This window comes from Tinamus guttatus, unplaced genomic scaffold (genome assembly GCF_059628265.1).
Source record: "Tinamus guttatus ecotype Peru unplaced genomic scaffold, ASM5962826v1 Tinamus_guttatus_pri_ptg001435l, whole genome shotgun sequence".
Classification (NCBI taxonomy): Eukaryota; Metazoa; Chordata; class Aves; order Tinamiformes; family Tinamidae; genus Tinamus; species Tinamus guttatus.
In genome coordinates this window covers 1-58838 of record NW_028289969.1, presented here as the reverse complement: position 1 = coordinate 58838, position 58838 = coordinate 1, and the positions used below count along the sequence as shown (strand labels likewise).

The window sequence follows — 58838 nt, the reverse complement described above, 5'->3', positions numbered from 1 at the left end:
CCTGGGGACACTGTGGGGACAGCCAGGGACACCATGGGGACACCCCACGTGCAGCCGGGGACACCTGGGGACACCCCATGGACACCTGGGGACACCCCATGGCCAACCCATGGGCGCCTGGGGACACCCGGGGACACTGCGGGGACACCCGGGGACAGCCAAGGGGCAACCAGGGACACCCCATGGACAACAAGGGGACACCGAGGGACATGGGGACATCCTGGGGACACCCCAGGGACACCCCATGGAGACATCACGGGGACATGGGGACACCCTGGGGACATCGTGGGGACACCCCATGGACAACAAGGGGACACCCAGGGACATGGGGACACCGTGGGGACACCCCAGGGACACCATGGGGAGGTCCCCAACCTGGAGGACACCATGGGGACACCCCAAGGGGACAACGAGGACACAGCGGGGACAGCCCAAGGACATCGGGGGGGTCCCTGCAGCCTGAGGACACCCCGGGGACACCCCGGGGTTGTCCCCAAGCCCATGGGGACACGTTGGGGACGTCCCTGCGGCCTGAGGACGACGTGGGGACACCCCGAGGGGACCCTGTGGGGACACCCTGGGGACAAGGGGGGGGGAGCGGGACACCCTGAGGACACGGTAGGGACACCCCCCTTGGGGACACCCCCCTTGGGGACAACCCCCCTTGGGGACACCTCAGGGACGTCCCCAAGCCCATTGGGGACACCAGGGCCATGTCCCCAACCCAGCTTGGGGACACCCCCCCCCTCCGGGTGACACCGACCTTGGGGACACAGGGGACAAGTGCCACCCCCCCCCCTTGGGGACATCCCCCAACGCAGGGTCCCATTGGGGACAAGTGTCGTCGTCCCCCCCCCAATTTGGGGACACCCCCCCCCTTGGGGACACCCCTGTCCCTGTCATGTCCCTGTTGTCCCCATTTTATGACAAAAAAAAGCCCCAAAACCGCCCGGTTTTGCCCATTCCGGCCCCGTTTTCGCTGTGGTGACAAATGTCCCTGTCCCCTGCTCCCCCTCCCCAAGAAAAAGCCGCATTTGGGGCCAAAACCCCAAATCCGGCCACTTCCGAGCCCCCCCCAAAGTGCTTCTTTTGTCCCCTCCAAAATCCTCCTTTTTGGCCCCAAAAATGGCTGCCCCCCCCGCGCCTTTGTAATTGGGGGTGGGGCCTCGCGAAAGGGGGCGGGGCCGCCGCTTGTCGCTGTTTTTTTTTTTTTTTTCCTAATTATTGAGAAATAAAGACAAATTAATAATACTAATAGTAATAATAATGAAGGGGAGGGGGAAAGGGCGGGGGTTAATTAAGAAAAGGCCAAAATGGACTGGGCTTTTGGGGTCAATTCGGAGTGTTTTGGGAAAAAAAGTTTTTTTAAAAAGGCAAAAAAAAAAAAAAACTCTCAAAAAGTTTTTTTTGGCTCTTTTATTATTGGGAATTTTTCGAGGTTGGGGGGAGGCCCCGCCCCCCGGAGACTCCGCCCCCCCGGCGCCAAAGGGAGGTCCCGCCCCCCTCGGGAGGTCCCGCCCCTTTGCAGACCCCGCCCCCAAATGACCCCCCCCATTTCTAGAAGCCCCGCCCCTTCGGGTAGCCCCGCCCTCAGGACGCCCCGCCCATCGGGATATCCCCCCCCGTAGGGCGCCCCGCCCCCTAGAAGGCCCCTCCCTCCAGGACGCCCCGCCCCCGGGAGCCTCCCACCTCCAATAACCCCTCCCCTTCCCCAACCCCGCCCCCTGCGACGCCCCGCCCCAATACGCCCCGCCCCCATAAAGCGAGTCACGTGGGGGGGGTCAAACCCTTTATTAGGCGGAGCCTCCGCCGGGAGGGGGCGGGGCCTTCGCCCGGGGGTGGGCGGGGCCCGGCGCGGAGGGGTGGGCGTGGCCTCGGGCGGGAGGGGGCGTGGCCTCAGGCGTCCCCCGCCCACCAATGGTAGAGCTGGTCCGAGAGGATCCCCGCGTAGGTGACGGTGGCGTCGGCGCCGCGGCGGTACGCCTCCCTGGTGACGTCAGCGCGGCGTCACGGGGGGGTGACGTCACACCCCCCTCCCGTGACGTCACCCCCCCCGTACGCACCGGACGCCCTCGTGCAGCTGCGGCAGCAGCTCCCGCGCCTGCGCGAGGAGCCCCCCCGCGGCGGGGGGGGGCGGCGGCGCCGCTTCCGGGGGGGCGGAGCCTTCTGTGGGGGGGGGGGGGGAGTGTGAACGAGTGTGCGGGGGGGGGGGGGGGCGAGTGTGAAAGGGGAGGGGCAAAGGGGGAGCGTGCGGGAGGGGCGAGTGTGCAAGGAGGGGGGGGCGAGTGTGCAAGGGGAGGGGCAAAGGGGGAGCGTGCGGGGGGGTGAGTGTGCAAAGGGGAGGGGAAGGGGGCGAGTGTGCAAGGGGAGGGGCAAAGGGGGAGCGTGCGGGGGGGTGAGTGTGCAAGGAGGGGGCGAGTGTGCAAGGGGAGGGGCAAAGGGGGAGCGTGCGGGGGGGCGAGTGTGCAAGGAGGGGGGCGAGTGTGCAAGGGGAGGGGCAAAGGGGGAGCGTGCGGGAGGGGTGAGTGTGCAAGGAGGGGGGCGAGTGTGCAAGGGGAGGGGCAAAGGGGGAGCGTGCGGGGGGGCGAGTGTGCAAGGAGGGGGGGGCGAGTGTGCAAGGGGAGGGGCAAAGGGGGAGCGTGCGGGGGGGCGAGTGTGCAAAGGGAAGGGGGCGAGTGTGCAAGGGGAGGGGAAGGGGGCGAGTGTGCAAGGGGAGGGGCAAGAGGGGAGACTGTGCAAGGGGGTGAGTGTGCAGGGGGGGCGAGTGTGCAGGGGGTGTGCAAGGAGAGGGTGCAAGGGGGAGTATGGGGGGGTGCAAACGTGCACGAAGCTCTGTGAGTGTGCAAGAGGACGTGCAAGGGGGCAAGAGGCTTTGCACGCGTGCACAAGGGTCTGCAAGCGTGCACAAGCGTGCAAGAGGATCTGCAAGTGTGCACGAGGGTCTGCAACGGTGCATGAGGGTGTGCACGAGGGTGGGCAAGCGTGCATGGGAGGGTTGCGAGTGTGCAAGATGGTTTGCGAGCGTGCAGGAGGATATGCACGAGTGCATGAGGATCTGCAAGCGTGCAAGAGGATTTGGAAGTGTGCAAGAGGATGTGCAAGGGTGCACGAGGGTCTGCAAGGGTAAATGAGCGTCTGCAAGCGTGCACAAGGGTTTGCAAGCATGCACGAGGGCTGCAAGCGTGCAAGAGGATGTGCAAGGGTGCGCAAGCATGCACGAGGATTTGCAAGCGTGCATGAGTGTGCAAGGGTGCATGAGGGTCTGCAAGCGTGCACAAGGGTTTGCAAGCATGCACGAGGGCTGCAAGCGTGCAAGAGGATGTGCAAGGGTGCGCAAGCATGCACGAGGATTTGCAAGCGTGCATGAGCGTGCAAGGGTGCATGAGGGTCTGCAAGCGTGCACAAGGGTTTGCAAGCATGCACGAGTGTGCAAGAGGATGCACGATGGTGCATGGGGGCGGGGCTTGCACACGCGCGTGCAGGAGCCCTGCAGGGCTGGGGGCGGGGCTTGCACACGCGTGTGCACACGCGCGCTCTCACCTGCGCTCAGCAGCAGCAGCAGCAGCAGCAGCGGCCGCAACATGATGGGAACCGGAGCTGCGGGAGGGACCCGCGTGGCCCCTGTCCCCAATGTCCCCCTGTGTCCCCCCATTGTCCCCAATGTCCCCCGATATCCCCCATTGTCCCCCAATATCCCCTCATGTCCCCATGTCCCCCCCATGCCCCCTCCCATGTCCCCAAGGTCCCCCAATGTCCCCAACATCCCCCATGTCCCGTCCATGTTCCCAATGTCCCCCCATGTCCCCACTGTAGCCCCATGTCCCCATTGCCCCCCCATGTCCCCAATGTCCCCAATGTCCCCTCCAATGTCCCCAATGTCCCTCCATGTCCTCCCATGTGCTCAAGGTCCCCCAATGTCCCCCCATGTCACTCATGTCCCCCCCCCCATATCCCCCTCATGTCCTGATGTCCCCCCCAAGTCCCCAATGTCCTCCATGTCCCCAATGTCCCCCCATGTCCCCAATGTCCCCCCATGTCCCCATCATCCCCCCATGTCCCAATGTCCCCAATGTCTCCCATGTCCCCCATGTCCCCGCTCACGGTGGCGCCGCTGGCTCCTGTCGCCGTCCCCGTCACTTTATGGCAGCGTCACCAGGGCGAAGTCCGGGAAAACAGCGCGGCCCTGACCGGGGACACGGGGACAGGGGGACGGGACAGGGGACAACGGGGGACGTGGGGCGGGGGGGACGGACAGGGGACATGGGGGACATGGGGGACATGGGGGGATGATGGGGACATGGGGGACATGGAGGGACAATGGGGGACATGGGGGACATGGAAGGGACATGGGGGACATGGGGGGACATTGGGGACATGGGGCGATATTGGGGACATGGGGGACATGGAAAGGACATGGGGGACATTGGGGGGACGTTGGGCACTTGGGGGGACATTGGGGACATGGGGGGATGATGGAGACATGGGGGGACATAGGGGGACATTGGGGACTTGGCGGGGGACATGAGTGACATGGGGGGATGTTGGGGACTTGGGGGAACATTGGGGGATGATGGGGACATGGTGGGACATGGGGGGGCATAGAGGGACATTGAGGACATTGGGGACATGGAGGGACATTGGGGACATGGGGGACATTGGGGACATGGGGGGATGATGGGGACATGGAGGGGACATGGTGGGGACATGGGAGGACATAGAGGGACATTGGGGACATGGGGGACATGGGGGACATGGAGGGACATTGGGGACATGGGGCGATATTGGGGACATGGGGGACATGGGGGGGACATTGGGGACTTGGGGGGGACATTGGGGACATGGGAACATGGGGGACATCGGGGGCACGGGGTGATGATGGAGACATGGGGGGACATAGGGGGACATTGGGGACTTGGCGGGGGACATGAGTGACATGGGGGGATGTTGGGGACTTGGGGGAACATAGGGGACATTGAGGGGACGTTGGCGACATGGGGAGACATTAGGGACATGGGGGGACATGGAGGGACATGAGGGGGACATCGGGGACATCGAGGGGACGTTGGCGACATGGGGAGATATTAGGGACATGGGGGGACATGGAAGGGACGTGGGGGACATGGTGGGATGTTGGGAACATGGTGGGGACATGGAGGGACATTAGGGACATGGGGGGGGACATTGAGGACATTGGGGACCTGGGGGACATTGGGGACATGGAAGGGACATGGGGGGACATGGGGGGACATTTGGGACATGGGGGGACATGGAGGGACATTGGGGACATTAGGGGGATGATGGGGACATGGGGGGGATATGGGAGGACCTAGAGGGACATTGGGGGACATGGGGGGACCCCGTCACTCCTTGTGCCCCCCCATCCCCATCCCCCCCCAAATCAACACTCCCAGACCCAGAAATGCTCCAAAATCCTCTTTATTCCCCCCAAAATCCCCACGGAGGGGGTGGTTTTCAGCCCATGGCCGCCTGCAGCCACCGCTGCAGCCCCTGCAGCTCCCGCTGCACCGCGGCGCCGCCGGCCTGCAGCGCCGCATTGCTCGCGTGCAATGCATCCTGCAGCGCCGCGTCGCGCATTGCCGCATCCCAGCCGCGCTGCAGCGCCGCGGCGCCCGCCTGCAGCCCCTCCTGCAGCGCCGCGTTGCTCGCATGCAACGCATCCTGCAGCGCCGCATTGCTGGCGTGCAATGCATCCTGCAGCGCCGCGCCGCTGCCGTTCCAGCCGTGCGCCTGCAGCTCGTCCTGCAGCGCCGCAGCGCCGTCCTGCATCCCCTTCTGCAGCGCTGCACCGCTCTGTTGCAACCCTTGCTGCAACGCTGCACCGCTCTGTTGCAACCCCTTTTGCAGCGCCGCGCCGCTCTCCTGCAGCCCCTGCTGCAGCGCCGCATGGCGCGCATGCAGCGCCGCAGCCCCGTCCTGCAGCCCCTGCTGCAGCGCCGCGCCGCTCTGCTGCAGCGCCCGCTGCATGGCCCCCATGCGCTCCTGCAGCCCGGTTTGCAATGCAACCCCGCGCGCTTGCATTACGTTTTGCAGCGCGCCCATGCGCTCCTGCAGCCCGGTTTGCAATGCGACCCGGCGCTCCTGCAGCCTGTCCTGCATTGCACCCACACGCTCCCGCATTGCATTTTTCCATTCAACTCCTCGCTCCTGCATTGCATTTTGCAATGCAACCCCGCGCTCTTGCAGTGCGTTTTTCCATGCACCCATGCGATCTTGCATTGCGTTTTTCCATGCCACCCCGCGCTCCTGCATTGCATTTTGCAATGCAACCCCGCGCTCTTGCATTGCACTTTTCCATTTATCCATGCGCTCTTGCATTGCGTTTTGCAATGCAACCCCCGCGCTCTTGCATTGCATTTTGCAATGCAACCCCACGCTCCTGCATTGCGTTTTTCCATGCAACCCCGCGCTCTTGCATTGCATTTTGCAATGCAACCCCGCGCTCTTGCATCGCGTTTTTCCATGCACCCGCGCGCTCTTGCATTGCATTTTGCAATGCATCCACACGTTCCCGCATTGCATTTTCCCATGCAACCCCTTGCGCTTGCATTGCATTTTGCATTGCATGCTGCAACGCGCCCATGCGCGCCCGCATGCGTCCTTGCAACGCGGCGCCCAGGGCGCCCAGCTCCTCCTGCAGCGCCCATAGGTGCTGGGCGCCCTGCGCCAGGCGCCGCCGCAGCCGCCGGCCATAGGGGACCCCCCGGGTGGCGTTGGTGGCATCTGGGGACAGCAGGGACACGAGGGCGGCGGCCTCGGAGCGGAGGGCGGAGAGGGCGGCCGAGAGGAGGGGGCTGCAAAACGGGGGGGGGGGGGGGTCAGGGGCACCCATGGGTGCTGGGTGACCCAGTGCAATGGAGCTATAGGTGTCACGTGACCCCTTGCAATGGAGCTATAGGTGTCACGTGACCCATTGCAACGGATCTATAGGCACTATGGGGCACCCATGGGTGCTGGGTGACCCACTGCAATGGAGCTATAGGTGCCACATGACCCATTGCATCGGATCTATAGGCGCTATGGGGCACCCATGGGTGCTGCATGTCCCATTGCAATGGATCTATAGGTGCTGGATGACCGATTGCAATGGAGCTATAGGTGCTATGGGGCACCCATGGGTGCTGGGTGACCCAGTGGAATGGAGCTATAGGTGCCACGTGACCCCTTGCAATGGATCTATAGGTGCTATGGGGCACCCATGGGTGCTGGGTGACCCCCATTGCAATGGAGCTATAGGTGCTATGGGGCACCTATGGGTGCTGCATGTCCCATTGCAATGGATCTATAGGTGCTGGGGGGCACCCATGGGTGCCGGGTCACCCAGTGCAATGGATCTATAGGTGCTATGGGGCACCCATGGGTGCTGGGTGACCCATTGCACTGGATCTATAGGTGCCGGGTGACCCATTGCAATGGATCTATAGGCGCTATGGGGCACCTATGGGTGCTGCATGACCCATTGCAATGGATCTATAGGCACTATGGGGCACCCATGGGTGTTACATGAACCATTGCAATGGATCTATAGGTGCTGGGGGGCACCCATGGGTGCTGGGTGACCCAGTGCAATGGAGCTATAGGTGCTATGGGGCACCCATTGCAATGGATCTATAGGTGCTATGGGGCACCCATGGGTGCGGGGTGACCCAGTGCAATGGAGCTATAGGTGTCACGTGACCCCTTGCAATGGATCTATAGGTGCTATGGGGCACCCATGGGTGCCGGGTGACCCATTGCAATGGAGCTATAGGTGCTGGGGGGCACCCATGGGTGCCGGGTGACCCACTGCAATGGAGCTATAGGTGCTATGGGGCACCCATGGGTGCCGGGTGACCCAGTGCAATGGAGCTATAGGTGTCACGTGACCCCTTGCAATGGAGCTATAGGCGCTATGGGGCACCTATGGGTGCTGGGTGACCCAGTGCAATGGAGCTATAGGTGCCACGTGACCCATTGCAATGGATCTATAGGTGCTATGGGGCACCCATGGGTGCTGGGTGTCCCATTGCAATGGAGCTATAGGTGCTATGGGGCACCCATGGGTGCCGGGTGACCCACTGCAATGGAGCTATAGGTGCTATGGGGCACCCATGGGTGCCGGGTGACCCACTGCAATGGAGCTATAGGTGTCACGTGACTCCTTGCAATGGAGCTATAGGTGCTATGGGGCACCCATGGGTGCCGGGTGACCCAGTGCAATGGAGCTATAGGCGCTATGGGGCACCCATGGGTGTTACATGAACCATTGCAGTGGATCTATAGGTGCTATGGGGCACCCATGGATGCTGCATAGGTGCTGGGTGCACCCATGGGTGCTGCATTTCCCATTGCAATGGATCTATAGGTGCTATGGGGCACCTATGGGTGCTGCATGACCCATTGCAATGGATCTATAGGTGCTATGGGGCACCCATGGGTGCGGGGTGACCCAGTGCAATGGAGCTATAGGTGTCACGTGACCCCTTGCAATGGATCTATAGGTGCTATGGGGCACCCATGGGTGCCGGGTGACCCACTGCAATGGATCTATAGGTGTCACGTGACCCCTTGCAATGGATCTATAGGTGCTGGGGGGCACCCATGGGTGCTGGGTGACCCACTGCAATGGAGCTATAGGTGTCACGTGACCCCTTGCAATGGATCTATAGGTGCTATGGGGCACCCATGGGTGCTGGGTGACCCAGTGCAATGGAGCTATAGGTGTCACGTGACCCCTTGCAATGGATCTATAGGTGCTATGGGGCACCCATGGGTGCTGGGTGACCCAGTGCAATGGATCTATAGGTGTCACGTGACCCACTGCAATGGAGCTATAGGTGTCACGTGACCCCTTGCAATGGAGCTATAGGCGCTATGGGGCACCTATGGATGTTACATGACCCGTTGCAATGGATCTATAGGTGCTATGGGGCACCCATGGGTGTTACATGACCCATTGCAATGGATCTATAGGCACTATGGGCACCCATGGGTGCTAGGTGATCCATTGCAACGGATCTATAGGCGCTATGGGGCACCCATGGGTGCCGGGTGACCCGTTGCAATGGATCTATAGGTGCTGGGTGACCCCATTGCAATGGATCTATAGGTGCTGGATGACCCATTGCAATGGATCTATAGGTGCTGGGGGGCACCCATGGGTGCCGGGTGACCCGTTGCAATGGAGCTATAGGCGCCCACCCCCACACTCATATGCCCCCCCCCCCAATCATAGGTGACCCCCCCCCCTCCCAATAGGTGACACCTTCCGCTATAGGTGCAGCCCCCATAGGTGACACCCCCCCCCATAGTTCCCCCTCTAGGCGCCCCCTATAGGTGACACTGCTATAGGTGCCCCTCCATAGGTGACTCCCCCATAGGCCCCCCTATAGGTGACACCCCCCCCCCCATAGTTCCCCTCCAGAGATCCCTCCTATAGGTGTCTTCCCTATAGGGGCCTCCCCCATAGGTCCCCCCTATAGGTTCCCCCTATAGGCGACCCCCCCCATAGGTCTCTCCTATACGTTCCCCCCTATAGGTTCCACCCAATAGGTGACCCCCCCCCCCACATAGCTGACCCCTTCATAGGTTTCCCCCTATATGTCCCCCCCATAGGTGTCCCCCCTATAGGTGCCCCCCCATAGGTCTCCCCCTCCATAAGTGACCCCGCCATAGGGCTCCCCCTGGGTCCCCTCTATAGGTGACCCCCCCATAGGTCCCCCCATAGGTGCCCCCTATAGGTGCTCGCTATAGGTGACCCCCCCCATAGGTGCTCCCTATAGGTGCCCCCCATAGGTGCCCCTCCCCCTCTCACCGCAGCTCCGGCACTTCCGGGTTGGTCCCGTTCACCGCGGGGGGGGGCGTCGCGGGGGGGGAGGGGGCAGCGGAGCCTGGGGGGACATTGGGGACAATGGGGACAATGGGGACAATGTGGGACAATGTGGGACACGGGGGACATTGGGGACAATGGGGACATTGGGGGGACATTGGGGACAATGGGGACAATGGGGACAATGTGGGACACGGGGGACATTGGGGACATAGGGGGACATGGGGACATTGGGGACAATGGGGGGACATTGGGGACATGGGGGACAATGTGGGGCACGGGGACATTGGGGACAATGGGGGACATTGGGGACACGGGGGGGCATGGGGACATTGGGGACATTGGGGACACGGGGGGACATGGGGGGACATGGGGGATATTGGGGACATTGGGGAACACGGGGACATTGGGGACATTGGGGGACATGGGGAGACATTGGGGACACAGGGGGACATTGGGGACATTGGGGACATTGGGGGACCTGGGGGATATCGGGGACATTGGGGACATTAAGGGACATGGGGGGACATTGGGGACATGGGGACATTGGGGACATTGGGGACATGGGGGGACATCGGGGACATTGGGGACATTGGGGACATGGAGGGACATTGGGGACAATGGGGACATCGGGGGCATGGGGGGACATTGGGGACACGGGGGGACATTGGGGACATTGGGGATGTTGGGGACACAGGGGACATGGGGACATGGGGGGACATTTGGGACATCAGGGGACACGGGGGGACATTGGGGACATTGGGGACACGGGGGGACATGAGGGACACGGGGGGACATTGGGGACATTGGGGACACGGGGGTGTCACTCACCTGCCACCAGGGCGGCTCCCAGCAGCAGCGGCCAGAACCGCATCGTGACCCGGAATGGGGCGAAACCGGGCGGAAACGGGCAAAAATGGGCGGAAATGGCGGGATCTGAGGCAAAACGGGGAAATTTGGGGAAACGGGGGGAAAACGGGGTGAGATTGGCCAAAAAGGGCTGGAAATCGGGAAAACTTACCCCAAAACTACCCATTTTCACCCCAAAACCGCCTCTGCCCCCAAACTGACCCGTTTTCACCCCAAACCTGCCCCTTCCGTGCCCAAAATTGCCCGTTTTCACCTGAAAATCTCCCCGCCCCCAAAACCGCCCCTTTTGACCCCAAAGGTGTCCCCTTCTGTGCCCAAAACTGCCTGTTTTCACCTGAAAATCCCCCCGCCCCCAAAACCGCCCCTTTTGACCCCAAAGGTGTCCCCTTCTGTGCCCAAAACTGCCCATTTTCACCCCAAATCCCTCCGTCCCCAAAACTGCCCCTTCTGTGCCCAAAACTGCTCGTTTTCACCTCAAAATCCTCCCACACCCCCAAATCGCCCATTTTCGCCCCAAAGTTGCCCCTTCTGTGCCCAAAACTGCCCATTTTCACCCCAGAATACCCTTGTCCCCAAAACCGCCCCTTTTGACCCCAAAGCTGCCCCTCCTGTGCCCAAAACTGCCCGTTTTTCACCCCAAAATCCCCCTGCTCCCCAAACCTGCCCGTTTTGACCCCAAACCTGCCCCTTCTGTGCCCAAAACTGCCACTTTTTGTCCCCAAAGTCCCCCCGTCCCCAAAACCACCTGTTTTCACCCCAAAGCTGCCCCTCTGTGCCCAAAACCACCCGTTTTTGCCCCAAAATCCTCCCGCACCCTCAAATCGTCCTTTTGCCCCAAAGCTGCCCCTTCTGTGTCCAAAACTGCCCATTTTCACCCCAAAGTCCCCCATCCCCAAAACCACCTGTTTTCACCCCAAAACTGCCCCTTCTGTGCCCAAAACTGCCACTTTTTGTCCCCAAAATCCCCTTGCCCCCAATATCGCCCCTTTTGTCCCCAAAGCTGCCCCTTCTGTGCCCAAAACTGCCCGTTTTCACCCCCAAATCCTCCCGCACCCCAAATTGCCCCAAATCGCCCCAAAGCTGTCCCTTCTGTGCCCAAAACTGCCCGTTTTCACCCCAAAATGCTCCCGCGCCCCCAAATTGCCCCAAATCGCCCCAAAGCTGCCCCTTCTGTGCCCAAAACTGCCACTTTTTGTCCCCAAAGTCTCCCCGTCCCCAATATCGCCCCCTTTGGCCCCAAAACTGCCCCTTCTGTGCCCAAAACTGCCCGTTTTCACCCCAAAATCCTCCCGCGTCCTCAAATTGTCTGTTTTCGCCCCAAACCTGCCCCTTCTGTGCCCAAAACTGCCCGTTTTCACCCCAAAATGCTCCCTCGTCCCCAAATCGCCCCTTTTGGCCCCAAAGCTGCCCCTTCTGTGCCCAAAACTGCCACTTTTTGTCCCCAAAGTCTCCCCGTCCCCAATATCGCCCCTTTTGGCCCCAAAGCTGTCCCTTCTGTGCCCAAAACCGCCCGTTTTCACCCCAAAATCCTCCTGCACCCCAAATCGCCCCTTTTGGCCCCAAAGCTGCCCCTTCTGTGCCCAAAACTGCAACTTTTTGTCCCCAAAGTCTCCCCGTCCCCAATATCGCCCCCTTTGGCCCCAAAGCTGCCCCTTCTGTGCCCAAAACTGCCCGTTTTCACCCCAAAATCCTCCCGCGTCCTCAAATTGTCTGTTTTCGCCCCAAACCTACCCCTTCTATGCCCCAAACTGCCCGTTTTCACCCCAAAATGCTCCCTTGCCCCCAAATCACCAGTTTTCACCCCAAAGCTGCCCCTTCTGTGCCCAAAACTGCCACTTTTTGTCCCCAAAGTCTCCCCGTCCCCAATATCACCCCTTTTGGCCCCAAACCTGCCCCTTCTGTGCCCAAAACCGCCCGTTTTCACCCCGAAAACCCCCTGGCCCCAAACCCGCCCGTTTTGGCCCCAAAGCGCCCGTGTCCCCACCCTGTGTCGCTGTCACCGGTGTCACCGGCCTCGGGGACGGTGGCGGCGCCGCGCGGGGACCTAAATACCCGGGACGGGGACAAAGGTCCCCCCCCCGCCCCGGGTGTCACCGTCACACGGAGAGGGGACACGTTGGGGACAAGGGTGAACGGGCATGGGGACGTGGGGACATCGGATATGGGGACGTGGGGACACGGGGCATGGGACATGGGGACGTGGGGACATCGGATATGGGGACGTGGGGACATCGGATATGGGGACATGGGGACGTGGGGACACAGGACATGGGGACGTGGGGACACGGGGACATGGGACATGGGGACACAGGACATGGGGACACGGGACATGGGGACATGGGGACTTGGGGGACGTGGGGACAAGGGATATGGAGACATGGGACATGGGGACATGGGACATGGGGGACGTGGGGACAAGGGATATGGAGACATGGGACATGGGGACGTGGGGACACGGGGACATGGGACATGGGGACACAGGACATGGGGACACGGGACATGGGGACATGGGGGACCTGGGGGACATGGGGACAAGGGATATGGGGACATGGGACATGGGGACATGGGAACATGGGATATAGGGACATGGGGACAAGGGACATGGGGACAAGGGTAAAAGGGACACAGGGCCATGGGGACTTGGGGACATTGGACATGGGGACAAGAGATATGGGGACATGGGGACACAGGGACATTGGGACAAGGGTAAAAGGGACAAGGGGACACGGGGACATCGGATATAGGGGCATGGGATATGGGGACAAGGGACATAGGGACATGGGGACAAGGGTAAAAGGGACATGGGGACAAGGGATATGGGGACACAGAGACATGGGGACATTGGGACAAGGGTAAAAGGGACATGGGATATGGGGACACGGGGACATTGAGACAAGGGTAGAAGGGACATGGGGACAAGGGACAAGGGGACACAGGGACATGGGGACAAGGGACATGGGGGACATGGGATATGGGGACAAGGGACGTTGGGACATGGGGACACGAGGACATGGGGGACATGGGGACACAGGGACATTGGGGACACAGGGACACGAGGACATGGGGACACAGGGACATGGGGACAAGGGACATGTGGGACGTGGGGGACATGGGGGGACACGGGATATGGGGACAAGGGACATGGGGACACGAGGACGTGGGGGACATGGGGACACAGGGACATTGGGGACACAGGGACATGGGGACGCAGGGACATTGGGGACACAGGGACACAGGGACATTGGGGACACAGGGACATTGGGGACACAGGACTATGGGGCCGTGGGGACACGGGGACACGGGCCGGGGTGGCCGTGGGGACATGGGGACAGGGGACACCCCCCCCCCCGCGGTGCCAGCGCGTCACGGACTTGGCCCCGGCCACCGCGGCGGGGAAAGTCCAGGAGGGGGCGGGGCCTAAGGGTGTCCCCAAGGTGTCCCCAAGGTGTCCCCAAGGTGTCACCGTGTCCCCAGGGTGTCCCCAGGGGTGTCACTGTGTCCCTAAGGGTGTCCCCAAGGATGTCATTGTATCCCCAAGGTGTCCCCAAGGTGTCCCCAAGGGTGTCACCGTGTCCCTAAGGGGGTCATCGTGTCCCCAAGGATGTCCCCAAGGATGTCACCGTGTCCCCAAGGTGTCCCCATGGTGACACCGTGTCCCCAGGGTGTCCCCAGGGGTGTCACTGTGTCCCCAAAGTGTCCCCAAGGGTGTCCCCATGTCCCTAAGGGGGTCATTGTGTCCCCAAGGGTGTCACTGTGTCCCCAAGGTGTCCCCATGGTGTCACCGTGTCCCCAGGGTGTCCCCAGGGGTGTCACTGTGTCCCCAAGGGTGTCCATGTGTCCCCAAGGGTGTCACTGTGTCCCCAAAGTGTCCCCAAGGGTGTCCCTGTGTCCCTAAGGGGGTCATCGTGTCCCCAAGAGTGTCACGGTGTCCCCAAGGGGGTCCCTGTGTCCCCAAGGGTGTCCCCAAGGGTGTCCCCGTGTCCCTAAGGGGGGTCATCTTGTCCCTAAGGGTGTCACCATGTCCCCAAGGGGGTCCCTGTGTCCCCAAGGGTGTCCCCAAGGGTGTCACCGTGTCCCTAAGGGGGTCATCGTGTCCCCAAGGATGTCCCCAAGGGCGTCCCCAAAGGTGTCACCGTGTCCCCAAATGTGTCCCCAAATTTGTCCCCTTGTCCCAAGAAGTGGCTCCAGGTCCCCAAACTTGTCCCTTTCTCCCCGAATGTGTCCCCAAACCTGTCACCTTGTCCCCAAACGTGTCCCCAGGTCCCCAAACGTGTCCCCAAACCCCTCCGTGTCCCCCAGGACCCCATTTTGGGGCTAATTGGGGGTATTTTGGTCCCTGGATCCCATTTTAGGGCCGTTTTTGATCACTTTGGGCCCTTGACACCACTTCGAGCCCTTTTTGGGTCCATTTTAGGCTATTTTGAGGCCCCTGGCCCCATTTTGGGGCTATTTTATGTATTTTCAGTCCCCACAACCCATTTTGGGGTTATTTTGGTCCATTTTGGGGTCCCTGGCTCCATTTTGGGGCCATTTGGGCCCCCCGACCCCATTTTGGGGCTGTTTTGACCCATTTGGGGCGATTTACCCCCCGCCCACATTTTGGGGCCGTTTGGGCTGTTTTTGGCTCCCAAACCCATTTTGGGGCTGTTTTGGCCCATTTAGGGCTATTTTGGCTCCCCCAACGCCTTTTTGGGGCCGTTTTGGGTTACTTTGGGCCTCTCCGACCCCATTTTGGGGCTGTTTTGGGCCATTTGGGGCTATTTGGGACCCCCCAGACCCATTTTGGGGCTGTTTTGGCCCCCAACCCCATTTTGGGGCCCTTTTGCCCCATTTGGGGCTATTTTGGGCCCCTCTACCCCATTTTCCGGCCGTTTTGCCCCACTTGGGGCTGTTCCCCCCCCCCCCCCGACCCCGTTTTGGGGCTGTTTTGTCCCATTTGGGGCTATTCTGGGCCCCCCTACCCCATTTTGGGGCCGTTTTGCCCATTATGCCCCCCTCAACCTTATTTTGGGGCTGTTTTGCCCCATTTGGGGCTATTTTGGGCCCCCATCCCCATTTTGGGGCCGTTTTGCCCCCTTGACCCCATTTTGGGGCCGTTTTGCCCCATTTGGGGCTATTTTGCCCCCCCTCACCCCATTTTGGGGCCGTTTTGGCCCATTTTGCCCCCCCGACCCCGTTTTGGGGCCGTTTGGGCCGTTTCGGACACCCCCATGGACAGACCGGAGCTGCCGCCGCCGCCGCTTTATTGGACCCCGGGGGGGGACATGGGGACATGGGGGGGGGGGGTGTCACCCCCCTTGTCCCCACGGGGGGTCCAGCCCCTCCCCCCCCCCGGGGCCACCTGTGACCCCCCCCGAGACCCCATGGGGACAACAGGGAGGACGGTGACGGCGGCCGCGACTGTGACATTGTGACCGTGACCATGACGTTGACCATCGACGTTGACCATCGACATTGACCATGACATTGACCATGGACATTGACCATGACGTTGACCATCGACATTGACCATGACATTGACCATGACATTGACCATGACATTGACCATGACGTTGACCATCGATGTTGACCATCGACGTTGACCATCGACATTGACCATGACGTTGACCATCAACATTGACCATAACATTGACCATGGACATTGACCATGGACATTGACCATCGACATTGACCATGACGTTGACCATCGATGTTGACCATCGACGTTGACCATGGACATTGACCATGGACGTTGACCATCGACGTTGACCATGACGTTGACCATTGATGTTGACCATGGACATTGACCATGGACATTGACCATCGACGTTGACCATGACCATGACATCGACCATGACGTTGACTGTGACATTGACGTTGACCATCCACGTTGACCACGATCATGACGTTGACTGTGACATTGACAGTAACATTGACGATTGACGTTGGCCATGACATTGACCACGACCACGACGTTGAGCATGACCATGACATCCATCATGACGTTGACTGTGACATTGACAATGACGTTGATGATCGACTTTGGCCATGACGTTGACCACGACCAGGACATTGACCAGACCACAACCACATTGATGTTGGCCATTACAATGACCACAACCATGATGTTGACCACAATGTTGACCATTGACATTGACCATAACCACGACATTGTGCATTGACGGTGACCATGACCACGGTGACCATGACATTGAGCACTGACATTGACCGTGACGTTGACCATGACGATGACGACTATGATGTTAACCACAACGTTGTCCATGACCATGACGTTGACCATGATGATGGTGACCGGGACGTTGACCATTGACATTGACCATGACAATGATGTTGGTCACTCTTGGGCCATAATAACGTAGATCGCGATGATGTTGACCACGATGACGTTGGTCACGATGACGTTGGTCACAATGACATTGACCATGATGACGTTGGCTGTGATGATGATGACCACAATGATATTGACCGCAATGACGGCAGCCATGATGACGATGGTCACAATGTTGGTCGCTCTTGGGCCACAATAATGTTGGCTGTGATGATGTTGGTCACAATGACGTTGGCCATGATAACTATGGTCACAATGTTGGTCACGAGGACATTGGTCACTCTCGGGCCACAATAACTTCAGCTGCGATGACATTGGCTATGATGGTGACAATGACGTTGGCCATGATGGTCACGATGACGTTGGCCGTGATGGTCATGATGACGATGGTCACGAGGACATTGGTCGCTCTTGGGCCACAATAACATTGGCCGTGATGACGTTGGTCACAACGACATTGGCTATGGTGGTCATGATGACGTTGGCCATGACGGTCATGATGATGTTGGTCATGATGTTGGCCGTGATGGTCACGATGACATTGGCCATGATAACAATGGTCACAATGTTGGTCACGGTGACATTGGTCGCCCTTGGGCCACAATAACATTGGCCGCGATGACGTTGGTCACGATGATGTTGGCCATGATGACGTTGGCCATGATGGTCACGATGACGTTGGCCATAATGGTCATGACGACGTTGGCCGTGATGGTCACGATGACGTTGGCCGTGATGGTCACAATGACGCTGGCCGTGATGGTCACGATGACGTTGGTCATGATGACGATGGTCATGTTGTTGGTCACGATGACATTGGTCGCCCTTGGGCCACAATAACGTTGACCGCGATGCCGTTGGCCATGATGACGTTGGCCATGATGGTCATGATGACGTTGGCCGTGATGGTCACGATGACGTTGGACATGATGACGATGGTCATGTTGTTGGTCACGATGACGTTGGTCGCCCTTGGGCCACAATAACGTTGACCGCGATGACGTTGGCCATGATGCTGGTGGCCGCGATGACATTGACCGTGATGACATTGACCGCGATGACGTTGACCGTGATGACATTGACCGCGATGACGTTGACCGCGATGACGTTGACCGTAATAACATTGACCGCGATGACGTTGGCCGCGATGACGTCGGCCATGACGGTGGTGGCCATGATGACGTCGGCCATGCCGGCGGTGGCGGCCATGCCGGCGGCCTAGCCGATGGTGAGGCCAAAGCCGCACTGGAACTTGTTCTTGCGGTGGTTGAGGAAGGCCCCGAGCGCCAACGTGAGCGGCAGCGGCGGCAGCTTCTTCTCCAGGACGGCGCCCACCACCCAGTTGCTGTCCACGGAGCCTGGGGACACCGGGGGGACGTTGGGGACGCGTGGGGACAGCGGGGGACGTTGGGGACAGCGGGGGGACGTTGGGGACGCGTGGGGACAGCGGGGGACGTTGGGGACAGCGGGGGACGTTGGGGACATGTGGGGACAGCGGGGGACGTTGGGGACAGCGGGGGGACGTTGGGGACGCGTGGGGACAGCGGGGGACGTTGGGGACAGCGGGGGTGCTCACGGGGAAGCCTTGGGGACCTCGGGAACTCTATGGGGACAGGAGGGATCCCCATGGGGACATCAGGGACCCCCGGAACCCCCATGGGGACATCAGAGACCCCTATGGGGACCTCAGGGACCTCATGGGGACATCAGCAACCACCATGGGGACACCAAGGACCCCCATGGGGACCTCGGGGACCCCATGGGGACCTCAGAGAGCTCTTGGGGACGTCAGGGAGCCCTTGGGGACCTCAGGAACCCTTATGGGGACATCAGAAGCCACCACGGGGACATCAAGGACCTCCGTGGAGACCTTGGGAGCCCTTGGGGACCTCAGGGACCCCGTGGGGACCTCAAGAACACTCATGGGGACATCAGAGATCCCTAAGGGGACATCAGGGAGCTCATGGAGAGCTCAGGAACCTCCACGAGGATCTCAGGAACCTCCATGGGGACCTCGGGGAGCCTGTGGGGACATCAGGGAGCCCATGGGGACACAGGGGGGGTCCCCATAGGGACCTCAGGGAGCCCTTGGGGACATCAAGGACCCCCATGGAGACCTCGGGGAGCCCTTGGGGACATCAGGGTGCCCTTGGGGACATCAGGGACCCCCATGGGGACCTCGGGGAGCCCTTGGGGACATCAAGGACCCCCAGGGGGACCTCAGGAACCCCCATGGGGATCTCAGGGACCCCGTGGGGACCTCGGGGCGCCCTTGGGGACATCAGGGAGCCCATGGGGACCTCAGGAACCCCCATAGGGACCTCGGGGAGCCCTTGGGGACATCAAGGACCCCCATGGAGACCTTGGGGAGCCCTTGGGGAGCCCTTGGGGACATCAGGGAGCCCATGGAGACCTCAGGAACCTCCATGAGGATCTCAGGAACCTCCATGGAGACATTGGGGCGCCCTTGGGGACATCAGAGAGCCCATGGGGACCTCAGGAACCTCCATGAGGATCTCAGGAACCCCCATGGGGACCTCAGGGAGCCCATGGAGACCTCAGGAACCTCCATGAGGATCTCAGGAACCCCCATGGGGACCTCGGGGAGCCCTTGGGGACCTCCGGGAGCCCTTGGGGACACCAAGGACCCCCATGGAGACCTCGGGGAGCCCTTGGGGACATCCAGGCCCCCCCTTGGGGACACGGCCGCGGCGCCGTCCCCACCTCGGAAGAGCAGGTGGCCCTTGGGCAGGTCCAGCTGGTAGCCGAAGGCGACGCTCGTGTCCTGCAGCCGCGTGCTGGCCTCGAACTCCACCCCGACCTGCAGCTGTGGGGACAGGTGACACCGGTGACACCGCGGGGGACACGGGGACACCGCGCGGGGCCACCCCGCCGTGTCCCCAAGGACGTCCCCGAGGTCCTACCTGCTCGTTGGCCTTGTGGTAGTAGGTGGCGTGGGCGCCCGCCTGCCCCACGGTGACGGTCCCGATCCAGTTGGGGGCTGTTGGGGACACGGGTGTCCCCAGGGTGTCCCCAAGGTGTCCTCATGTCCCCAGTGTGTCCCCAAGGTGTCCCCAAGGTGTCCCCATGTCCCCGGGGTGTCCCCAGGGTGTCCCCAAAGTGTCCCCAAGGTGTCCTCATGTCCCCAGGCTGTCCCCAAAGTGTCCCCAGGGTGTTCCCAAGGTGTCCCCATGTCCCCAAGGGGTGCCCAGGGTGTCCCCAAGGGGTCCCTAATGTCCCCAGGGGGTCCCCAGGGGGTCCCCAGGGTGTCCCCATGTCCCCAAGGTGTCCCCAGGGGGTCCCCAATGTCCCCAGGGTGTCCCCAGTGTGTCCCCAAGGTGTCCCCAGGGCGTCCCCAAGGTGTCCCCATGTCTCCAAGGTGTCCCCAGGGTGTCCCCATGTCCCCAATGTGTCCCCAAGGTGTCCCCAGGGTGTTCCCAAGGTGTCCCCATGTCCCCAAGGGGTGCCCAGGGTGTCCCCAAGGGGTCCCTAATGTTCCCAGGGGGTCCCCAGGGTGTCCCCAGGGTGTCCCCATGTCCCCAAGGTGTCCCCAGGGGGTCCCCAATGTCCCCAGGGTGTCCCCAGGGTGTCTCCATGTCCCCAGTGTGTCCCCAAGGTGTCCCCAGGGCGTCCCCAAGGTGTCCCCATGTCCCCAGTGTGTCCCCAGGGTGTCCCCATGTCTCCAATGTGTCCCCAATGTGTCCCCAAGGTGTCCCCAGGGCGTCCCCAAGGTGTCCCCATGTCTCCAAGGTGTCCCCAGGGTGTCCCCATGTCCCCAATGTGTCCCCAAGGTGTCCCCAGGGCGTCCCCAAGGTGTCCCCATGTCCCCAGTGTGTCCCCAGGGTGTCCCCATGTCTCCAATGTGTCCCCAGGGCGTCCCCAAGGTGTCCCCGGGGTGTCCCCAATCTCCCCACGGTGTCCCCAAGGTGTCCCCATGTCCCCAGGTATCCCCAAGGTGTCCCCACGGTGTCCCCGTGTCCCCATGGTGTCCCCAATGCCCCCCCAATTCTCCCCCCAATGCCCCCCAGGGTGTCCCCAAGGTGTCCCCAGGGTGTCCCCAGGGTATCCCCAATGTCCCCACGGTGTCCCCATGTCCCCAATGTCCCCCCAGGGTGTCCCCAATGCCCCCCCGATGTCCCCCAATGCCCCTCCAATGTCCCCCCAATGCCCCTCCGATGTCCCCCCGATGTCCCCCAATGTCCCCCCAATGTCCCCCCGATGTCCCCCCGCGGTGTCACCCACCTGTGTACTTGGCCGCCAGGGACACCACTGTCCCCTCCTCGCCCGGGCGCCGGTGATAGACGAGTTCCCCCCCGAGGGCCAGCGCCGCGGTGACACTCTGGAGGTAGTGTGCCACCAGGATACCTGGGGACACATTGGGGACAATGGGACATCATGGTGACAATGGGGACACTCTGCAGGTAGTGTGCCACCAGGATACCTGGGGACAATGGGGACACATTGGGGACAATGGGACATCATGGGGACACTCTGCAGGTAGTGTGCCACCAGGATACCTAGGGGACAATGGGGACACATTGGGGACAATGGGGACAATGGGACATCATGGGGACACTCTGGAGGTAGTGTGCCACCAGGATGCCTAGGGGACAATGGGGACACATTGGGGACAATGGGGACAATGGGACATCATGGGGACACTCTGGAGGTAGTGTGCCACCAGGATACCTAGGGGACAATGGGGATACATTGGGGACAATGGGGACAATGGGGACACTCTGCAGGTAGTGTGCCACCAGGATACCTGGGGACAATGGGGACACATTGGGGACATCATGGGGACACTCTGGAGGTAGTGTGCCACCAGGATACCTAGGGGACAATGGGGACACATTGGGGACAATGGGACATCATGGGGACACTCTGGAGATAGTGTGCCACCAGGATACCCAGGGGACACATTGGGGACAATGGGACATCATGGGGACAATGGGGACAATGGGGACATCATGGGGACACTCTGGAGATAGTGTGCCACCAAGGTACCTAGGGCACACATTGGGGACAATGGGGACAATGGGGACACATTGGGGACATCATGGTGACACTCTGCAGGTAGTGTGCCACCAGGATACCTGGGGACACGGTGGGACACTTGGTCACACTGTGACCCCCTTAGTGACACGGTGACCGTCTTGGTGACACTTGGGGACATTGGGGACGTACCTGACCCCGCCAGCACGTCCGGGTTCCCCAGTGTCACCGCCGCGGTGAAGTGACACATTTGGGGACACGTTTGGGCGCTCCGTGACCCCCTTGGGGACATGGTGACCCCCTTGGTGACACTTGGTGACACTTGGTGACATTGGTGACATTGGGGACGTACCCGACCCCGCCAGCACGTCCGGGTTCCCCAGTGTCACCGCCGCGGTGAAGTGACACATTTGGGGACACGTTTGGGCGCTCCGTGACCCCCTTGGGGACATGGTGACCCCCTTGGTGACACTTGGGGACATTGGGGACATTGGGGACGTACCTGACCCCGCCAGCACGTCCGGGTTCCCCAGTGTCACCGCCGCGGTGAAGTGACACATTTGGGGACACGTTTGGGCGCTCCGTGACCCCCTTGGGGACACTTGGGTGACCCCCTTGGTGACACTTGGTGACACTTGGGGACATTGGGGACGTACCCGACCCCGCCAGCACGTCCGGGTTCCCCAGGGTCACCGCCGCGGTGAAGTCCCCTCCACGGAGCTCCCCGTCCAGCTGCCAGTTGACGAACTTGGCCTGTTGGGTCTGGGGACAATGGGGACAACGGGGTCAATGGGGACAATGGGGACAATGGGGTCAATGGGGACAATGGGGACATTGGGGACATCAGAGACATCAGGGTCAATGGGGACAATGGGGACATTGGGGACATTGGGGACGGTGGCACTGCGGGGGGGTCCCGGGGCAGCCCCGTGGTGTCCCCATGGTGTCCCCATGTCCCCAATGTCCCCATGATGTCCCCATGTCCCCATGGTGTCCCCTACCTGGAAGGCCACCTTGGAGCACACTCGTGTTCCCAGCTGATGTCCCCAATGTCCCCATGATGTCCCCAATGTCCCCTACCTGGAATGCCACCTTGGAGCGCACCCGTGTCCCCAGCTGATGTCCCCATGGTGTCCCCATGGTCTCCCCATGTCCCCATGGTGTCCCCATGATGTCCCTACCTGGAATGCCACCTTGGAGCGCACCCGTGTCCCCAGCTGATGTCCCCATGATGTCCCCATGTCCCCAATGTCCCCATGGTGTCCCCATGGTGTCCCCATGATGTCCCCATGGTGTCCCCATGGTGTCCCCATATCCCCATGGTGTCCCCAGGTCCCCATGGTGTCCCCTACCTGGAAGGCCACCTTGGAGCGCACCCGTGTCCCCAGCTGATGTCCCCATGGTGTCCCCATGATGTCCCCATGGTGTCCCCATGTCCCCAATGTCCTCATGGTGTCCCCATGTCCCCTTACCTGGAATGCCACCTTGGAGCGCACCCGTGTCCCCAGCTGATGTCCCCATGACGTCCCCATGTCCCCAATGTCCCCATGGTGTCCCCATGTCCCCTTACCTGGAATGCCACCTTGGAGCGCACTGGTGTCCCCATGATGTCCCCATGGTCTCCCCATATCCCCATGATGTCCCCAATGTCCCCATGGTGTCCCCTTACCTGGAATGCCACCTTGGAGCGCACTCGTGTCCCCAGCTGATGTCCCCATGGTGTCCCCATGTCCCCATGATGTCCCCATGATGTCCCCATGATGTCCCTTACCTGGAATGCCACCTTGGAGCGCACCCGTGTCCCCAGCTGATGTCCCCATGGTGTCCCCAATGTCCCCTTACCTGGAATGCCACCTTGGAGCGCACTCGTGTCCCCAGCTGATGTCCCCATGATGTCCCCATGGTATCCCCATGGTGTCCCCATGTCCCCATGATGTCCCCATGATGTCCCCAATGTCCCTTACCTGGAATGCCACCTTGGAGCGCACCCGTGTCCCCAGCTGGTGTCCCCATGGTGTCCCCATGTCCCCAATGTCTCCATGGTGTCCCCATGGTGTCCCCTTACCTGGAAGGCCACCTTGGAGCGCACTCGTGTCCCCAGGTGATGTCCCCATGGTGTCCCCATGTCCCCAATGTCCCCATTGTCCCCTACCTGGAATGCCACCTTGGAGCGCACTCGTGTCCCCAGCTGATGTCCCCATGGTGTCCCCATGTCCCCATGATGTCCCCATGGTGTCCCCATGATGTCCCCATGGTGTCCCCTTACCTGGAATGCCACCTTGGAGCGCACTCGTGTCCCCAGCTGATGTCCCCATGGTGTCCCCATGATGTCCCCATGGTGTCCCCATGTCCCCATGATGTCCCCATTGTCCCCTACCTGGAATGCCACCTTGGAGCGCACCCGTGTCCCCAGCTGATGTCCCCATGGTATCCCCATGTCCCCAATGTCCCCATGATGTCCCCATGATGTCCCCATGATGTCCCTTACCTGGAATGTCACCTTGGAGCGCACTCGTGTCCCCAGCTGATGTCCCCATGGTGTCCCCAATGTCCCCATGATGTCCCCAATGTCCCCAATGTCCCTTACCTGGAAGGCCACCTTGGAGCGCACTCGTGTCCCCAGCTGATGTCCTCATGGTGTCCCCATGTCCCCAATGTCCCCATGATGTCCCCTACCTGGAATGCCACCTTGGAGCGCACCCGTGTCCCCAGCTGATGTCCCCATGGTGTCCCCATGTCCCCATGTCCCCAATGTCCCCATGGTGTCCCCAATGTCCCCATGATGTCCCCTACCTGGAATGCCACCTTGGAGCGCACTCGTGTCCCCAGCTGATGTCCCCATGGTGTCCCCATGGTGTCCCCATGTCCCCATGATGTCCCCTACCTGGAATGCCACCTTGGAGCGCACCCGTGTCCCCAGCTGATGTCCCCATGGTGTCCCCATGTCCCCATGTCCCCAATGTCCCCATTGTCCCTTACCTGGAATGCCACCTTGGAGCGCACCCGTGTCCCCAGCTGATGTCCCCATGGTGTCCCCATGTCCCCATGTCCCCAATGTCCCCATGGTGTCCCCAATGTCCCCATGATGTCCCCTACCTGGAATGCCACCTTGGAGCGCACTCGTGTCCCCAGCTGATGTCCCCATGGTGTCCCCATGGTGTCCCCATGTCCCCATGATGTCCCCTACCTGGAATGCCACCTTGGAGCGCACCCGTGTCCCCAGCTGATGTCCCCATGGTGTCCCCATGTCCCCATGTCCCCAATGTCCCCATTGTCCCCTACCTGGAATGCCACCTTGGAGCGCACCCGTGTCCCCAGCTGATGTCCCCATGGTGTCCCCATGTCCCCATGTCCCCAATGTCCCCATGGTGTCCCCAATGTCCCCATGATGTCCCCTACCTGGAATGCCACCTTGGAGCGCACTCGTGTCCCCAGCTGATGTCCCCATGGTGTCCCCATGGTGTCCCCATGTCCCCATGATGTCCCCTACCTGGAATGCCACCTTGGAGCGCACCCGTGTCCCCAGCTGATGTCCCCATGGTGTCCCCATGTCCCCATGTCCCCAATGTCCCCATTGTCCCCTACCTGGAATGCCACCTTGGAGCGCACCCGTGTCCCCAGCTGATGTCCCCATGGTGTCCCCATGTCCCCATGTCCCCAATGTCCCCATGGTGTCCCCAATGTCCCCATGATGTCCCCTACCTGGAATGCCACCTTGGAGCGCACTCGTGTCCCCAGCTGATGTCCCCATGGTGTCCCCATGGTGTCCCCATGTCCCCATGATGTCCCCTACCTGGAATGCCACCTTGGAGCGCACCCGTGTCCCCAGCTGATGTCCCCATGGTGTCCCCATGTCCCCATGTCCCCAATGTCCCCATTGTCCCCTACCTGGAATGCCACCTTGGAGCGCACCCGTGTCCCCAGCTGATGGACCAGCTGCGCGTTGAGGCTCCCGCTGTTGTCCATGTCCCCAACCAGCACCGGGAAGGCCTGGGGACAGGGGGGACAATGGGGACAGGGGGGACAACGGGGACCCGTGGGGACAACGGGGGACCCAGGGGGACATCGGGGAGCCCATGGGGACATTGGGGAGCCCATGGGGACAACAGGGGACCCGTGGGGACACTGGGGACCCCAGGGGGACGTCAAGGACCCATGGGGACAACAGGGACCCGTGGGGACATCGGGGACCCATGGGGACATCAGGGAGCCCCAGGGGACAACAGGGGACCCATGGGGACAACAGGGGACCCGTGGGGACGTCGGGGAGATGACACGGACCCATAGGGACACTGGGGATCCATGGGGACATCTGGGAGCCCCAGGGGACACAGGGGACCCGTGGGGACATTGGGGAGCCCCAGGGGGACGTCAAGGACCCGTGGGGACAACAGGGACCCGTGGGGACATCGGGGACCTCACGGGGACATCGAGGAGCCCAGGGGACAGAGGGGACCCGTGGGGACAACAGGGACCCGTGGGGACATCAGGGAGATGGGAGGGACACATAGGGACATTGGGGAGCCCATGGGGACATTGGGGACCCGTGGGGACATCAGGGGACCCATGGGGACATCAAGGACCCATGGGGACAGAGGGGACCCGTGGGGACAACAGGGACCCATGGGGACATTGGGGAGGTGGCAGGGACCCATGGGGACATCGGGGAGGTGGCAGGGACCCATAGGGACATTGGGGAGCCAATGGGGACATTGGGGACCTGTGGGGACATCGGGGAGCCCCAGGGGGACGTCAAGGACCCATGGGGACAATGGGGACCCATGGGGACAACGGGGACCCATGGGGACATTGGGGAGCCCATGGGGACATTGGGGACCCGAAGGGACATCAGGGAGCCCAAGGGGACAGAGGGGACCCATGGGGACATTGCAGGGGTGGCAGGGAACCATGGGGACATTGGGGAGCCCATGGGGACATTGGGGAGCCCATAGGGACATTGGGGACCCATGGGGACATCAGGGACCCATGGGGACATCGTGGGGGTGGCAGGGACCCATAGGGACGTTGGGGACATCCGGGAGCCCATGGGGACGTTGAGGACCCCATGGGGACATCGGGGACCCGTGGGGACATCGGGGACCTGTGGGGACACTGGGGACCTCACGGGGACAACGGGGACCCCCTGGGGCCGTTGGGGCCACCGTCACCCGCTGTCCCCATCGTCCCCATGTTCCCCCATTGTCCCCATTGTCCCCCATGTCCCCCATTGTCCCCATTGTCCCCATGTCCCACCTCGGTGGTGCTCAGCTGCTGGCTCCCATTGTCCCCATGTCCCCCCATGTCCCCCCATGTCCCCCCATGTCCCCTGTTCCCCCCATGTCCCCCGTTGTCCCCATGTCCCCCATGTCCCCCCATGTCCCCCATGTCCCCCGTTGTCCCCGTTCCCCCCATTGTCCCCCCGTTGTCCCACCTCGGTGGCGCTCAGCTGCTGGCTCCCATTGTCCCCGTTCCCCCCATGTCCCCCATGTCCCCCCATTGTCCCCATGTCCCCGTTGTCCCCATTGTCACCTCGGTGGCGCTCAGCTGCTGGCTCCCCACGTAGGTGGCCCCGAAGTGGTAGTTGGAGTCCCCCAGGGTGCTCAGGGCCACCGTGTGGTTGACCTGGGGACGGCGGCGTCACCGGGGCCGCCCCAGTGTCCCCAATGTCCCCAACGGCCCCAACGGCCCCAAAGGCCCCAATGTCCCCAGTGTCCCCACAGCCCCGACGGCCCCAATGGCCCCCAATGGCCCCTCAATGACCAGTGTCACCACCCCACGGCCCCCAATGTCCCCATGTCCCCCATGTCCCCAATGTCCCTCCCATGTCCCCCAATGTCCCCAATGGCCCCACATCCCCCATGTCCCCCCATGTCCCCCCATGTCCCCAGTGTCCCCCCATGTCCCCAATGTCCCTCCCTGTCCCCCCATATCCCCCCACATCCCCCATGTCCCCAAGTGTCCCCAATGTCCCCCCGTGTCCCCCCATGTCCCCCATGTCCCCCCGTGTCCCCAATGTCCCCAATGTCCCCAGTGTCCCTCTGTGTCCCCAATGTTTCACTATGTCCCCATTGCCCCCCAGGTCCCTCCCTGTCCCCATGTCCCCCCACATCCCCCATGTCCCCAATGTCCCTCCCTGTCCCCCCGTGTCCCCAATGACCCCAATGTCCCCCCGTGTCCCCGATGTCCCCAATGTCCCCCCGTGTCCCCCGGTCCCACCTGGAAGTGGTTGCTCAGCCCTTTGTTCACCGTCAGTTTCACCCCCTCCATCTGCACTGGGAAGAGCTCTGGGGCGGGGGGGGGCGGGTCAGCCCCACGGCGCTGCCCCATAGCGTGTGGGGCTGCCCCATAGCGTGTGGGGCTGCCCCATAGCGTGTGGCGCTGCCCCATAGCACCGCCCCACGGCCCTGCCCCATAGCGTGTGGGCCTGCCCCATAGTTGGGCTGTCCCATAGCACCGCCCCATACCCACATAATGTGGGTCACCCCACACCTGTGGGTCAGCCCCACACATAAGGGTCCGCCCCACACCTATGGTTTGCCCCACACACATGGGCCCGCCCCATATCTATGGGTCACCCCACACCTATGGGCCCCCCCACACTTATGGGCCCGCCCCACACCTATGGGCCCACCCCACACCTATGGGACTGCCCCACACCTATGGGTCACCCCACACCTATGGGTCCGCCCCACACTTATGGGTCACCCCCCACTCTATGGGTCACCCCACACCTATGGGTCACCCCACACCTATGGGTCACCCCACATCTATGGGTCGCCCCCCACTCTATGGGCCCCCCCACACCTATGGGTCACCCCACACTTATGGGGCGCCCCACACCTATGGGCCCCCCCACACCTATGGGTCACCCCACACCTATGGGCCCTCCCACACCTATGGGTCACCCCACACTTAGGGGTCACCCCACACTCTATGGGTCACCCCACACCTATGGGTCACCCCACACCTATGGGTCGCCCCCCACTCTATGGGTCACCCCACACCTATGGGTCATCCCACACTTATGGGGCGCCCCCCACGTGTGGGGCAGCCCCACACTTAGGGGTCACCCCACACTTAGGGGTCCGCCCCACACCTATGGGTCACCCCACACTTATGGGTCACCCCACACTTATGGGTCGCCCCACACCTACGGGTCGCCCCCCAATCTATGGGTCACCCCACACCTATGGGGCGCCCCACACTTATGGGGCGGCCCCCACCCACCTCGGCAGCGCCGGTGACTCTCCTCGAAGGCCCCCGGATTCGGCAGCGGCTCCGCGGGGGGGGGGGAGGGGGCGGCGCCCCCCGGCGGGGGGGGAGGGGGCAGCGGCGCGGGGGGGGGCGGGGAGGCGGCGGCCAGAGCGTTGCCCATGGCGACGGCTGCGGGACCCCATAGGGACCATCAGTGCCCATAGGGACCATAGGGACCCATAGAGACCATAGGGACCCGTCAGTGCCCATAGGGACCATAGGGACCCATAGAGACCATAGGGACCATAGGGACCATAGGGACCCATAGGGACCCATAGAGACCATAGGGACCCGTCAGTGCCCATAGGGACCATAGGGACCCATAGAGACCCATAGGAACCCATAGGGACCCATAGGGACCCATCAGCGCCCCATAGGGACCCATAGGGACCCATAGGGACCCATAGGGACCCATAAGTGCCCATAGGGACCCATAGGGACCATAGGGACCCATAGGGACCCATAGGGACCATAGGGACCATAGGGACCATAGGGACCCGTCAGTGCCCATAGGGACCCATAGGGACCCATAGGGACCCATCAGTGCCCATAGGGACCCATAGGAACCCATAGGGACCATAGGGACCCATAGGGACCCATAGGGACCATAGGGACCCATAGGGACCATAGGGACCCATAGGGACCCATAGGGACCATAGGGACCCATAGGAACCCATAGGGACCATAGGGACCATAGGGACCCATAGGGACCCATAGGAACCCATAGGGACCCGTCAGTGCCCATAGGGACCATAGGGACCATAGGGACCCATAGGAACCCATAGAGACCCATAGGAACCATAGGGACCATAGGGACCATAGAGACCATAGGGACCCATAGGGACCCATAGGGACATAGGGACCCGTCAGTGCCCATAGGGACCCATAGGAACCCATAGGGACCCATAGGGACCCATAAGTGCCCATAGGGACCCATAGGGACCATAGGGACCATAGGGACCATAGGGACCCATAGGGACCCATCAGTGCCCATAGAGACCCATAGGGACCCATAGGGACCCATAGGGACCATAGGGACCCATAGAGACCCATAGGGACCCATAGGGACCCATAGGGACCCGTCAGTGCCCATAGGGACCATAGGGACCATAGGAACCCATAGGGACCCATAGGGACCCATAGAGACCCATAGGGACCATAGGGACCCATAGGGACCATAGGGACCCATAGAGACCCATAGGGACCCATAGAGACCCATAGGGACCCATAGGGACCACAGGGACCCATAGGGACCATAGGGACCCATAGGGACCCATAGGAACCATAGGGACCCATAGGGACCCATAGGGACCCATCAGTGCCCATAGGGACCATAGGGACCCATAGGGACCCATAGGAACCCATAGGGACCCATAGGGACCCATAGGGACCATAGGGACCATAGAGACCCATAGGAACCATAGGGACCCATAGGGACCCATCAGTGCCCCCATAGGGACCCCCCAAGTGCCCCATAGGGACCCACAGACCCATAAGTGCCCCATAAGTGCCCCATAGGGACCCATAGGGACCCCCAAGTGCCCTGTAGGGACCCCCGGACCCCCAAGCGCCCCATAGGGACCCATAAGTGCCCCCATAGGGACCCCCAAGCGCCCCCTATGGGTCCCCCAGACCCCCAAGTGCCCCCATAGGGCCCTATAGGGCCCCCCGGCCCCATAAGTTTCCCCCAAGGGCCCCATAGGGTCCCCCAGACCCCCAAGCGCCCCCCAAGTGCCCCCATAGGGCCCCATAGGGTCCCCCGGCCCCATAAGTGCCCCGTAGAGCCCCCCAAGCGCCCCCTATGGGTCCCTATAGGTCCCTATGGGTCCCTATGGGTCTCTATGGGTCCCTATGGGCCCCTATAGGTCCCTATAGGTCCCTATGGGCCCCTATGGGTCTCTATGGGTCCCTATGGTCCCCTATGGTCCCCTATAGGTCCCTATGGGTCCCCTATGGGTCCCTATGGGTCCCTATGGGGTCTCTATAGGTCCCTATAGGTCCCTATAGGTCCCTATGGTCCCCTATGGGTCCCTATAGGTCCCTATGGGTCCCTATGGGGTCTCTATAGGTCCCTATAGGTCCCTATAGGTCCCTATGGGTCCCCTATGGGTCCCTATGGGTCCCTATGGGTCCCTATGGGGTCTCTATAGGTCCCTATAGGTCCCTATAGGTCCCTATGGTCCCCTATGGTCCCCTATAGGTCCCTATAGGTCCCTATGGGTCCCTATGGGGTCTCTATAGGTCCCTATAGGTCCCTATAGGTCCCTATGGTCCCCTATGGTCCCCTATAGGTCCCTATGGGTCCCTATGGGTCCCTATGGGGTCTCTATAGGTCCCTATGGGTCCCTATGGGTCCCCTATAGGTCCCTATGGTCCCCTATAGGTCCCTATGGGTCCCCTATGGGTCCCCTATTGGTCTCTATAGGTCCCTATAGGTCCCGCCCCCCAAGTCCCCCCCCCGGTCCCCCCCCCCCCCGGCGCCCCCCGGCCCCTCCCCCCCCGCTCTCACCCACGCGGCGGCGGCGGCGGCGCCCGGACCGGAAGCGGGGGGGGAGGCGCCGGCCCCGCCCCCTGCCGGCCCCGCCCCCTCCGCCCCGCGCGCGCCGCTCCCATTGGCCCCCGCCGCCGCGGCCGCCGGAAGCGGGAGGGGTGCACCATAGAGACGCGCAAGGGCGACGCGGCCGGAGCGGCCCCCGCGCCCGCCGCCATCTTGCGGCCGCCCCGCGGTGGGGGGGAGGGAGCGGGGTCCGCCGGGCGCCATGGCGACGGCGCGGCCAATGGGAGAGCGCGGGGCTGGGGGCGGGGCCAGAGGGGCCCTATAGGGGCTATAGGGACCCCTTGTACCTATAGGGGGCTATAGGAGCCCTATAGGGGGCTATGGGGGGTTACAGGGGCCCTATAGGGGGATATAGGGGGATATAGGGGCATATGGGGGCCTATGGGGGCCCTATAGGGGGCTATGGGGACCCCTTGTACCTATAGGGGGCTATAGGAGCCCTATAGGGGGCTATAGGGGGCTATAGGAGCCCTATAGGGGCGTATGGGGGTCTATAGGGGCCCTAGAGGGGGCTATAGGGCCCCCCCTGTACCCATAGGGGCCTATGGGGACTCCCATACCTATAGGGCGCTATAGGGGGCTATAGGGGCCCTATGGGGGGGGCTATGGGGACCCCCTGTACCTATAGGGACCCTATAGGGGCTCTATAGGGGTGTATGGGGGGCTATAGGGACCCTATAGGGGGCTATAGGGACCCCCTCCTGTACCTATAGAGGCCCTATAGGGGGCTATGGGTGCCCTATAGGGGGCTATGAGGAACCCCCTGTACCTAAACGGGGCTATAGGGGGCTATAGGAGCCCTATAAATGGCTATAGGGGGCCCTCTATAGCTATAGGGGGCTATAGGAGCCCTATAGGGGGATATAGGGGCCCCCTGTACCTATAGGGGGCTATAGGGGCCCTATAGGGACATATGGGGGGGCTATAGGGGCCCTATAAATGGCTATAGGGGGCCCTCTAGGGACCCTATGGGGACCCCCTGTACCTACAGGGGGCTATAGGGGCCCTATAGGGGGCTATGGGGGGGTACAGGGGCCCTATAGAGGGGTATAGGGCCCCCTCCTGTAGCTATACGCGGCTATAGGGGCCCTATGGGGGCTACAGGGACCCCCTCCTGTACATATGGGGGGCTATAGGGACCACCCTGTACCTATAGGGGGCTACACGGGCCCTATAGAGGGGTATGGGGGCTATAGGGGCCCTATAGGGGGTCCCCATAGGCCCTATGGGGGTCTATGGGGACCCCCTGTACCTGTAGGGGACTTTAGGGGCCCTATAGGGGACTATGCAGGGCTATAGGGACCTCCTTCCGTACGTATAGGGGGCTATAGGAGGCACCCTGTACCTATAGGGAACTACACGAGCCCTATAGAGGGGTATGGGGGCCATAGGGGCCCTATAGGGGGCTACGAGGACCCCCCCCTGTACCTATATTGGGCTATAGGGGCCCTCTACGGAGCTATGGGGGGGCTACAGGGGCCCTATGGGGGGGTTTAGTGCCGCCCCCATACCTATAGGGAGCTATAGGGGCCCTATAGGGGACTATGAGGAACCCCCTGTACCTATAGGGGGCTACACGGGCCCTATGGGGGGCATAGGGCCCCCCCGTGGCTATAGGCGACTATAGGGGCCCTACAGGGGGCTACAGGGACCCCCTCCTGTACACATGGGGGGCTATAGGGGCCACCCTGTACCTATAGGGGGCTACACGGGCCCTATAGAGGGGTATGGGGGATATAGGAGCCCTATAGGAGGCTACAGGGACCCCCTCCTGTACATATAGGGGGCTATAGAGGAGCCCTGGTCTTATGGGGGGCTATGGGGACCACCCCCGTACCTATAGGGGGCTGTAGGGACCCTATAGGGGGCTATGGGGACCCTCTGTACCTATAGACGGCTATAGGGGCCCTATAGCGGGATATGGGGGGCTATAGGGACCCCCCCGTACCTATAGAAGCCCTATAGGAGTTTATAGGGACCCCTGTACCTACAGACGGCTATAGGTGCCCTATAGGGGGCTACGGCAGGCTATACCGGCCCTATAGAGGGTTATAGGAGCCCTATGGGGGCATATGGGGGGCTATAGGGGCCCTATAGAGGGCTATGGGGGGCTACAGGGGCCCTATAGGGGGCTATGAGGACACCCCTGTACCTATAGGGAGCCATAGGGGCCCTATAGGGGGCTACGGGGACTATAGGGGCCCTATGGGGGGCTATAGGAGCCCCTCTGTACCTATAGGGGGCTATAGGGGCCCTATAGGGGGATATGGGGGGCTACAGGGGCCCTATGGGGGGCATAGGGCCCCCCTGTAGGTATAGGCGGCTATAGGGGGCTACAGGGAACCCCTCCTGTACATATAGGGGGCTATAAGGGGCTATGGGGACCCCCTGTACCTATAGGGGGCTATAGGGGCCCTATAAGGAGCTATAGGGACTCCCCCCTGTACATATAGAGGGTTATAGGAGAACCCTGACCCTATGGGGGGCTATGGGGACCCCTCCTGTACCTATAGGGGGTATAGGGGGGTCATAGGGGGCTGTGGGGGCCTCCCTGTACCTATAGGGAGCCATAGGGGACCCTATGAGAGAGCCTCGATGCTATAGGGCAGCTATAGGGACCTCCTTGGCCCTGTGGGGTGGCTATAGGGGCTCCCCCTGGCCCTATACAAAAGCTACAGGGACGCCTGGGCCTATAGGAGTTCTATAGGGGGCTCCTCCCACCCCTTTGGGAGCTCTATAGGGGCTCTGGGGCCTATAGGATGTTTATAGGGGACCCCGCCTGACCCTATGGGGCATCTATGGGGACCAGCAGGGTCTATAGGGGCCTCCTCCTACCCACAGAGGAACCCCTGTCCCTATAGCGTGTCTATTGGGGACCCCCGGGCCCTATAGGGGGGTCTATAGGGGAACCTGTCGCTCTAGGAGGTTTATAGAAGACCCTCCGCAGTCCTATAGGGTGTCTATAGGTTCCCCTGGCCCTATAGAATGTCTATAGAAAAGCCTGTCCCTATAGGGTGTCAATAGGAGACCCCCTGTCCCTATAGGGTGCCTGTAGGGGACCCCCTGTCCCTATAGGGTGTGTCTAGGGCCCCCCCAGCCCTATAGGGGATCTATAGGGAACCCCCCAACCCTATAGGGGGTCTATAGGAGAACCTCTCCCTATAGGGGGCCAATAGGGGGTCTATAGGGGCTCCCCAGCCCTATAGGGTCTCTATAGGAGACTCCCTATCCCTATAGGGTGCCTATAGGGGACACCCCCAGCCCTATAGGGGTCTATAGGGGATCCTCCCCGGCCCTATAGGAGGTCTATAGGGAAACCTGTCCCTATAGGGGTCTATAGGGGACCTCCCCCCGGCCCTATAAGGCACCTTTGGGGCCGGCCCCACCCCCACATGGGCCCTATAGATCCCATAGGGCACCCGGGCCCCGCCCCTCCCCGCCAAGCCCCGCCCCCCCGCCCAAAAAACCACAACCGAAAACTCCAGAAATTCCCTTTTTTTTTTACAAAATTTCCCCGGGGGGGCGGGGCCGGGGGGCGGGGTTAATGCTCGTGGGCGGGGCCCGGGCGCCGGGACCCCTGCGGGGGGCGGGGGGGAGAGGGGGCGGAGCCTCTGACGTCACCTGCCCCCGCCCCCCGGCGCCCGCCATTGGTCGCCCCCGGGCGGCGCCGCCTCCCCATTGGCCGGCGGGCCCGGCCCGGGGGCGGGGATTGGGCGGCGCCGGGCGCGGGCGGGGCCGGCGCCGCCGCCGCCTCCCATTGGCTGGCGCGGGCCGGGGGCGGGGACTGGGCGGGGCCCCGGGGCCCCATTGGGCGGCTCGGCCGGTTCCGCCTTCTCATTGGCTGCGCGGGGGGGGCTGGGCGGGGCGGGGGCGGAGCTGGAGACGCCTGGGGAGGGGGGAGAGGGGGGAGTCAAGACCCAAAATCAGCCGAATCTGCCCCAAAATGACCTTGGGAGCCCCAAATCCCCCCGATCTGCCCCAAAACCCGCTGCCCCCCCCAGAGTCCCCAGGACCCCCCGAGAGCCCCAAAATTGCCCGGATTCGCCCCAAAATCCGCTGCCCCCCCAGGGCCCCCCAGATCCCCAGAGAGTCCCAAAATCACCCGGATTTGCCCCAAAACCCACTGCCCCCCCCAGACCCCCCAGACCCCCAGAGAGTCCCAAAATCACCCGGATTTGCCCCAAAAGCCGCCCCCCTCAGACCCACTCAGAGCCCCCGAGAGCCCCCAAATCCCCCCAATTTACCCCAAAACCTGCTGCCCCCCCAGACTCCCCCAGAGCCCCCTGGGAGCCCCCAAATCGCCCGGATTCGCCCCAAAAGGTGCTGCCCCCCCCAGACCCCTAGAGGGCCCCCCGAGAGCCCCCAAATCGCCCGGATTCGCCCCAAAACCCGCTGCCCCCCCCAGGACACTCCCAGACCCCCCGAGAGCCCCCAAATCGCCCGGATTCGCCCCAAAACCCGCTGCCCCCCCCAGGACACTCCCAGACCCCCCCAAGAACCCCAAAATCGCCCGGATTCGCCCCAAAAGGTGCCACCCCCCCTCCGGACCCCCCAAGAGCCCCAAAACCGCCTGGATTTGCCCCAAAACCCCCTCACCAGCGGGGGGGGGCCGCGTCGCTTTGCCCCGGAGGATGTCGATGACCTGGGGGGGATTTTGGGGTGAAACGGGGGGATTTTGGGGCTCTGGGGGGTCCTCCCCATATAGAGCCCCCCCCCTTTACAGGGCTCCCCCTTTTAGGGACCCCCTATGGGGATCCCCTATAGGGACCCCCATAGGGATGCCCCTATAGAGGCTCACCCATAGAGACCCCTATAGAGACCCCTATAGAGACCCAGCCCATGGAGGCCCCCCTATAGAGACCCCTATAAAGATACCTTATAGAGATCCCTATAAAAACCCTGTATAGAGACCCCTATAGAGACCCCCCCCATAGAAATGCCTATAGAGACGCCCCTATAGAGACCCACCCCATGGAGACCCCCATAGATACCCCTATAGATACCCCCTATCGTCGTGCCCGTCCTTCGCTCCCCTATGGCTCCCTATAGATCTATAGGTACCTGGCGGTTCTCGGCCACGCTCGGGGCCGTGTCGTCGTGCCCGTTCTTCGCTCCCCTATGGCTCCCTATAGATCTATAGGTACCTGGCGGTTCTCGGCCACGCTCGGGGCCGCGTCGTCGTGCCCGTTCTTCGCTCCCCTATGGCTCCCTATAGATCTATAGGTACCTGGCGGTTCTCGGCCACGCTCGGGGCCGCGTCGTCGTGCCCGTTCTTCGCTCCCCTATGGCTCCCTATAGATCTATAGGTACCTGGCGGTTCTCGGCCACGCTCGGGGCCGCGTCGTCGTGCCCGTTCTTCGCTCCCCTATGGCTCCCTATAGATCTATAGGTACCTGGCGGTTCTCGGCCACGCTCGGGGCCGTGTCGTCGTGCCCGTCCTTCGCTCCCCTATGGCTCCCTATGGCTCCCTATAGATCTATAGGTACCTGGCGGTTCTTGGCCACGCTCAGCGCCGTGTCGTTGTGCCCGTTCTTCGCTCCCCTATGGCTCCCTATAGATCTATAGGTACCTGGCGGTTCTCGGCCACGCTCGGGGCCGTGTCGTTGTGCCCGTTCTTCGCTCCCCTATGGCTCCCTATAGATCTATAGGTACCTGGCGGTTCTCGGCCACGCTCGGGGCCGTGTCGTTGTGCCCGTTCTTCGCTCCCCTATGGCTCCCTATGGCTCCCTATAGATCTATAGGTACCTGGCGGTTCTCGGCCACGCTCGGGGCCGTGTCGTTGTGCCCGTTCTTCGCTCCCCTATGGCTCCCTATAGATCTATAGGTACCTGGCGGTTCTCGGCCACGCTCGGGGCCGTGTCGTTGTGCCCGTTCTTCGCTCCCCTATGGCTCCCTATAGATCTATAGGTACCTGGCGGTTCTCGGCCACGCTCGGGGCCGCGTCGTCGTGCCCGTCCTTCGCTCCCCTACGGCTCCCTATAGATCTATAGGTACCTGGCGGTTCTTGGCCACGCTCAGGGCCGTGTTGTTGTGCCCGTTCTTCACTCCCCTATGGCTCCCTATAGATCTATAGGTACCTGGCGGTTCTTGGCCACGCTCGGGGCCGTGTCGTTGTGCCCGTCCTTCGCTCCCCTATGGCTCCCTATAGATCTATAGGTACCTGGCGGTTCTTGGCCACGCTCGGGGCCGCGTCGTCGTGCCCGTTCTTCGCTCCCCTACGGCTCCCTATAGATCTATAGGTACCTGGCGGTTCTTGGCCACGCTCGGGGCCGTGTCGTCGTGCCCGTTCTTCGCTCCCCTATGGCTCCCTATAGATCTATAGGTACCTGGCGGTTCTCGGCCACGCTCGGGGCCGCGTCGTCGTGCCCGTTCCTCGCTCCCCTATGGCTCCCTATAGATCTATAGGTACCTGGCGGTTCTTGGCCACGCTCAGCGCCGTGTCGTCGTGCCCGTTCTTCGCTCCCCTATGGCTCCCTATAGATCTATAGGTACCTGGCGGTTCTTGGCCACGCTCGGGGCCGTGTCGTCGTGCCCGTTCTTCGCTCCCCTATGGCTCCCTATAGATCTATAGGTACCTGGCGGTTCTTGGCCACGCTCAGGGCCGTGTCGTCGTGCCCGTTCTTCGCTCCCCTATGGCTCCCTATGGCTCCCTATAGATCTATAGGTACCTGGCGGTTCTTGGCCACGCTCAGCGCCGTGTCGTCGTGCCCGTTCTTCGCTCCCCTATGGCTCCCTATAGATCTATAGGTACCTGGCGGTTCTTGGCCACGCTCAGCGCCGTGTCGTCGTGCCCGTTCTTCGCTCCCCTATGGCTCCCTATAGATCTATAGGTACCTGGCGGTTCTTGGCCACGCTCAGGGCCGCGTCGTCGTGCCCGTTCTTCGCTCCCCTATGGCTCCCTATAGATCTATAGGTACCTGGCGGTTCTCGGCCACGCTCGGGGCCGTGTCGTCGTGCCCGTTCTTCGCTCCCCTATGGCTCCCTATAGATCTATAGGTACCTGGCGGTTCTTGGCCACGCTCGGGGCCGTGTCGTCGTGCCCGTTCTTCGCTCCCCTATGGCTCCCTATAGATCTATAGGTACCTGGCGGTTCTTGGCCACGCTCAGCGCCGTGTCGTTGTGCCCGTTCTTCGCTCCCCTATAGATCTATAGGTACCTGGCGGTTCTTGGCCACGCTCAGCGCCGTGTCGTTGTGCCCGTTCTTCGCTCCCCTATGGCTCCCTATAGATCTATAGGTACCTGGCGGTTCTCGGCCACGCTCGGGGCCGTGTCGTTGTGCCCGTTCTTCGCTCCCCTATGGCTCCCTATAGATCTATAGGTACCTGGCGGTTCTTGGCCACGCTCGGGGCCGTGTCGTCGTGCCCGTTCTTCGCTCCCCTATGGCTCCCTATAGATCTATAGGTACCTGGCGGTTCTCGGCCACGCTCGGGGCCGCGTCGTCGTGCCCGTTCCTCGCTCCCCTATGGCTCCCTATAGATCTATAGGTACCTGGCGGTTCTTGGCCACGCTCAGGGCCGTGTCGTCGTGCCCGTTCTTCACTCCCCTATGGCTCCCTATGGCTCCCTATAGATCTATAGGTACCTGGCGGTTCTTGGCCACGCTCGGGGCCGTGTCGTCGTGCCCGTTCTTCGCTCCCCTATGGCTCCCTATAGATCTATAGGTACCTGGCGGTTCTTGGCCACGCTCAGGGCCGTGTCGTCGTGCCCGTTCTTCGCTCCCCTATGGCTCCCTATGGCTCCCTATAGATCTATAGGTACCTGGCGGTTCTTGGCCACGCTCAGCGCCGTGTCGTCGTGCCCGTTCTTCGCTCCCCTATGGCTCCCTATAGATCTATAGGTACCTGGCGGTTCTTGGCCACGCTCAGGGCCGCGTCGTCGTGCCCGTTCTTCGCTCCCCTATGGCTCCCTATAGATCTATAGGTACCTGGCGGTTCTTGGCCACGCTCAGGGCCGCGTCGTCGTGCCCGTTCTTCGCTCCCCTATGGCTCCCTATAGATCTATAGGTACCTGGCGGTTCTTGGCCACGCTCGGGGCCGTGTCGTCGTGCCCGTTCTTCGCTCCCCTATGGCTCCCTATAGATCTATAGGTACCTGGCGGTTCTTGGCCACGCTCAGCGCCGTGTCGTTGTGCCCGTTCTTCGCTCCCCTATAGATCTATAGGTACCTGGCGGTTCTTGGCCACGCTCAGCGCCGTGTCGTTGTGCCCGTTCTTCGCTCCCCTATGGCTCCCTATAGATCTATAGGTACCTGGCGGTTCTCGGCCACGCTCGGGGCCGTGTCGTTGTGCCCGTTCTTCGCTCCCCTATGGCTCCCTATAGATCTATAGGTACCTGGCGGTTCTCGGCCACGCTCGGGGCCGTGTCGTTGTGCCCGTTCTTCGCTCCCCTATGGCTCCCTATAGATCTATAGGTACCTGGCGGTTCTTGGCCACGCTCGGGGCCGTGTCGTCGTGCCCGTTCTTCGCTCCCCTATGGCTCCCTATAGATCTATAGGTACCTGGCGGTTCTTGGCCACGCTCGGGGCCGTGTCGTCGTGCCCGTTCTTCGCTCCCCTATGGCTCCCTATAGATCTATAGGTACCTGGCGGTTCTCGGCCACGCTCGGGGCCGTGTCGTTGTGCCCGTTCTTCGCTCCCCTATGGCTCCCTATAGATCTATAGGTACCTGGCGGTTCTTGGCCACGCTCGGGGCCGTGTCGTCGTGCCCGTTCTTCGCTCCCCTATGGCTCCCTATAGATCTATAGGTACCTGGCGGTTCTTGGCCACGCTCGGGGCCGCGTCGTCGTGCCCGTTCTTCGCTCCCCTATGGCTCCCTATGGATCTATAGGTACCTGGCGGTTCTCGGCCACGCTCGGGGCCGTGTCGTTGTGCCCGTTCTTCGCTCCCCTATGGCTCCCTATGGATCTATAGGTACCTGGCGGTTCTTGGCCACGCTCGGGGCCGCGTCGTCGTGCCCGTTCTTCGCTCCCCTATGGCTCCCTATAGATCTATAGGTACCTGGCGGTTCTCGGCCACGCTCGGGGCCGTGTCGTCGTGCCCGTTCTTCGCTCCCCTATGGCTCCCTATAGATCTATAGGTACCTGGCGGTTCTTGGCCACGCTCAGCGCCGTGTTGTTGTGCCCGTTCTTCACTCCCCTATGGCTCCCTATAGATCTATAGGTACCTGGCGGTTCTTGGCCACGCTCAGCGCCGTGTCGTCGTGCCCGTTCTTCGCTCCCCTATGGCTCCCTATGGCTCCCTATAGATCTATAGGTACCTGGCGGTTCTTGGCCACGCTCAGCGCCGTGTCGTCGTGCCCGTTCTTCGCTCCCCTATGGCTCCCTATAGATCTATAGGTACCTGGCGGTTCTCGGCCACGCTCGGGGCCGCGTCGTCGTGCCCGTTCTTCACTCCCCTATGGCTCCCTATAGATCTATAGGTACCTGGCGGTTCTCGGCCACGCTCGGGGCCGCGTCGTCGTGCCCGTTCTTCGCTCCCCTATGGCTCCCTATAGATCTATAGGTACCTGGCGGTTCTCGGCCACGCTCGGGGCCGCGTCGTCGTGCCCGTTCTTCGCTCCCCTATGGCTCCCTATAGATCTATAGGTACCTGGCGGTTCTTGGCCACGCTCGGGGCCGCGTCGTCGTGCCCGTTCTTCGCTCCCCTATGGCTCCCTATAGATCTATAGGTACCTGGCGGTTCTCGGCCACGCTCGGGGCCGTGTCGTCGTGCCCGTTCTTCACTCCCCTATGGCTCCCTATAGATCTATAGGTACCTGGCGGTTCTTGGCCACGCTCGGGGCCGTGTCGTCGTGCCCGTTCTTCGCTCCCCTACGGCTCCCTATAGATCTATAGGTACCTGGCGGTTCTTGGCCACGCTCGGGGCCGCGTCGTCGTGCCCGTTCTTCGCTCCCCTACGGCTCCCTATAGATCTATAGGTACCTGGCGGTTCTTGGCCACGCTCGGGGCCGCGTCGTCGTGCCCGTTCTTCGCTCCCCTACGGCTCCCTATAGATCTATAGGTACCTGGCGGTTCTTGGCCACGCTCAGCGCCGTGTCGTCGTGCCCGTTCTTCGCTCCCCTATGGCTCCCTATAGATCTATAGGTACCTGGCGGTTCTCGGCCACGCTCGGGGCCGTGTCGTCGTGCCCGTTCTTCGCTCCCCTATGGCTCCCTATAGATCTATAGGTACCTGGCGGTTCTCGGCCACGCTCGGGGCCGCGTCGTCGTGCCCGTTCTTCGCTCCCCTACGGCTCCCTATAGATCTATAGGTACCTGGCGGTTCTCGGCCACGCTCAGGGCCGCGTCGTCGTGCCCGTCCTTCGCTCCCCTATGGCTCCCTATAGATCTATAGGTACCTGGCGGTTCTTGGCCACGCTCGGGGCCGTGTCGTCGTGCCCGTTCTTCGCTCCCCTACGGCTCCCTATAGATCTATAGGTACCTGGCGGTTCTTGGCCACGCTCGGGGCCGCGTCGTCGTGCCCGTTCTTCGCTCCCCTACGGCTCCCTATAGATCTATAGGTACCTGGCGGTTCTTGGCCACGCTCGGGGCCGCGTCGTCGTGCCCGTTCTTCGCTCCCCTACGGCTCCCTATAGATCTATAGGTACCTGGCGGTTCTTGGCCACGCTCAGCGCCGTGTCGTCGTGCCCGTTCTTCGCTCCCCTATGGCTCCCTATAGATCTATAGGTACCTGGCGGTTCTCGGCCACGCTCGGGGCCGTGTCGTCGTGCCCGTTCTTCGCTCCCCTATGGCTCCCTATAGATCTATAGGTACCTGGCGGTTCTCGGCCACGCTCGGGGCCGCGTCGTCGTGCCCGTTCTTCGCTCCCCTACGGCTCCCTATAGATCTATAGGTACCTGGCGGTTCTCGGCCACGCTCAGGGCCGCGTCGTCGTGCCCGTCCTTCGCTCCCCTATGGCTCCCTATAGATCTATAGGTACCTGGCGGTTCTTGGCCACGCTCAGCGCCGTGTCGTTGTGCCCGTTCTTCGCTCCCCTATGGCTCCCTATAGATCTATAGGTACCTGGCGGTTCTCGGCCACGCTCGGGGCCGCGTCGTCGTGCCCGTTCTTCGCTCCCCTATGGCTCCCTATAGATCTATAGGTACCTGGCGGTTCTTGGCCACGCTCGGGGCCGTGTCGTCGTGCCCGTTCTTCACTCCCCTATAGATCTATAGGTACCTGGCGGTTCTTGGCCACGCTCGGGGCCGCGTCGTCGTGCCCGTTCTTCGCTCCCCTATGGCTCCCTATAGATCTATAGGTACCTGGCGGTTCTTGGCCACGCTCAGCGCCGGGTCGTCGTGCCCGTTCTTCGCTCCCCTATGGCTCCCTATAGATCTATAGGTACCTGGCGGTTCTTGGCCACGCTCGGGGCCGTGTCGTTGTGCCCGTTCTTCACTCCCCTATAGATCTATAGGTACCTGGCGGTTCTTGGCCACGCTCAGCGCCGGGTCGTCGTGCCCGTTCTTCGCTCCCCTATGGCTCCCTATAGATCTATAGGTACCTGGCGGTTCTTGGCCACGCTCGGGGCCGTGTCGTCGTGGCCGTCCTTCGCTCCCCTATGGCTCCCTATAGATCTATAGGTACCTGGCGGTTCTTGGCCACGCTCGGGGCCGTGTCGTCGTGCCCGTTCTTCACTCCCCTATAGATCTATAGGTACCTGGCGGTTCTTGGCCACGCTCGGGGCCGCGTCGTCGTGCCCGTTCTTCGCTCCCCTATGGCTCCCTATAGATCTATAGGTACCTGGCGGTTCTTGGCCACGCTCAGCGCCGGGTCGTCGTGCCCGTTCTTCGCTCCCCTATGGCTCCCTATAGATCTATAGGTACCTGGCGGTTCTTGGCCACGCTCGGGGCCGTGTCGTTGTGCCCGTTCTTCACTCCCCTATAGATCTATAGGTACCTGGCGGTTCTTGGCCACGCTCAGCGCCGGGTCGTCGTGCCCGTTCTTCGCTCCCCTATGGCTCCCTATAGATCTATAGGTACCTGGCGGTTCTTGGCCACGCTCGGGGCCGTGTCGTTGTGCCCGTTCTTCACTCCCCTATAGATCTATAGGTACCTGGCGGTTCTTGGCCACGCTCAGCGCCGGGTCGTCGTGCCCGTTCTTCGCTCCCCTATGGCTCCCTATAGATCTATAGGTACCTGGCGGTTCTTGGCCACGCTCGGGGCCGTGTCGTTGTGCCCGTTCTTCGCTCCCCTATAGATCTATAGGTACCTGGCGGTTCTTGGCCACGCTCAGCGCCGTGTCGTTGTGCCCGTTCTTGACGCCGCAGTCGGCTCCGCTCCGGACCAGCAGCCGGAGCAGCGGGAGGAGCCCCCGGCCCGCGGCCGCGTGGAGGGGGGTGCAGCCCGCGTAGGACTGCGCGTTGACGCGCGCGCCGCGCTGCGGGGGGGAAATGGGTCAAAATGGTGCAAAAATGGTGCAAAATGGTGCGAAATGGTGTAAAATGGTGTGAAAGGGTGCAAAATGGTGCAAAATGGTGTGAAATGGTGTAAAATGGTGCAAAATGGTGCAAAATGGTGTGAAAGGGTGTAAAATGGTGCGAAATGGTGCAAAATGGTGCAAAATGGTGCAGAATGGTGCGAAACGGTGCAAAATGGTGCAAAACGGTGCAAAATGGTGCAAAACGGTGCAAAAGTGTTTGAAATGGTGCAAAATGGTGCAATACGGTGCCAAGTGGTGCAAAAGGGTGCAAAACGGCCCAAAATGGTGCAAAATGGTGTGAAATGGTGTAAAATGGTGCAAAATGGTGCAAAATGGTGTGAAAGGGTGCAAAATGGTGCAAAATGGTGTGAAATGGTGTAAAATGGTGTGAAAGGGTGCAAAATGGTGCAAAATGGTGTGAAATGGTGTGAAATGGTGCGAAATGGTATGAAATGGTGTGAAATGGTGTGAAATGGTGTGAAATGGTGCGAAATGGTGTAAAATGGTGCAAAATGGTGTGAAATGGTGTGAAATGGTGCAAAATGGTGCAAAATGGTGCAAAATGGTGTAAAATGGTGTAAAATGGTGCAAAACGGTGTAAATGGTGCATAACGGCGCAAAATGGTGTGAAATGGTGTAAAACGGTGCGAAATGGTGTGAAATGGTGTGAAATGGTGCAAAATGGTGCAAAATGGTGCAAAATGGTGCAAAATGGTATGAAATGGTGCGAAATGGTGCAAAACGGCGGGAAATGGTGCAAAAGGGTGCAAAAGGGTGTGAAATGGTGCAAAATGGTGTGAAATGGTGTGAAATGGTGTAAAATGGTGTAAAATGGTGTAAAATGGTGCAAAATGGTGCAAAATGGTGCGAAACGGTGCAAAACGGTGCCAAGTGGTGCAAAAGGGTGCAAAATGGCGCAAAATGGTGCAAAAAGGCGGGAAATGGTGCAATATGGTGCAAAATGGTGTGAAATGGTGCAAAACACCAGGAAATGGTGCAAAATGGGGGAAAATGGTGTGAAATGGTGCAAAACGGTGTGAAACAGTGTGAAATGGTGCAAAATAGTGCAGAATGGTGCAGAATGCTGCATAATGGTGTGAAAATCACCGCGTTTGGCCCCATTTGGCCCCGTTTGGCCCCATTCGGCCCCGTTCGGCCCTGTTTGGCCCCGCTCAGCCCCATTGGTCCCGCTCAGCCCCGCTCGGCCCCCCTTGGCCCAGTTCGGTCCCGTTTGGCCCCGCTCGGCCCTGTTTGGCCCCGTTCAGCCCCATTGGCCCCGCTCGGCCCCATTCGGCCCTGTTTGGCCCTGTTTGGCCCCCGCTCAGCCCCATTGGCCCCGCTCAGCCCCATTGGCCCCCCTTGGCCCGGTTCGGCCCGGTTTGGCCCCGCTCAGCCCCATTGGTCCCATTCAGCCCCCCTTGGCCCAGTTCGGCCCCGCTCGGCCCTGTTTGGCCCTGTTTGGCCCCGCTCAGCCCCATTGGCCCCCCTTGGCCCGGTTCGGCCCGGTTCGGCCCACCTGGATGAGCAGCTGGGCCATGTCCAGGCTGCCCCGTTCCACCGCGTGCAGCAGGGGGGAGCGGCCGCTCTTGATGTCCTGGGGGGGGCGGGGGGGTCAAGGACCCTATAGACCCCTATGGACCCCCATGATCCCCTATAGACCCCTATGATCCCCTAGAGATCCCTATGATCCCCTGTGGACCCCTGTAGTCCCCTATAGACCCCATGATCCCCTATAGACCCCTATGATCCCCTGTGGACCCCTGTGGTCCCCTATAGACCCCCATGATCCCCTATAGACCCCTATGATCCCCTGTAGATGCCTGCAATCCCCTATAGACCCCCATGATCCCCCAGAGACCCCCATGATCCCCTATAGCCCCCATGACCCCTATAGACCCCCACGATCCCCTAGAGACCCCATAGTCCCCATGACCCCTATAGATCGCCATGATCCCCTATAGACCCCCGTGATCCCCTATAAACCCCCATGATCTCCTATAGCCCCCATAGTCCCCATGACCCCTACAGACCCCCATAGTCCCCTAGAGACCCCATAGTCCCCATGATCCCCTATAGACCCCGTGATCCCCTATAGACCCCTATGATCCCCCAGAGACCCCCATGATCCCCTATAGCCCCCATGACCCCTATAGACCCCCACGATCCCCTAGAGACCCCATAGTCCCCATGACCCCTATAGATCGCCATGATCCCCTATAGACCCCCGTGATCCCCTATAAACCCCCATGATCTCCTATAGCCCCCATAGTCCCCATGACCCCTACAGACCCCCATAGTCCCCTAGAGACCCCATAGTCCCCATGATCCCCTATAGACCCCGTGATCCCCTATAGACCCCTATGATCCCCTATAGACGCCTGTGATCCCCTATAGACCCTCCTCTCATTTTGCCCCCTCCCATTTTGCCCCCTCCCCAGTTTTGGGGACCCCCCCGTTTTGCCCCCCTCAATTTTGCCCCCCCCACTTTCGACCCCCACCCCAGTTTTGGGGCCCCCCTCCCATTTTCACCCCCCCATTTTTGGGGACCCCCCCGTTTTCACCCCCCCCATTTTTGGGCACCCCCCCATTTTTGCCCCCCCCCCCCGGTTCTCACTCCCCCATTTTTGCCCCCCCTCCCCGTTTTCACGCCCCCCATTTTTGGGGACCCCCCCATTTTTGGGGCCCCCCTCCCCGTTTCCCCCCCCCCATTTTTGGGGACCCCCCCATTTTTGGGGACCCCCCCGTTTCCCCCCTCCATTTTTGGGCCCCCCCCCGGTTTTCACCACCCCCCCCATTTTTGGGGACCCCCTCCCCATTTTTGCCCCCTCCCCGTTTTTGGGGCCCCCTCCCCATTTTTGGGGATCCCCCCCGTTTCCCCCCCCATTTTTGGGGACCCCCCCATTTTTCGGACCCCCTCCCCGTTTTCATCCCCCCATTTTTGGGGCCCCTTCCCCATTTTTGGGGATCCCCCCTGTTTCCCCCCCATTTTTGGGGACCCCCCCATTTTTGGGGCCCCCCTCCCCGTTTTCCCCCCCCATTTTTGGGGACCCCCCCGTTTTCCCCCCCCCATTTTTAGGGACCCCCCCATTTTTGGGGACCCCCCCTTGTCCCCCCCCACCGCGGCGTCCACGTCGGCTCCGGCCTCCAGCAGCAGCAGAGCCGCCTCGCGGGCCCCGGCGCCCACGGCCACGTGCAGGGGGGTCAGCCCTGCAACGGGGGGGGCGGTTAGGGGGGACCCCCCCACTGCACCCCAATGTATCCCCAATGCACCCCAATGCACCCCAATGCACCCCAATGCACCCCATTGCACCCCAATGCACCCCCATTGCACCCCATTGCGCCCACGGCCACGTGCAGGGGGGTCAGCCCTGAAACGGGGGGGGCGGTTAGGGGGGACCCCCCCATTGCACCCCAATGCACCCCAATGCACCCCAATGTATCCCCATTGCACCCCCATTGCACCCCCATTGCACCCACAGCCACGTGCAGGGGGGTCAGCCCTGAAACGGGGGGGGCGGTTAGGGGGGACCCCCCCACTGCACCCCACTGCACCCCAATGTATCCCCAATGTATCCCCAATGCACCCCCATTGCACCCACGGCCACGTGCAGGGGGGTCAGACCTGCGGGGGGGGGGCGGTTAGGGGGGACCCCCCCATTGCACCCCAATGTATCCCCATTGCACCCCAATGCACCCCAATGTATCCCCATTGCACCCCCATTGCACCCCAATGTATCCCCATTGCACCCCCCATTGCACCCCATTGCATCCACGGCCACGTGCAGGGGGGTCAGCCCTGAAACGGGGGGGCGGTTAGGGGGGACCCCCCATTGCACCCCAATGTATCCCCAATGTATCCCCATTGCACCCCAATGTATCCCCAATGCACCCCCATTGCACCCCATTTCGCCCCCATTGCACCCCACGGCCACGTGCAGGGGGGTCAGACCTGGGGGGGGGGCGGAGATTAGGGGGGACCCCCCCATTGCACCCCAATGTATCCCCATTGCACCCCAATGTATCCCCATTGCACCCCAATGCACCCCAATGCACCCCCATTGCACCCCCATTGCGCCCACGGCCACGTGCAGGGGGGTCAGACCTGCAACGGGGGGGGGGGAATTAGGGGAGACCCCCCCACTGCACCCCAATGTATCCCCAATGTATCCCCATTGCACCCCAATGCACCCCCATGCACCCCCATTGCGCCCACGGCCACGTGCAGGGGGGTCAGCCCTGCGAGGGGGGGGGGATTACGGGGGACCCCCCCACTGCACCCCAATGCACCCCACTGCACCCCAATGCACCCCCATTGCACCCCATTGTGCCCAATGCACCCCCATTGCGCCCACGGCCATGTGCAGGGGGGTCAGCCCTGAAACGGGGGGGGGCGGTTAGGGGGGACCCCCCCACTGCACCCCAATGTATCCCCATTGCACCCCAATGTATCCTCAATGCACCCCAATGCACCCCCATTGCACCCCCATTGCACCCACGGCCACGTGCAGGGGGGTCAGCCCTGAAACGGGGGGGGCGGTTAGGGGGGACCCCCCATTGCACCCCAATGTATCCCCAATGCACCCCAATGTATCCCCAATGGACCCCCATTGCACCCCATTGCACCCCATTGCACCCCCTAATGCACCCCCCACCCATTGCACCCTATTGCAAACCCCATTGCACCCCAATGCAACCCCATTGCAAACCCCATTGCAACACCCAACCCATTGCACCCCAATGCAAACCCATTGCAACCCCATTGCAACACCAACCCCATTGCACCCCATTGCCCCCCCAAATGCCCCCCCCGCGCACCCTCGTAGTTGCGCGCGTCCAGGTCCATGGCGGGGGCCGCGCGGGGGGCGCCCAGCAGGGCCCACAGGCACCCCCCACCCATTGCACCCCATTGCACCCCATTGCACCCCCTAATGCAACCCCCAACCCATTGCACCCCATTGCAAACCCATTGCACCCCCTAATGCACCCCACACCCATTGCACCCCATTGCAACCCATTGCACCCCATTGCAAACCCATTGCAAACCCCATTGCAACCCCCAACCCATTGCACCCCATTGCAAACCCATTGCACCCCCTAATGCACCCCACACCCATTGCACCCCATTGCAACCCATTGCACCCCATTGCAAACCCATTGCAAACCCCATTGCAACACCCAACCCATTGCACCCCATTGCACCCCATTGCCCCCCCAAACGCCCCCCCCGCGCACCCTCGTAGTTCCGTGCATCCAGGTCCATGGCGGGGGCCGCGTGGGGGGCGCCCAGCAGGGCCCGCAGGCACCCCGCACCCATTGCACCCCATTGCACCCCATTGCACCCCCTAATGCACCCCACACCCATTGCACCCCATTGCAAACCCCATTGCAACCCAATGCAACCCCATTGCAAACCCCATTGCACCCCTCCATCCATTGCAACCCCATTGCACCCCCCAATGCACCCCCCACCCATTGCAAACCCCATTGCACTACCCAACCCATTGCACCCCATTGCATATTGCCCCCCGCGCACCCTCGTAGTTTCGCGCGTCCAGGTCCATGGCGGGGGCCGCGCGGGGGGCGCCCAGCAGGGCCCGCAGGCAGCGCCCGCTCTCCTGCTCGCTGGCCAGGTGGGCGCCCGTGCGGCCCAGCCGGTCGGGGGCCATCGGGGAGGCCCCGTGGGCCACCAGGAGCTGCACGAGCGCCGGCTGCGCCGTGATCACCGCCAGGTGCAGCGGCGTCTGCGGGGGACGTATAGAATCCATAGGGGGCGTGTGGGGTGCATGGGGTGCATGGGGTGCATGGGGTGCATGCATGGTGCATGGGGTGCATTGGGTGCATGCAAAGTGCCTGGGGTGCATGGGGTGCACACAAGGTGCATTGGGTGCGTGCATGGTGCATGGGGTGCATGCAAGGTGCATGGGTGCTGCGATCACTGCCAGGTGCATCGGCGTCTGCGGGGACGGATAGAATCTATAGGGGGCGTGTGGGGTGCATGGGGTGCGTGCATGGTGCGTTGGGTGCGTGCATGGTGCATGAGGTACATTGGGTGCATGCAAAGTGTATGGGGTGCATGCATGGTGCATTGGGTGCGTGCATGGTGCATGGGGTGCATGGAAGGTGCATGGGTGCTGCGATCACCACCAGGTGCAGTGGCGTCTGCGGGGACGTATAGAATCTATAGGGGGCGTGTAGGGTGCCTAGGGTGCATGCAAAGTGCATGGGGTGCGTGCATGGGGTGCATGCATGGTGCATGGGGTGCGTGCAAGGTGCATGGGTGCTGCAATCACCACCAGGTGCAGCGGCGTCTGCAGGGACGTATAGAATCTATAGGGAGCGTATAGGGTGCATGGGGTGCATGCATGGTGCATGGGCACTGTGATCACCGCCAGGTGCAGCGGCGTCTGCAGGGGACGTATAGAATCTATAGGGGGCGTGCAGGGTGCATGGCGGGCATGCATGGTGCATTGGGAGCGTGCATGGTGCATGGAAGGTGCATGGGTGCTGCGATCACCGCCAGGTGCAGCGGCGTCTGCGGGGGACGTATAGAATCCATAGGGGGCGTGCAGGGTGCATTGGGTGCATGCAAAGTGCATGGGGTGCATGGGGTGCACACAAGGTGCATTGGGTGCGTACATGGTGCATGGGGTGCATGGGGTGCATGCATGGTGCATTGGGTGCATGGGGTGCATGCATGGTGCATGGGATGCATTGGGTGCATGCAAAGTGCATGGGGTGCATGGGGTGCACACAAGGTGCATTGGGTGCGTACATGGTGCATGGGGTGCATGGGGTGCATGCATGGTGCATTGGGTGCATGGGGTGCATGCATGGTGCATGGGATGCATTGGGTGCATGCAAAGTGCATGGGGTGCATGGGGTGCACACAAGGTGCATTGGGTGCGTGCATGGTGCATGGGGTGCATGCATGGTGCATGGGGTGCATGGGGTGCGTGCAAGGTGCATGGGTGCTGCAATCACCGCCAGGTGCAGCGGCGTCTGCGGGGACATATAGAATCTATAGGGGGCGTGCATGGTGCATGGGGTGCATGCAAGGTGCACGGGGTGCTGCAATCACCGCCAGGTGCAGCGGCGTCTGCGGGCACATATAGAATCTATAGGGGGTGTATAGGGCGCATGGGGTGCGTGCAAAGTGCATTGGGTGCATGCAAGGTGCACAGGGTGCACTGGCTGCACGCAATGTCCCCCCATGTCCCCAACGTCCCCCAATGTCCCCATGTCCCCAATGTCCCCCCATGTCCCCAATGTCCCCCATGTCCCCAATGTCCCCCCGTGTCCCCAATGTCCCCAATGTCCCCTATGTCCCCAATGCCCCCTGTGTCCCCAATGTCTCCAATGTCCCCAATGTCCCCAATGTCCCCCCATGTCCCCCCGTGTCCCCAATGTCCCCAATGTCCCCACCTGGCGCAGCCGGTTGTAGACGTCCAGGTGACGCCGGCCCTGCAGGAACAGCCCCACGAGGCGCCGGGCGGCCCCCAGGTTGCCCTGGGCCACCGCGATGTGCAGAGCCCTGGGGACAACGGGGACACATTGGGGGACATTGGGGACATTGGGGACATGGGGGACATTGGGGTCACTGGGGACATTGGGGACATTGGGGACATCGGGGAGGTTGTGGAGATGGGGGACATGCTGGGGACATGCTGGGGACATGGGGGGGACACTAGGGACATGTTGGGGACACGGGGGGACATTGGGGACACACGGGAGGTTGTGGAGATGGGGGACACGCTGGGGACATGCTGGGGACAAGGGGGGACATTGGGGACATGCTGGGGACAAGGGGGGACATTGGGGGGACACTAGGGACATGTTGGGGGCAAGGGGGGACGTGGCAGTGTGCAAAAGCTTGTGGGGACATTGGGGACATGTTGGGGACGTTAGGGAATACTAGGGACACTGGGGACATTGGGGACACTGGGGGCATGGGGGAGATTGGGGACATGTTGGGGACACTGGGGACCTGGGGGGACATTGGGGACCTGGGGGACATTGGGGACATGTTGGGGACACTGGGGACATGGGGGACATTAGGGGGGACACTGGGGGACACTGGGGACATTGGGGACCTGGGGGGACATGTTGGGGACATTGGGGGGGCACTGGGGACATTGGGGGACCTTAGAGCACACTGAGGACATGGGGGGACATTGGGGGACATCCTGAGGACCTGGGGGACACTGGGCACATGTTGGGGACACTGGGGACATGGGGGACACATTGGGGGACATTGGGGACATGGGGGGACATTGGGGACACTGGGGACATCGGCGGGGGCGGGAGGGGACCCGGGGGACCCATTGGGGACAATGGGGACGCTCCTGGCCCCGCCCCCTTGCGACGAGGCCCGCCCCCTGTCCGGGGAGGGGGGAGGAACCCGCTCCCCCCCCGCCGCGGCCGCCCCTTCCAGTAAAGGGGCGGGGCCGGCGGCGCTGACGTCAGAGCGACGTCACGGCGGGCGGGGCTGGCGGGGTCGGGATTCCCCTGCCGGGGCGGGGGGGGAGGGGGGGTTCCCACGGCGGGGGGAGGGGAATGGGGGGGCCCCGGGGGGGGGGAGCAAATGGGGGGGTCGGGGGGGGACATGGGGGTCCCCAAGGGGGGGAGGGGACAATGGGGGGGGCCCAAGGGGGGGACATGGGGGGGGTCTCCAAAGGGGGGGGTCCCCAATGAGGGGGTCCCCAAGGGGGGGTCATGGGGGGGTCCCAAAGGGGGGGTCCCCAAGGGGGGTCACATGGGGGGAGAGGGGTCCCTATGGGGGGGGGGGAGGTCCAGGGTGTCCCCAATGGAGGGGGGTCCCGGGGGGGTCCCCAAGGGGGGTGTCCCCACGGGCGGGGGGTCACGGGGGGGGGTGTCCCCAATGGGGGGGTGTCCCTGGGGGTGTCCCCGATGGGGCGGGGGGTGTCCGGGGGGGGTCACAGGGGGATGTCCCCAAGGGGGGTGTCCCGGAGGGGGTGTCCCCACGAGGAGGGGTCACAGGGGGGTGTCCCCAATGGGGGGTTGTCCTTGGGGGTGTCCCGGGGGGGTTGTCCCCAAGGGGAGGTGTCCCCAAGGAGGGGGTGTCCCCAATGGGGGGGGTTGTCCCCAATGGGGGGGGATGTCCCCACGGGGGGGGGGGTCACAGAGGGATGTCCCCAAGGGTGTGTCCCGGGGGGGGGTTGTCCCCAATGGGGGGGGTTGTCCCCAAGGGGGGGTGTCCCCAAGGGGGGGGTGTCCCTAGGGGGGTCCCCAAGGGGGGTCCCCAAGGGGGGTGTCCCGGGGGGGATGTCCCCAAGGGGGGGTTGTCCCCAATGGGGGGGATGTCCCCAAGGGGGGGATGTCCCCAATGGGGGGGTTGTCCCCACGGGGGGGGGGTTGTCCCCACGGGGGGGTTGTCCCCACGGGGGGGGGGTCACAGGGGTGTCCCGGGGGGGGTTGTCCCCACGGGGGGGGGTGTCCCCACGGGGGGGGTCACAGGGGGTGTCCCGGGGGGGGGTTGTCCCCACGGGGGTTGTCCCCAATGGAGGGGGTGTCCCCACGGGGGGGGGGTGTCCCCACGGGGGGGTGTCCCCACGGGGGGGGGTCACTCACGTGTCCCCGTCCTCGTCCTGCCCCGTGGCCGCCGCGATGTCGGCCGCCAGCTGGGGGGGAGGGGCAGCGCGGGGGGAGCGGGGGGGCCCCCAGCAGCCCTGGGGGGAGGGCGGGGGGGCGTCACCACGAGACCCCGCCCCCAACACCCCCCCCCCCAAAAAAAGGGCCCCGGCGTCCGAGCTCCTCCCCCCCCCCCCATTTGACCTCGAAGGGCCCCGGCGTCCGGGGGGGGCAGGGGGAGGCGGGGGGGGGCGGGGCCTGTTGGGCTTCCCGGACGCCGGGGCCCCTGCGGGGGGGGGAGGGGAGGGCCCGTGGTGCAGCGGGGGGGGGGAGGGACCTGGGGGGGGCGATAGGGGGGGGTCCCATGGGTGCAATGGGGGGTGCAAAGGGGGGGTCCCATAGGTGCAATGGGGGGTCTTGGGGGGGTCCCATAGGTGCAATGGGGGTGCAAAGTGGGGGGTCCCATAGGTGCAATGGGGGGTCTTGGGGGGGGTCCATGGGTGCAATGGGGGGTGCAAAGGGGGGGTCCCATAGGTGCAATGGGGGGTGCAAAGGGGGGGGGTCCCATGGGTGCAATGGGGGGTCTTGGGGGGGGTCCCATAGGTGCAATGGGGGGTGCAAAGGGGGGGGTCCCATAGGTACAATGGGGGTGCAAAGGGGGGGGTCCCATGGGTGCAATGGGGGGGTCTTGGGGGGGTCCCATGGGTGCAATGGGGGGGTCTTGGGGGGGGGTCCCATAGGTGCAATGGGGGGTGCAAAGGGGGGGTCCCATAGGTACAATGGGGGGGTGCAAAGGGGGGGTCCCATAGGTGCAATGGGGGGTCTTGGGGGGGGTCCCATAGGTGCAATAGGGGGTGCAAAGGGGGGGGTCCCATAGTGCAATGGGGGGTCTTGGGGGGGTCCCATAGGTGCAATAGGGGGTGCAAAGGGGGGGTCCCATAGGTGCAATGGGGGGTCTTGGGGGGGGTCCCATAGGTGCAATGGGGGTGCAAAGGGGGGGTCCCATAGGTGCAATGGGGGGGTCTTGGGGGGTCCCATAGGTGCAATAGGGGGTGCAAAGGGGGGGGTCCCATAGGTGCAATGGGGGGTCTTGGGGGGGGTCCCATAGGTGCAATAGGGGGTGCAAAGGGGGGGTCCCATAGGTGCAATGGGGGGTCTTGGGGGGGTCCCATAGGTGCAATGGGGGGTCCCATGGGGGGGTTGCAATGGGGGGGTCCCGCGGGGGTCCCATAGGTGCAATGGGGGGGGGGGGCCCTGGGTGCAATGGGGGGGTGTTGGGGGGGGTCCCATGGGTGCAACGGGGGGGTCCCATAGGTCCCATGGGTGCAATAGTGGGTGCAATGGGGGGGTCCCATAGGTGCAATGGGGGGTCCCATGGGGGGGTCCCATGGGTGCAATGGGGGGGGGGTCCGAAAGGTGCAATGGGGGGGTCCCATAGGTCCCATGGGTGCAATAGGGGGTGCAAGGGGGGGGTCCCATGGGGGGGGTCTCTGGGGGGGGTCCCTGGGGGGGTCCCGCGGGGGGGGGGGGTCTCTCACCTGGGTAAAACGTCACCGCCGCGGGGGGGGGCGGGTCTCGGGGGTCCCAGCGCGGGGGGGCCGCGGGCGGGGGGGGAGGGGGGGCGGCCTTGCCCGGGGGGGGGCCCGCCCCCCCCGCGCCCCCCCCTCCCCCCCCCACGGCCGAGCGGCGCTTGCGCAGCGGGAGCGACGCCTCGGGGGGCGCGGGGGGGGGCGCCACGTCCGCAGGTCCACGGGGAGCTCGTCCGCCATGACGGCCCCCCCGGGACCCCCCCGGGACCCCCCCGGACGCCGGGGCCCCTTCCCGGACGCCGGGGCCCCCCTGGAGCCTTCGGGTCCCTCCCGGGACCCCCCGGAGCTTTCGGGGTCTTCCCGGAGCCTTCGGGTCCCTCCCGGACGCCGGGGCCCCTTCCTGGAGCTTCGGGGTCTTCCCGAGTCCTTCCCGGACGCCGGGGCCCCCCCCGGGACCCTCCGGAGCCTTCAGGGACCTTCCCGGACGCCGGGGCCCCCCGGAGCCTTCGGGTCCTCCCGGGACCCCCCGGAGCCTTCGGGTCCCTCCCGGACGCCGGGGCCCCTTCCCGGACCCCCAGGGTCCTCCTGGAGCTTCGGGATCCTCCGGCTCCTTCCCGGACGCCGGGGCCCCTTCCCGGAGCTTCGGGTCCCTCCCGGACGCCGGGGCCCCTTCCCGGCGGCTCCCGGGTCCCCTCGGAGCTCCCGGTCCCTCCCGGTCCCTCCCGGTCCCTCCCGGACGCCGGGGCCCCCCCCGCCCCCCGCCCCCCCCCGCTGGCAGGAAGCGCCCGGGACTTCCCCGCGGCCGCCCGGGACTTTTCGGGGGGGGGGGGGGGGCGGGAGGGGGCCCGTAGGCTCCGCCCCCGGGGGGGCCGTAGGCTCCGCCCCCTGGGAGGGGCCCCGGCGTCCGGGAGCTCCTGCCCCCCCCCCCGGGAGCGGGGAATCCCCCCCCCATTAAGGGGCGGGGCCGGGGGGAGGGGGGGGAGGGTGTCCCCGCTCGCCCCCTCCCCTCGGCCATAGGGACCCCCCCTCTATAGGGACCCCCGGTCTATAGGGTCCCCCCATCTATAGGAACCCCGCCTCTATAGGGTCCCCCCGCCTTAGGAACCCCCCTCTATAGGGACCCCCGGTCTATAGGGTCCCCTGGCCATGGGGACCCCTCCCACCATAGGGACCCCCCATCTATAAGGACCCCCCATCTATAGGGACCCGCCATCTATAGGGTCCCCCCATCTATAGGGTCCCCCGGCCATAGGAACCCCCCTCTATAGGGACCCCCGGTCTATAGGGTCCCCTGGCCATGGGGACCCCTCCACCATAGGGACCCCCCATCTATAGGAACCCCTCATCTATAGGGACCCCTCATCTATAGGGACCCCCCATCTATAGGGTGCCCCCATCTATAGGAACCCCAATCTGTAGGGACCCCCCATCCATAGGGACCCCCCATCCATAGGGACCCCCCATCTATAGGGTCCCCCCATCTATAGGAACCCTGCACCTATAGGGTCCCCCGGCCATAGGAACCCTCACCTATAGGGAGCCCCGGTCTATAGGGGTCCCCCATCTATAGGGTCCCCCTGGCCACAGGGACCCCCCCTCTATAGGGACCCCCCCCTCTATAGGGACCCCCCAGTCTATAGGGACTGCCCATTTACAGGGACTCCTCCAGCCATAGGGACCCCTGTCCATAGGGACCCCCCATCTATAGGGACCTCCATCTATAGAGACCCCCGGCCATAGGGACCTGCGGCCATAGGAACCCCCATCTATAGGGACCCCTGGCCATGGGGACCCCCCTCTATAGGGGCCCCCCGTCTATAGGCACCCCCCATCTATAGGGACCCTCGGTCTCTAGGCACTCCTCTGGCCATAGGGACCCCTGTCCATAGGGACCCGCAGCCATGGGGACCCCCCCGCCATAGGGACCCCCCATCTATAGGCACCCCCGGCCATAGGGACCCCCCCATTTACAGGGACCCCCCCAGCCATAGGGACCCCTGTCCATAGGGACCCCCCATCTATAGGGACCTCCCATCTATAGAGACCCCCGGCCATAGGGACCTGCGGCCATAGGAACCCCCATCTATAGGGGCCCCCCATCTATAGGGACCCTCCTCTATAGGGTCCCCCCCTCTATAGGGACCCCCCATCTATAGGGACCCCCCATCTATAGGGTCCCCCTGGCTATAGGGATCCCCCCTCTATAGGGACCCCCCATCTATAGGGACCCCCCATCTATAGGGTCCCCCTGGCTATAGGGATCCCCCATCTATAGGGACCCCCCATCTATAGGGACCCCCCATCTATAGGGTCCCCCTGGCTATAGGGTCCCCCCCTCTATAGGGACCCCCCATCTATAGGGTCCCCCTGGCTATAGGGACCCCCCCATCTATAGGGACCCCCCCTCTATAGGGACCCCCCCTCTATAGGGACGCCCCCTCTATAGGGACCCCCCATCTATAGGGTCCCCCTGGCTATAGGGTCCCCCCCTCTATAGGGACCCCCCCTCTATAGGGTCCCCCTGGCTATAGGGACGCCCCCTCTATAGGGACCCCCCCTCTATAGGGACCCCCCCATCTATAGGGACCCCCCATCTATACGGTCCCCCCCATCTATAGGGTCCCCCCCATCTATAGGGACCCCCCATCTATAGGGTCCCCTGGCTATAGGGACCCCCCATCTATAGGGTCCTCCCCTCTATAGGGACCCCCCCCATCTATAGGGACCCCCCCCATCTATAGGGACCCCCCATCTATAGGGTCCCCCCCTCTATAGGGTCCCCCTGGCTATAGGGACCCCCCATCTATAGGGACCCCCCATCTATAGGGTCCCCCCCTCTATAGGGTCCCCCCCTCTATAGGGACCCCCCCATAGGGCCCCGCGGGTCTCCCACCCCCAACACTAAGCCCCGCCCCCTCCCCGCCCCCTCCCCGCCTTTAAAGGGGGGCGATCCCGGGGCGGGGCCGACACGGGGGCGGAGCCTCCGAAGGGGGCGGAGCCGGCGGCGACGCGGGCCGCTCCATCCCCCCGCTCGCTGGTTCCCGCCATAACGGGCCGCTCTATCCCCGCCTCGTCTCGCTGGTTCCCATTGGCTCCCAGCTCCAGCCGCCCCTCGCGCCGTTGCGTCACTTCCGCTTCCGCGCGGCCGCTCCGGCCCCGCGTCTCGCTGCTCCGTCCCCGCCGGAGGAGACGGCGCGAGCGGGGGGGGGGGGGAGCGGGACCTATAGGGACCTATAGGGACCCATAGAGACCCATAGGGATCTATAGGGACCTATAGGGCCCCATAGGGAGCTATAGGGAGCCACAGAGCCCCATAGGGATCTGTAGGGCCCCATAGGGACCCCCCGGCCCCTATAGATCCCCCGCGGGCCCCTATGGGCTCCTATAGGGTCCCCGCCTGCTGCTCCATGGGGCGGGGGGTCCTATGGGCCCTATAGAGCCCTGGGGCGGCCGTGGGGTGATGGGGTCCCTGTAGGGTCCCTATGGGGTCGCTGTGGGGCAG

General features: G+C 62.8%; 2 protein-coding genes across 2 annotated transcripts; both read right to left on the bottom strand.

Annotated features, from left to right (window-relative positions):
* Positions 1-18242: 18242 nt before the first annotated feature.
* On the bottom strand, positions 18243-29394 carry TOMM40 (translocase of outer mitochondrial membrane 40). The gene is made up of 9 exons (XM_088539157.1): positions 29247-29394; positions 28236-28303; positions 27549-27641; positions 25908-26009; positions 22676-22781; positions 21267-21389; positions 19949-20025; positions 19749-19851; positions 18243-18382 (listed from the first exon to the last, which is right to left on the bottom strand). Exons 1-9 carry the CDS (start codon positions 29392-29394, stop codon positions 18243-18245), a joined length of 960 nt encoding a protein of 319 aa, XP_088395283.1.
* A 2764-nt stretch (positions 29395-32158) lies between these two features.
* BCL3 (BCL3 transcription coactivator) lies at positions 32159-53896 on the bottom strand (the record flags this gene model as incomplete). The annotated part of the gene is made up of 8 exons (XM_088539155.1): positions 32159-32169; positions 36427-36472; positions 44010-44177; positions 45736-45813; positions 47338-47426; positions 49753-49960; positions 51642-51750; positions 53808-53896. Coding segments are annotated over 8 exons (798 nt in total), but the record flags the coding sequence as incomplete, so codon positions are not given.
* Positions 53897-58838: the final 4942 nt, after the last annotated feature.

What these genes read in the sequence shown, in the direction of transcription:
- TOMM40 (XM_088539157.1), bottom strand. Translation starts at nt 29,394, where the DNA reads ATGGGCAACGCTCTGGCCGCCGCCTCCCCGCCCCCCCCCGCGCCGCTG. An exon ending in GGCTGAGCAACCACTTCCAG is followed by an intron (nt 27,642 to 28,235) that starts GTGGGACCGGGG and finishes CGCCGTCCCCAG; the next exon opens with GTCAACCACACGGTGGCCCT. An exon ending in GGACGTGCTGGCGGGGTCGG is followed by an intron (nt 21,390 to 22,675) that starts GTACGTCCCCAA and finishes ATGTGTCCCCAG; the next exon opens with GTATCCTGGTGGCACACTAC.